We start from the raw sequence: 72,089 nt of genomic DNA on the forward strand, positions 1-72,089 counted from the left end.
ACACTGGAGTAGGGTATTACACCACAATGGTGGCCCGAACCAGTATAAATCCTGTGTCCCTTGTGTTGCGAGTTCGTTGAGTTAGCCCTTGAGATCATAGCCAAACTAGGACGTGGATCGGTAGGGAGGAGATCTTCGCGCGCACCCCAGTGTTCGAACCTTGAGGGCTTTGCCGGAACCCGTGATCCGATAGCGAGTGCTATATCATCCATAATTTCTTGATATAAGGTAAAAGGAATAGCACTCACGCTAGCACCCAAGTCACATAAACCATCATAACAATAATCTCCTATTTTGACTGAGACAACAGGCATGCCAACAACAGGTCTATGTTTATCTTTTTCATCGGGTTTGGCAATTCTAGCAGCTTCATCACAAAAGTAAATAACATGCCCATCGATATTTTCTACCAAGAGATCTTTAACCATAGCAACACTAGGTTGTACTTTGATTTGTTCCGAAGGTCTAGGTGCTTTGATATTACTTTTGCGGACCACAGTTGAAACCTTAGCATGTTCCTTTATCCTAATAGGGAAAGGTGGTTTTTCAATATAAGTAGTAGGAACAACTGGATCAACATTGTAAATGATAGTTTTTTCTTTAGCTATTACCGGTTCTTTAATTTCTTCTTTAATAGGTGGATGATACTTAAACCACTTCTCCTTAGGGAGATCAACATGAGTAGCAAATGATTCACAGAAAGAGGCTACTATCTCAGAGTCAAGTCCATATTTTGTGCTAAACTTGTGAAAAGCATCGGTATTCATAAAAGATTTAACACAGTCAAACTTAAGCTTAATACCTAACTATTTACCTTCGCCGAGTTCCCAATCTTCAGAGTTACATTTAATTATTTCTAAAAGATCCCACCTGAATTCAATAGTCTTCTTCATAAGAGAACCAGTACAAGAAGTATCGAGCATGGATTGATCATCACGAACAAGCCAAGCATAAAAATTCCGAATGATAATTTCTCCTGAGAGCTCATGGTTGGGGCATGAATATAACATTGACTTAAGCCTCCCCCAAGCTAGAGCGATACTTTCTCCATCACGAGGCCAAAAATTATATATATAATTTCGATCACGATGAACTAGATGCATAGGATATTTTTTGCTGAAATTCCTATTTCAATCGATTCCAATTCCAAGATCCAATATCGTCGCATAGCCTATTGTGACAGCCTGGATTTTGCCTTCTCTCTTTTGCCGGACTTGCCTTCTCCCTTTTTCCGGACTTGGTTTTCACCGTGGTTTTTGGCCTGATTTGATTTGGGTTTTGAATCAATTCAAATGGACTTGTCACTTGGGAATATCCTTGGCTCTCACACAAGTGATCTATCGACCTTATTCCTTCCACAAATCCCCAAAATAATCAAATGAATATTTTTCCTAAAAGAAAAAAATTCTTTTTTCTCTCCTAAACTCACTTCAGAACCTTGTGCTCCAAAGCAACCTCATTTTTTCTTGCTTAGAAAAATCTGAGATAATTCCTAAATATTCTTAGAACCCTGGCACACCTTCCCATGCAAAAATATTGCATCATTTTTTTGTAATATTTTTGCTGTAGAAAATCTTTTCACTTCTGTCCCAGAAATGCACTTTGTACAGCAAGTGCATTTTTCCTTTAGCTTTTGGCCTTGAGCTTTCTTGAGCTTAAACACCTTCCTAAGAAACCCTAAACCCCAGGAGATTAGCCCTAATAGCCTTCTAGAAGGTGGCCAAACTTGGCAACCAAGTTTCTGACCAGAAACTTGCCAGCTTGGTAGAGTCACGTCTGGTCGGCCTGGGTATGATCCATCACCCCTCCTAGACATAACACTGCACGGTCGAGCGCGTAGACAAGGTTTGGCCGCTCCTGGCCGTCGTTTTGACCATGCCAGCATGGTGACCGCGCGAGGACACGGCGTCTGGCAGCGTCTCGACGCGCTCTGGCTGTTGCCTTGCCCTCTATTTCGCGCGTGCTCATTCCAGCGCTCACCTCCGACTGCCGCACCGCACCACAACCCTCGACCCATCAAGCTTGACACCTCCCTGGAGCTCGCCGACGCCGGAGCCACCACGGCAAGCACGGGCGCGTCGCGTCCAAAACAGCACAGTGCGCGCGTGCGCTTGTCTGCTTCCCCAACCGCCTCCTGTGCGCGTCCGCAAGCGTGGGCAAGCCTCTGAGTCGAAGCAGCATCTTGCCCCCTCGCGTTGGAGCTTCTCGTCGACGTTTGCTGCGTGTCCAGAACGCTCCGGCGGTGACACGTTCCCCCCCTCCGCTGCGGCTATATATAGCGCCCCCGCCTCACTTGCTAGCCACGCACCACTCCACACCACCTCCACGAACACGTAGACGAACAGAAGCCCGGTCGGGCAGGCCTCTGGCCGTCGCCCCGACCCGAGGACTCCGGCGATCCCCGTAGTCCAGCCGCCGCGCTCCGGTGCCTCTCGAGCTCAAGCAGCTGCTTGGGCGGGGCATTGGGGTCTGCTGGTGCTGCCTGGACCCCGCCAAGCCCTCGGAGCTGCCTCTATCCGCTGTCTTCAACCTCTCAGGTGAACCCCGTCCACCACCGAAGCTTGCAAGCTCGACTACGACCTGCTCTGTCCACCTCTCGCCAAGCCACGGGTACGGGCAGGTGCGCCGCGAGCCCCGCTTCCAATCTATCCCTCTAGCTTAGCCCGAAACCCCCTCGTCGCCGGCGTGAGCTCCAGCGAAGCGCCGCCCCTCCTCTGATCTCGATCCCCCTCTCTCTCTCCTAACGGGCGGGGCCCAGTGTCAGCCTCACCACTCGTGCCCGAAGCGGTACGAGTGGAGGCGCACTCCCTATTTACTCCTTCGACGTCACCCCCCAGGATTTTCTGTTTATTCAAATTTAATTCAGAAATTTGACTACACTTTGACCAGCCACCATTTCTAAACCGTAAGTCCAAATGAATTGATTCTTTTTGCATTGTCTTTGTTACAGAAAGCTCTAGCAGCACACCAAAAGGTGGATTTTTCCTTGTTGTCTAGAATTTCTGGTGATTTTCAAAATGTGTTTTGACATTTATTTTTGTGGTTTTAAATTATTTTTCAGAAGGAGAAGCTTGTCTTGAAGCAACCCAAGAGGGGAGTGATCCTCCTCTACACTAAGGCAAGCCACACCAGCATTTGGATGGTGTTATTTCAATATCTATGATTTTCTACTTGAATATGAGTTCTCATTTGCATTAAAAAAATTGGTAAATAATTTTGGTAAATTACTAGTTACTTTATTCTGTTAGAAATGCTTGTTTTAGTTACTGGTTGCATGCATGAACTTGTTTGGTTAAGTAGAGTAAGACTTTACACTATGAATATTGCTATGGAAATTAATGGTAGTAATGTTACTAAGTGATATTTTCATTTAATTAAAGAACTAATAAAAATGTTGCTTGTTGATAAAAATGAGTTATAACCAGAGAGTTTTGATCCTTAGTGTTGCAAGATAATTATGTGGTTAAGTTTGATCCATGAACATGAGTTGTTTGCTTGGCATGACGAGTAGTTGCATGATTTCTGGTATTCTGCCATGTTAGTAATAAAAGTTTTCTTATGAGTTAAACTTGGTTAAGTTCAACTTGAATATGATGTTGATCACATCATGGTGCCACTGAATCGGGTTTCTAATTCAGTGCGACCACATTTACCTAATGGGAAGGTCTTGATTCGGATCTTTGTTGTGGCTCTCACCGGTGCCTCCCGCGAGGGAAGGTTGTGGGCGTGCATACCCTGGCCTGGTAGGCAGACATAACCTTGTGTGCTCGTTTTTGTTTTTATGGTACCTTTTCCCCGTTTGGGACCGTTTTGCCACGACGGTGGCCGTTGGTGTCTTTGGTAGAGACGGGGCCACCCAAGGCCTAGCCCTGAGAGGGAGATGGTCGGAGTGGCCGGGGAGAGTGCATGACAAAGGGAGGGTTTCGTCGGAATATTTTGGTCCACCCAAATGGGAGTGCGAGGCCAAGTATTCCGTAGTGTGGGTAAAGTGCGCTACCTCTGCAGAGTGTAATTAATCTATCGATAGCCGCGCCATCGGTTATGGGCCAGACTTTTCTAATTAATCTTGCAAACTAAGAAATTGTTGTGACGCATTGTTTCGTGGTGAACCTTGAACACTCGAGGTGTTCATGAGTGATTGGTTTCAGGTGTGACCCCGGTGTGGTCACCGTTTGGTTACGAGGTAACCGTCTGGTAAGCGAGTCCGTGTGACTCGGTGCGCTGTTTGGCTGCATTGCATCTATAGTATTTCTTGCATTGATTTAACCTGATTAATTATCATGATATTGTCTTTCATCGTGCTTATGTTTGTTGTGAGCTTGCAAGTACATTCAATGTACTGACCTGGCGTGTTATGCCAGCTTTCAGGCAAGTCAATCCGCATCAGAGCACATCTCGTGTCTAGGCCGTGTCCACATCGGTGTCCCTGTGCTATGGAGTTCCGCTACGTCATTCTTCCGCTGCCGCGTAGTTTCGTGTGATCGAGGCCCCAGCCATGTTCATTAAATAATGTACATACTGTCCAGCAGCACCGTGTGTGCCGCTTGGCCTCGAATCTTGATGTAATATCAGACCTATGTACCCCGCTAGTATCAATAAAGCGGTTATTTCTATACCATGTTGTTGTGTATTGCTAGAAGACTCGATCTCTGGGCTGGCAATGCAGGGTAAACCGGTTGCTCTGAGCCGGGGTGCCACAATGCTTGGTATCAGAGCCGCGCTGATTGTAGGACACGCTAGACCGGTAGCACGTTAGTAAAACGGTAGATAGCTTCGTTTGAGTGCCGGTAGACATAGAAATTGGTTGTTGCATTGCATGCATATTTAATTGTTGTTATTACTAACCGTATGGTTTGTGAGTGTAGATGGCACCAGTACCGATCTTGTACCATCCTGAGCCAGCTCCGTGCACATCGCCGCACCTGCTTCAGAACGTGTGGCGATGACTCTATCCAGAGGGTGCTGATCCAGAGTATCGGGTGTATCGCGAGCATCTGGCCGGTGCATTGTATGAGTATTATGCTGAGGTCACTCTACACCACAGTTCCCCATCCGGCGCTTACACTCGTTCGACTAAGGGTGGTCTTGCTTCTACGCCATCTCAGGCGGTTCAGTTTGCTGCTATCGAGGCTCTTGTAGACTTGCGCTACAATGAGGTACGCATGCACACCCACCCTTGTCTTTTCTACTACCCATCTCTGCACGAGAATGGGCGTATCCGCTTTCCTTTGATTAATCCGGTGTGCGATCCTCCCACTAGCCACCTTGCACGCTACATCACCGCTAGTTATCTCCTTAACTACGAGTTAGCTCGGGAGCTCTCACGCGCTCGCGCCGCTCTCGCTGCTGCTCGTATAAGGAACCCTCTTCCAGCTGTCATCTACACTTCTGCTCCTCCCACCTCCATTCCTCCGACGACCTTGCAGGGAACCATTAACCCTTTGACGGTGAACCCTTGCAGCGCTCCTGCTGCATGGTCTTCTCTTGTCGCTACTCCTGCTGCTCCTATGCTTAGATCCCATCCACCGCCTGCAACTGAGGGAGAGCCCTCAAGGCAGCACCAGCGCACCTCTCTTCCCCCGGAGGTCTCTACTATCAGTTCAGGATCTGGGTCCGGCTCAGGAGACGAGCCTGCAGCAGCACCATCCGAGCAGTAGACCGTTAGAGTATCGTTGTAGTCATGAGCATGATGTATGGCTGTAATCGCACTTGTCATGACGCGTAGTTTTATGTACGAGGGTAGCAGACCCGTTGTGATGTTTACTTTCATGTTGGATCTATGTATAATTATGTTGGACTCTTTTATTCGCCTTGGTTTTCATTCGCTGTTTTCTTCCGGGATTTGTCATTGGTTTTTCCCCCATTTTGGAATTTTCTCATCCTGGTTGCTATGTGTTGGGAAAATGAACAATAGGATGCCGCATGGAGGCAGCAGCAGTCAAGCTTGTGAGGATGTCCCCGTCCGTCGCTCCGCAAGACAGGCAGGACATTCCCCTGAGCCATACCAGCCACCTCCGCCACAACCGCCTTCCACCGAGCAAATCATGCGAATGTTTGAAGAAAGAAGGAGTAACGATCTGCTGGAGGTACTGAAAAGTGTACAAGTTATGGTCAGGCAGAATGGAAACCAAAATGGCCATCACTCCAAGCTGTCAGATTTTCAGCGAACCAATCCTCCCAGCTTCAGCCAAGTAATTGATCCATTGGACGCTGATGACTGGCTAAGGACCATTGAGAGGAAACTGGAGATTGCCCGCACTGAAGAAGGAGACAAGGTCCCTTTCACATCGCATTATCTCGAAGGAGTTGCCGCTATATGGTGGGATAAAGCCAAAGCAATATGGCCCGCGGACGAGGAAATTACTTGGACAAAATTCAGGGATCATTTCCGCAAGTATCATATTCCCACCGGAATCATGAAGATCAAGCAGCGCGAATTTCTCGCTCTCACTCAAGGTAGCGCGACCGTCGACAAATATCTGAACAAATGCAACCATTTGGCCCGCTATTCTCTCCACGATGTGGCCACAGAAGAGCGGAAGATCGACCGGTTTCTTGGAGGCCTGAATCAGCATCTCAGGTGCACTCTCAGCATGTTTGATTTCCTAGACTTCCTGACTCTGGTGAATAAGGCCCTCATCACCGAGAGGGAACATAAGCTCCTGCACGACAACAAGCCAGCTGTTAATGACCACAAGCGCAAATTCGAGCCAAAGAAGGATATGCAACCAGTGCAAAAGGCTCATACTTGGCAACAGACTCAGGTGGAGTACAAACCCAATTGGCAGCAGAATGTCAACAAGACTACTACACAAGTCAAGAATGTCGTGACCAGCCCGGTGTGCGACGATTGTCAGTGCAACAATTCGTGCTTCAGCTGTGGTCAAACCGGACACTACGCCCGACAGTGTCCCAAGAACACCAAGCACGTCGCTCCATTTCAGCCGCAAGTCAACTACATGGAGCCGTATTCCGCCCCCGATATAATCCAAGGGCAAGTTCATCACATCTCCGCAGACGAAGCCCAAGAAGACCCGGAAGTCGTCATTGGTATGTTTCTCGTTAACGACATACCCATCGTAATTTTATTTGACTCTGGGGCTTCCCACTCTTTTATTTTGCTGGGTTTTGCTTCCCAAAACAATTTTCCTTGCTCGATTTTGGGAAAACACATGCTGGTACAATCCCCGGGATCCCTACTCAGAAGCAATCTCGTCTGCCGAAATTTGGAGATCGACATCAAGGGCGTCAAGTTTCCAACATCATTGATAATCATCGATTCCAACAAATTGGATGTCATTCTGGGCATGAATTGGTTGACCCAATACCAAGTCTGCATCAGCTGTGCGACCTGAGAAGTTACCCTGAAAAATATGGAAGGTCGCACTACCAGTTTTTATGCCCGCAAGCGCATCCCCACGAAGGATATGGTTTTCGCAACCGTGGCAGAAGAGGTGGAATTAATTCCCGTGGTCAGTGAATATCCAGATGTATTTCCTGAAGAATTGCCCGGCATGCCACTAGACCGAGAATTGGAGTTTGCTATTGACCTGGTGCCTGGAACCACTCCGATACATAAGAAATATTATCAGATGCCTTCCTCAGAATTGGTGGAATTGAAGAAACAACTGGATGAGATGCTAAAGAAAGGATACATTCGTCCAAGCTCTTCACCATGGGGATCACCCACAATCTTCGTGGACAAAAAGGATGGCAGTCTACGAATGTGCGTAGACTACCGACAGCTGAATGACGTCACCATCAAAAACAAGTATCCACTGCCGAGGATTGATGATCTGTTTGATCAACTCAGTGGGGCCAAAGTATTCTCAAAGATTGATTTGAGGACGGGATATCATCAACTCAAGATAAAGAAGGAAGATATTCCTAAGACCGCGTTCACCACTCGGTACGGTCTTTATGAATACACCGTTATGTCCTTCGGCCTCACCAACGCTCCTGCATTCTTTATGCATATGATGAACAAGGTATTTATGGATTTCTTGGACAAATTTGTGGTGGTGTTCATTGATGACATACTCATTTACTCCAAGAGCAAGGACGAACATAAGGAGCATCTTCGAGAAGTTCTGCAAAGGCTTCGCGATCATCAACTGTATGCCAAATTCAGCAAATGTGAGTTTTGGCTCCAGCAAGTGGGATTCCTCGGACATATCCTCTCAACAGAAGGAATCTTGGTGGACCCAAGCAAGGTAAAGGACGTACTTGATTGGTCCGCACCCACCACCGTCTCAGAAATCCGAAGTTTCCTTGGACTAGCTGGATATTATCATTGTTTTATCGAAGGATTTTCCAAGATTGCCAAGCCAATGACGGAGCTCCTCAAGAAGGACTAGAAGTTCGTATGGACTGAGGACTGCGAACGGAGCTTCAATGAGTTAAAAACTAGGCTGACATCGACACCTGTATTAACTCTTCCAGACATCTACCTCAGTTTCGATGTTTACTGCGACGCCTCCAGAAGAGGACTGGGGTGTGTACTCATGCAAAATGGCAAAGTGGTAGCCTATGCATCTCGCCAACTGCGGCAACATGAAGGAAACTATCCTACTCATGATTTGGAATTGGCCGCAGTGGTGCACGCTTTGAAAATCTGGAGACATTATCTGATTGGAAAGAAGTGCCAGATATTCACCGACCATAAGAGTCTCAAGTATATATTCACTCATCCTAACTTGAACCTTCGACAGCGAAGATGGCTCGAGTTGGTTAAGGACTATGACCTCGGAATAAATTATCACGCGGGCAAAGCTAATGTGGTGGCTGACGCCCTCAGCCGCAAACCAGCCAACCTTAATGCTCTAATGGATTCCTTACCTCCGGAGCTTTATGAAGAAATCATGCAGCTAAACTTGGTGATCACCGACGCCCGTCTTACCAATATATTGGAAGTTGCCCCCACTCTCGAAGAGGAAATCCGCAGTGCTCAGGCGGATGACAAGGTGTTACAAACATATGGTCAGAAGATGCACCAAGGGCATGCACCGGATTTCTCTATGGATCAGCAGGGTTCGCTAAGATTCCGCGGGAGACTCTGCGTACCCAACCACGAAAGTCTGAAGAAGAAAATATTGGCAGAAGCGCATGAAGCACCATACTCAATTCACCCCGGTGGTACCAAAATATATGAAGACCTTCGTCAGACATTTTGGTGGGAGGGAATGAAGAAAGACATCGCGTATTTTGTGGCCTGTTGCGACACATGCAATAAGGTAAAGGTGGAACATCAAAAGCCCGCCAGACTCCTTCAGCCTCTGCCGGTATCCCAATGGAAATGGGATGATATTTGCATGGATTTCATCACCGGATTGCCAAGGTCTCATTGAGGCAACGACGCGATATGGGTAATAGTGGACACCTTAACCAAGGTGGCACACTTCCTGCCTATCCGGACTACATACCATGCAAATCAACTCGCACAGTTGTATGTATCAAGAATCGTCAGTCGACATGGAGTACCCAAGACTATCACCTCTGACAGGGGATCTCTTTTCACCTCCGCATTTTGGTCCCGACTACATCAAGCCTTGGGGACCGCTCTAAAGTACATCACGGCTTATCATCCTCAGACAGATGGACAAACTGAGTGAGTAAATCAAATACTCGAGGATATGCTCCGGGCATGTACATTGGCCCAAGGAACCAAGTGGGAAGACTGTCTGCCCTACGCTGAGTTTTCCTACAACAACAGTTTCCAGGCCAGCTTGAAGATGTCACCCTATGAAGCCCTGTATGGCCGGAAATGCCGCACCCCATTGAATTGGTCTCAAACCGGAGACAGCCGTATTTTTGGGACTGATTTAATACTAGAAGCAGAGAAGCAAGTCAAGGTAATCCGGGACAGACTACAACTGAACAAATCCCGACAGAAGAGCTACTATGATGCCAAACATCGTCAGATCAGCTTCGAACCCGGAGAACACGTATATCTCCGAGTCACCCCTATGAAAGGAGTCAAGAGATTTCAGACCCGAGGAAAATTGGCACCCAGATATATCGGTTCATTCCCCATCATGGCCAGAGTCGGAACAGTTGCCTACCAGTTGGAAGTGCCACCAGAATTATCAGAAGTACACAACGTGTTTCACATCTCACAGCTAAGAAGATGCATCTCGCCACCGGAGAAAAGGACTAATATGTCAGAGATAGAATTGGCTAAGGATTTGACTTATGAGGAAAGCCAATCAGAATATTGGATCGGACAGAAAGGTTCACTCGCAGCAAAGAGATACGGTTTTACAAGGTTCAGTGGGAGCATCACACCGAAGAAGAAGCAACCTGGGAAAGAGAGGAATTTTTAAGGACTGCATACCCAGAATGGTTTTCCAAAGCAAATGAATCTCGAGGACGAGATTCATCCTAAGTGGGGGAGGTTTGTGAAAGCCTGGATTTTGCCTTCTCTCTTTTGCCGGACTTGCCTTCTCCCTTTTTCCGGACTTAGTTTTCACCGTGGTTTTTGCCCTGATTTGATTTGGGTTTTGAATCAATTCAAATGGACTTGTCACTTGGGCATATCCTTGGCTTTCACCCAAGTGATCTATCTACCTTATTCCTTCCACAAATCCCCAAAATAATCAAATGAATATTTTTCCTAAAAGAAAAATATTCATTTTTCTCTCTTAAACTCACTTTAGAACCTTGTGCTCCAAAGCAACCTCAATTTTTCTTGCTCAGTAAAATCTGAGATAATTCCTAAATATTTTTAGAACCGTGGCACACCTTCCCATGCAAAAATATTGCATCACTTTTTGTAATATTTTTGCTGTAGAAAATCTTTTCACTTCTGGCCCAGAAATGCACCTTGTACAGCAAGAGCATTTTTCCTTTAGCTTTTGGCCTTGAGCTTTCTTGAGCTTAAACACCTTCCTAAGAAACCCTAAACCCCAGAAGATTAGCCCTAATGGCCTTCTAGAAGGTGGCCAAACTTGTCGACCAAGTTTCTGACCAGAAACTTGCCAGCTTGGTAGAGTCACGTCTGGTCGGCCTGGGTATGATCCATCACCCCTCCTAGACGTAACACTGCACGGTCGAGCGCATAGACAAGGTTTGGCCGCTCCTGGCCGTCGTTTTGACCATGCCAGCATGGTGACCGCACGAGGAAACGGCGTCTGGCAGCGTCTCGACGCGCTCTGGCTGTTGCCTTGCCCTCTGTTTCGCGCGTGCTCGTTCCAGCGCTCACCTCCGACTGCCGCACCGCGCCACAACCCTCGACCCATCAAGCTTGACCCCTCCCTGGCGCTCGCCGACGCCGGAGCCGCCACAGCAAGCACGGGCGCGTCGCGTCCAAAATGGCACAGTGCGCGCGTGCGCTTGTCTGCTTCCCCAACCGCCTCCTGTGCGTGTCCGCAAGCGTGGGCAAGCCCCTGAGTCGAAGCAGCATCTTGCCCCCTCGCGTTGGAGCTTCTCGTCGACGTTTGCTGCGTGTCCAGAACGCTCCGGCGGCGACACGTCCCCCCCCTCCGCTGCGGCTATATATAGCGCCCCCGCCTCACTTGCTAGCCACGCACCACTCCACACCACCTCCACGAACACATAGACAAGCAGAAGCCCGGTCGGGCAGGCCTCTGGCCGTCGCCCCGACCCGAGGACTCCGGCGATCCCCGCAGTCCAGCCGCCGTGCTCCGGTGCCTCTCGAGCTCAAGCAGCTGCTTGGGCGGGGCATTGGGGTCTGCTGGTGCTGCCTGGACCCCGCCAAGCCCTCGGAGCTGCCTCTATCCGCCGTCTTCAACCTCTCCGGCGAACCTCGTCCACCACCGAAGCTTGCAAGCTCGACTACGACCTGCTCCGTCCACCTCTCGCCAAGCCACGGGTACGGGCAGGTGCGCCGCGAGCCCCGCTTCCAATCTACCCCTCTAGCTTAGCCCGAAACCCCCTCGTCGCCGGCGTGAGCTCCAGCGAAGCGCCGCCCCTCCTCTGATCTCGATCCCCCTCTCTCTCTCCTAATGGGCGGGGCCCAGTGTCAGCCTCACCACTCGTGCCCGAAGCGGTACGAGTGGAGGCGCACTCCCTCTTTACTCCTTCGACGTCACCCCCCAGGATTTTCTGTTTATTCAAATTTAATTCAGAAATTTGACTAAACTTTGACCAGCCACCATTTCTAAAACCGTAAGTCCAAATGAATTGATTCTTTTTGCATTGTCTTTGTTACAGAAAGCTCTAGCAGCACACCAAAAGGTGGATTTTTCCTTGCTGTCTAGAATTTCTGGTGATTTTCAGAATGTGTTTTGACATTTATTTTGTGGTTTTAAATTATTTTTCAGAAGGAGAAGCTTGTCTTGAAGCAACCCAAGAGGGGAGTGATCCTCCTCTACACTAAGGCAAGCCACACCAGCATTTGGATGGTGTTATTTCAATATCTATGATTTTCTACTTGAATATGAGTTCTCATTTGCATTAAAAAAATTGGTAAATAATTTTGGTAAATTACTAGTTACTTTATTCTGTTAGAAATGCTTGTTTTAGTTACTGGTTGCATGCATGAACTTGTTTGGTTAAGTAGAGTAAGACTTTACACTATGAATATTGCTATGGAAATTAATGGTAGTAATGTTACTAAGTGATATTTTCATTTAATTAAAGAACTAATAAAAATGTTGCTTGTTGATAAAAATGAGTTATAACCAGAGAGTTTTGATCCTTAGTGTTGCAAGATAATTATGTGGTTAAGTTTGATCCATGAACATGAGTTGTTTGCTTGGCATGACGAGTAGTTGCATGATTTCTGGTATTCTGCCATGTTAGTAATAAAAGTTTTCTTAAGAGTTAAACTTGATTAAGTTCAACTTGAATATGATGTTGATCACATCATGGTGCCACTGAATAAGGTTTCTAATTCAGTGCGACCACATTTACCTAATGGGAAGGTCTTGATTCGGTCCTTTGTTGTGGCTCTCACCAGTGCCTCCCGCGAGGGAAGGTTGTGGGCGTGCATACCCTAGCCCGGTAGGCAGATATAACCTTGTGTGCTCGTTTTTGTTTTTATGGTACCTTGTCCCCGTTTGGGACCGTTTTGCCACGACGGTGGCCGTTGGTGTCTTTGGTAGACACGGGGCCACCCAAGACCTAGCCCTGAGAGGGAGATGGTCGGAGTGGCCGGGGAGAGTGCATGACAAAGGGAGGGTTTCGTCGAAATATTTTGGTCCACCCGAATGGGAGTACGAGGCCAAGTATTACGTAGTGTGGGTAAAGTGCGCTACCTCTGCAGAGTGTAATTAATCTATCGATAGCCGCGCCCTCGGTTATGGGCAAGACTCGGGAGTAAGTCACACCATGGATCAACTTTTCTAATTAATCTTGCAAACTAAGAAATTGTTGTGACGCATTGTTTCGTGGTGAACCTTGAACACTCGAGGTGTTCATGAGTGATTGGTTTCAGGTGTGACCCCGGTGTGGTCACCGTTTGGTTACGAGGTAACCGTCTGGTAAGCGAGTCCGTGTGACTCGGTGCGCTGTTTGGCTGCATTGCATCTATAGTATTTCTTGCATTGATTTAACCCGATTAATTATCATGATATTGTCTGTCATCGTGCTTATGTTTGTTGTGAGCTTGCAAGTACATTCAATGTACTGACCTAGCGTGTTATGCCAGCTTTCAGGCAAGTCGATCCGCATCGGAGCGCATCTCGTGTCTAGGCCGTGCCCACATTGGTGTCCCTGTGCTATGGAGTTCCGCTACGTCGTTCTTCTGCTGCCGCGTAGTTTCGTGTTATCGAGGCCCCAGCCATGTTCATTAAATAATGTACATACTGTCCAGCAGCACCGTGTGTGCCGCTTGGCCTCGAATCTCGATGTAATATCAGACCTATGTACCCCGCTAGTATCAATAAAGCGGTTATTTCTGTACCATGTTGTTGTGTATTGCCAGAAGACTCGATCTCTGGGCTGGCAATGCAGGGTAAACCGGTTGCTCTGAGCCGGGGTGCCACACCTATACCATGCCAATGCTTTTCCCTTCAAAGATAAAAGGAAAACCTTCTTCTTAGCTTCATCTCGTGGTAAACCTGCAAGCTTAAATAATCCACAAATTTCATCCACATATATCAAGTGCATAGCAGGATGTTCAGTTCCATCTCCTGCATAAGGATTAGCTAGCAGTTGTTCAATCATACCTGAAGAAATTCTATAACCAATATGTTCAGTAGGTGCACTAGGTTGAGGGGCAACTGATTGTGGTTCCGGTCGAGGTGAAGATACCCCGAACAAACCCCTCAAAGGATTGTTCTCCATAGTAACAAGTGACAATAAATTTCAGCACGCAGTAATAATTTTCCCTTACCAATTTCCACTTACCAAGAGCGCTTCACTCCCCAGCAGCGGCGTCAGGAAAGAGCCTTGATGACCCACAAGTATAGGGGATCGATCATAGTCCTTTCGATAAGTAAGAGTGTTGAACCCAACGAGGAGCAGAAGGAAATGACAAGTGATTTTCAGCAAGGTAATTTTCTGCAAGCACTGAAATTGTCGGTAACAAATCGTTTGATAGTAAGATATTTTGTAACGAGCAAGCAACGGTAACGGTAAATAAAGTGCAGCAAGGTTGCCCAATCCTTTTGTGGCAAAGGACTGGCCAAAACGGTTTCTTATAATGAGAAAAGCGTTCTTGAGGGTACACGGGAATTTTATCCAGTCACTTTCATCATGTTGATTCGATTCGTGTTCGCTACTTTGATAATTTGTTATGTGGGTGGACCGGTGTTTAGGTCCTGTTCTTACTTGAACAAACCTCCTACTTATGATTAACCCCCTCGCAGGCATCCGCAACTACGAGAAAAGTATTAAGATAAAATCTAACCGTAGCATTAAACTTCTGGATCCAAATCGGTCCCTTACGAAGTAGCGCATAAACTAGGGTTTAAGCTTCTGTCACTCTAGCAACCCATCATCTAATAACTACTCCACATTGCATTCCCTTAGGCCCAAATATGGTGAAGTGCCATGTACTCGACGTTCATATGACACCACTAAGGGAATCACAACATACATATCATCAAAATATCAAACACATATCAAGTTCACATGATTACTTGCAACAAGCAAAGTAACTACTCACAAATGATAATCATGCTCAAGATCAGAGGGGTATGAAATAGCATAATGGATCTGAACATATAATCTTCCACCAAATAAACCATATAGTAATTAACTACAAGATGTAATCAACACTACTAGTCACCCACAGGTACCAATCTAAGGTTCCGGTACAAAGATTGAACACAAGAGAAGAACTAGGGTTTGAGAGGAGATGGTGCTGTTGAAGATGTTGATGGAGATTGCCCTCCCAAAGATGAGAGGGTTGTTGGTGATGATGATGACAATGATTTCCCCCTCCGGGAGGGAAGTTTCCCTCGACGGAATCGCTCCGCCAGAGAGCAAAAGTGCTCCTGCCCAAGTTCTGCCTCCAGACGGTAGCACTCCATCCCGAAAGTCCTCTCCTTTTTTTTCTAGGTCAAAATGACTTATATACCAGAAGAGGGGCATCGGAGGTGGGCCGAGGAGGGCGCTCCTGGGCTCCCTGGCGCACCCAGGTGGGTTGTGCCCACCTGGTGGGCCCCCTCTGGTAGTTATTTGCTCCAATATTCTTAATATATTCCAAAACAATTCTTTGCAAATTTTCTGCTCATTTGAAGTTGTGCAGAATAGGTAACTCTGACGTAGCTTTTTCAGGTCCAGAATTCCAGCTACCGACATTCTCCCTCCTTGTATAAACCTTGCATATTATGAGAGAAAAGGCATTAGAATTACTCCAAAAAGCATTATTATGCATAAAAACATAGTAAATAACAGTAGGTAAACATGATGCAAAATGGACGTACCAGGACTACATGCACTTTCAACTCGTGAGGGCAATATCTCGCTTGGTCGTCAGCGTGACAAACAAAAGCGGTTCGGGCATGATCTGCTCCATATTAATGTCGTTGATCCATCTATCCTACTAGAAAAGAAGGTGTCAGCCACCGCAATTCATGCACCTACTAGCCACCAAGAATAGAGCCTCTGATTTCGGAGGAATCGACATGGGGAGCTCCGCCTAAGGGCGATCACCTATGTTCTTGTTGAGGCACACGCCAACGAATGTGCGACGCAAAATTGAAGAAGCTGGAGGTTGTGGACACCGAGCCCTCCGAGGTGCTTAGGGGTGCAAACATTATACCAGTTGACAAGGCAATTTGTGCCGTTCACTTCTTCATGTCCACACCAAAGAAACCAAGTCGTAGCTCGTCGATGGACTTTAGGAACCACGACAGGAGCTCGAGGGCACGCATGTGGTAAACCGTCGTGCCCGTGAAGGCGGAGAGCTTGTGTATGGCATCATGCCAGATAGCTGATAGGAAAAACACCATCTACCATTACTATATATGTTCGGATAATTCAAAGCACACATCGATCCGTCAAGGACAAGCAAATCACACAAGCACGAGCACGACACAAAAATTTGTTAAGGAGGTTGTCCAACATAGCTACATGCCTGGAGCATGACTACGGGCGCTCCTCCCCGTGTACCAAATCACATGATACAGACGACGATAAGCCCGCCCAGGCCGTCAGACAGCGCTCTGACCGCCGCGCCACGACCGGTCTGGCCACTCATGCCAGGGGCGCCCGGATCATCCCTCTCGTGTGTCTTAGCCTACAACTTATGTCTAGTCTATTTGGCTACCCCGGTGTCTATATATAATAGGTCCTATTCGACTCAAAACACCTAACCCACTACTAATTACAAGTCCACCTGTAGCCTAACTCGCACACATACTCGACAGATATCTCTACCTTGCCACATATATGCTTGCCATCCTAAAGTCACCATCCGCGAACCTCCATGTACCTTGGACTTGAACCATTAATCATGAGCTTCGATGCTACTCCCTTGACTTCACATGACTCCACCTGCAACCATAGCCCCTTATTTTCTCCATGTTAGTCAAAGCTCCTATGAAAATTAAGTCCGCCTGCACTCTTGTTTTGTGTTCCCAACCTCCCAGAGTATCCGTCCAACACCGTCACACATCGATCATAAAGTCACCATATCTGACAACACCGTTGTATCATCACCATGTTAGCTTCTTTTCCTTATCTGCCTGAGAGTGAACAACTCGCATATTGGATGCCACATAAAAGAATTTCTTAATTCACCATTATCGCTATTGTTGAATGCATGTATGAACTGGAAATAATTTTTTTTGTTGCCTTTAGTCATCTCAGTCAAAAACACGGTTGCCTCATCCTTTTTTGGATAGTCCTTTACATGCTCCATAGCTATATCACTCCACCTACTTCTGCATTTGTTATCCGCACTTTGCGATGTGCACTAAACACCAGAAAATACACATCCATGTGCTCTCCAAGCTTTTGACATTTAGGCTTTTTGTCACCTCGCAGATTCTCCATGGTCAATTCTCATCCATCTGTCGCTTCAAACTCGATAGATCTAGTACCAAATTGAACCTGGTACTTGTCAACACTGCTTCAACACCATCTTTAGACTTTGTTTGACCACATGCTTGACCACCAGTGTATTGGTATGTCATCGCGTCCCGTGCTTACCGCACACCTCGCTGCTATTATCGCGTCGAGCATCTCCTGTCCTGGTCGAGTATCCTAGAAGAAAATTTCAAGATACTGGACAAAAAAGAGATGGATAATGAGCTCATATCTTTTAAATTAGACTTTGCTAAGATGTGTGTAAGAAGGAGGAGTCACTTTCCCAGTTGGACAGTACAAAATTGGCTCTTACTGAATTGAAAGTAGAGCTAGAGAAGAAGAATTTGGCGGATCATGAACGCATCCACCAACATACATCAACAGCTTAGGGAAATGAATATATTGTTCTCATATTGTGCTTGGCATACTTTGTGCTTATGAAGGTGAACTAGCTATATGGTGTACTGTGCTGTGGTGATGTAGCTATCAACACTGTGATGTTAAAATGTATTGTATGTTTGATATGAAAAAGTGGTAAACATCAGTTCGGTACAAAATGTGAATTTTCTTAATACTAGGACTGTTAATAGTAAACTAATAAACCTACTAAATGGATCATGGAACTTTACAAACATTTCCAGCAGGAAAAGCGTGTGTGATGGATAGCCCTGTGTCATAAAATTTTCTTCGCCGATCTCACATGGCTTAACTAAGGCAAAAGCGTTTGTAACGTAAACACTTAACTAAGGCAAAAGCATTTGTAATGGCTCCCCCTATCACAGACAAGTTTATACAGAAAGATGTGTGTGATGCACTCTGCTAACACAAATGTTTGTTTCAAACTTATTGTGTGGGATGCTAAGCCCATCTCACATGGCTTGTCTGGTGCGATAGCTCTCACGATCGACCACAAATTTCATCCTTTGCTTGGGCATCCATCTGAACGAGTTTTTTCTCTCGTGGACTAAGATATCCTAGGGTGTCGATCATGTAGCCGTGTTGCACAATATGGTAGATATCATCATCGATAGACCTAAGACGAATCTACATCTTATCCTTCCAGAAGGGATATAGTCTGTCCCATTGAAGAGGGGGATCTTCATATTCGACATGTAGCTCACCGAAGAGATATACTTAAACTCCAAGTTTGTTAGACATAAATAAGCAGAAACAAGGAGTAACTTGCTCTGAACCAATAGTAGGAATGACGTATGTCTACCAGAGGGAATGGGTGAATGGGAGATTTAAGATTTCTTCCAAGAAACTTCAAAACCCTTAGTACACAACAACGGAATAAACAGAACAAATACAAGTCAATGATAGAAAACTATCGAAACAAATCAAGTCTAGGCACCGAACTAAAATCTCATGGTCGAAACTTAACCAACGATAAATACAACCGAATATAGAGCAGGGTTAAGAGGTGACCAGTGGTGCTCGATGGTGACAGGGATTTGTTTGACCAGTTCAATCTTTTGCAAAAGAGCTACGTCTGCTGGAGGGACTTGTGATTCAACACAGAAGATAAACTCTCTTCGTCCTATTCTCCTCGAGAACTAGTTCATCAACTAGTGTCGATCACTCAGGGTAGATGCTTCAGGCGACCTCCATAACCTTCACAGACTTTCTCATCGTGAACCACAATTACTCTTGGCCACTGAAGAACTTGACACCTAACCATCTAGAGTTGGCAGCTCTCAAGAGTTATAGGCAGAGCGTACTAGACTTAAATTCCAGTGGTGCTAAACCACTATCTATTTTTTGGTTCTGGGATTTTTCTCTTAGTGGATTTTAAACTCAAATCTTTCGGGAGATAGGGTGCTCAGACAACTTGTCAGAAACACACATAACTGCCAACGGAAAATGTTGGAGCGGGGTGGCTCTTTATAGCCGCAGCCTTCCCGAGGTGGAAAAACCATTTTGGACATGACATCTAGCCAATGAGCAACCGACATGTTTCTGATGGTCGGATTTGAAATGAACCCGACAACTTTACTTGAGGAACAAGCAAGCCGACTCTTTGGTCCGAATCAATTCTCTCACGATGAAGAAGTACCGCATCTCTGACTGGCGAGTATTGTTTCGGGACACAAATAGATTTCTCTCAACTCACATTGGTTTCGGTTTAGCATCTGAGAAACATAAGTTTCAAACACTATACCCCTGTTGATAGTACGGTGGTCCTATGACTCAAGAAAGAAAATTGAACTATGAAAGAAATTATTACGTCTCTTCTCCACCTTCATTCTTCTCGACTCTAGTCAATTTCTTCGTACCATTTACCGAAGCATATGCTTCACTTCATAAATTTTTTGGGGTCAATTTCTTCATGCATAATCTTCGATGATGATCTTCACTACTATGCAGGTGATTGTCTTTGGAGTTTGTACCAAACACCTCTTGACTCCAGGGATCTGTAATCTTTGCGTGCACTAGCAAACACATTAGTACCTCACTATTTACGAAAAAAATCTCCAAAACACAAGGAGGCAAACTATTGCACCAACACATATGGATATGTCTAAATATGATCATAATAATTGAAAAATTGTATATCAAACTCATATAGTTGATAATAATTCAAACATAATAAATCCGATAAATCATGAGTGTAGACTTAAACAAATGGTTTGAACATGAAGATCAAACATGCGATATATGGTCCATGAAAAGAAGGACACGAGAAAAGCAAAAATATGAAGATCACTCGTAGATCGTCACGGGTGACTTCCATCACGATAGCCACTCCCAAAACCAAGTCCACTACCACCTCCACCCATCTTCGATGCTAAAATTTGTGACTTCATGATGTGCAAGTATTGCAACACTTCTGGGTCAAGTCTTGCAGTGTTTGTGAACACGATCTTGTACTCTTACTCCATCTTTTTTGTTTGCACTTCCTCTTGAAAGGATCTCAATTTCTCCTCTTCGATTGCCACTATGCGCTCCTCCATTGCCTTTAGCTCTGCCCACCTCATGTTCTTCTCCAATTTTTTTGCTTCCCCTTACTTTTTTTTGCTATGATCTCTTCCACATAACTCCTGAACAGACCTGCACCACCTCCATTCTTTAGTTTATATTTCTCTCCTTCCTTCCGGGTGGCTTTTTGTCAAGGATGACACGAGAAGTAGTTGTATTTGACTGTTCTTGAACATCATCACCATCACCATCGCTATCTTGTGAATTCATTTTAGCCTTTTTTGGGATGAAGCGGCTCATTATCCATGTTCTTCTACTTATCATTGTTCTTGAGAAAAGCTCAACAATGATAGAACAGAAAATACCTTCCTTTTGGATCCCTCAGCTTGTACATATCATTTATGTAGTTCAACTGTCAAGTTAGAAACACCATATTAGGAATTTGTTAGTACACATTCGAAGAACACTATGGGCAACAAATACTCACCAACATGCCCTCTATAATTCCACTTGGTTTGACATGATCAACATTGTTAACACAACATGCCAACGACTACAAGATTCCTGATGAAGGCCCATTGACCCTTGAGTGATTTGATGGAGTGCACAGCAGAAGTAGTGACATTGCGATGATAGTGTTCTGAAATGCATTTCCAATAGGGTTTCAAGTTTTGACCAGTCCCTATAATCGGATCAAGACTGACACTCTCCCATGCTAGGACCAACGCTTTGTCCTCCTCATTGTTGAAGTTGCTTTTCTCTTATTTGCTTTGGAGCCCAAATCATCGTCATCCTCAACCGGAGTGGACAAAGACATATCATCTATGCCTACAACATCGTTCATCATATCCACATACGATTGTTGACTACAATATTACAATGTTGAACAAATAATCAGTACCAAAAATTCACGTGTAATATTAGTTCATAATCTATTTACCTCACAAAATCATCATTGTAGACATCGTTCAAGTTTGACATGTGGAACTCGTCATCGTTGTTCATGTAAGGCAACGACATCTCCGTGTACATGGCCGTAAAGCTTTGCGGAAACGGCATAGCTTGGTCACGGCGGCGGGTAAGGGAAGAGAGGGAAGAAAGAAGGGAAAACTGGGGACGATGTGGCGGCGGCCCCGGTCGTGGCTCACCGGTGATGGAGCGATGGAGTTGGTGGTGGCAGCGGGTTGGCGGGAGGAGTTCCAGGCGGTGGCACGGACGGTTGAGGGCTCGGTTAGAAAATGAACAGAGAAGGGTAGGTTTATATGCATGTGTGCGTGGGTTGTTCGGTCAGCGCCGATTAAGCTTTGACTCGGTCAAAACCAGTCGACCAACCCAAAAATGAGACCAGGGTTGTCCTTTGAATTTTATGGTAAGTTGAGGGTGCAATACGACCGGCTTCGAAGATGAGGTTGTAAATCGAACCGAGTAATTAGTTTAGGCGGTCCATGCAGACTTTTCTCGCTCTCTAATTGTAACGACCCGAATCTGATAAGATTCGATGTCTCTGTGCTGCACACACAGTACATGATGTAATATCAAGAATAAACCACATGTTATAATATTACATCATAGATCCAGAATTTAATATAATACATACATGCATAGCTCCGGCTAGCATACAATCAAAATACAGCGGAAAAGCAAATAAAATCTGCATGGAATCCATCAACACCATAGGCAAATGTCGAGTATAGACATCGTAACCCTACATCATATCACTCACTCGTCGTACAAATCTGCAACATGAAACATTGCAGCCACGAAGGGTCAATACTTTGAATGTATTGGCAAGTCACACAAGGAATGGTATAACAGACCTACAACTATATGCAAGGTATATCAAGAGGATAATGTAGTGGTTGTTTTGTAGAAAAGCTAATTTTTCCCTGATAACTACATAATATAATAGTCAAATTTTAATTATGTCTTGCTACAGTTAAATACATATGGTTCAATTGGGCAATCCAATACCAGTCTATCCCAATTATTAAGTTTCCCATGCAATTTTTATTAAAGTATCATCTGTCAAGATCATCCAACAACTGTAATGGTCTAGCTGCTCAAATTTGTCCATAACCAGGGACACGGATAATCATGATTAGTTTTTACACTCTGCAGAGGTTTGCACACTTTACCCACTAGACCAAAACTGAAGATTGAAATGAAGTCTTTCAGAAGTAGTCACCTCCACCCACAGGCAGCCGGTACACCTACTCATATCTACATCTGCTAGCTTTGCCTGCGCGAGGATCCCACAACCTAATCAACTAAGCCAGAGCCCATTTAGCTAGTGGTTGCACATGGAAGCTACTAGTCACTAAGTCTGTCTGATCTTTTTGAGCCTGGACGACACCCACTTAGAGGATCTCCAGCCGTTCGGCCCCCCAGGGCGCCGAAAAAGAGTGGCCTGGGGGCAAGTCGGCGCTAGAATGGCCCCTGGGGGCGACCTAGCTCCCAGCCACGCCCCCAGGCGCCGCCACCCAAGCCGCGGCAAATTCAAACGTAGTCTTCCTGCTCACAAAATAACACCACAAATCCGGCAATCACAGCGGCCAAGTTCGGCGATCATCACCTCGCCACAGTTCGGCGATCTAATGAAAAGTTCGACGTACAAAAAAGAAAGGACGCGCGTGCAACGCATCACACGGCGAGGTCGGCCTCCGGCGTCGGCGGAGTCGGTGTGCGCGGGCTTGGCGGTGTCGGAGCTTCTTCTGTGCTGGGCGGCGTCGGCGCGGCTTCTGTGCTGCTGGGCGGCGTGGAGGCATCATCACTCAGGCTTGGCGGCATCGTCGGCGTGGGCGTGGGAGTTGGCGGCGCCGTCGACGGCAGCTGGTTCAGGATGAGGCCGCGCTCTGCCATGTACCACGCCTTGACCTGCTCGTGATTGCTCTGGAGCATGTCCGCCCCGTCAAGCAGGAAAGCCAGGTCGGTGTTCCTCTTCTTCGCGGTGACGCTGGTCTGGAGTAGGTCGAGCTTGACGGCGCTGCTCGTCATCAACGCCGACCAGCGCGCCTCGGTCTTCTCTTCACGTAGGGCGGCCTGGGCCTGTGCGTCGGCGAGGCAATGCTTGATGGACTCCTGCACGCGCGCGTGTTTGCCCTTCTTGGCCCCTTCGTTGCCTTCGGGGCACCCGTCGCCCACGCCCGGCGTCGGCGCCTTCGGCTTGTAGGTCTCCTTGGCCTTGGCGAGGGTGCGCCGGACATCCACCCACTTCTCGCACTTCTCGATCCGCTTGAACACGTGGAGGTACTTGAAGTCTTGGTCGCTGCTGTCCTGGCGATACATGGCGAATATCCGCACCAGCTGCACCGAGGAACAAACAGTTGGTGGGCGCGCACGGCGAAATGAAGTGGGAAACCGGCGTACCATACCTGATCCTTAATGCTGGCGCCGCTCTCTAGGTGAGCCGCGATCTCCTCGGCGATCCCATGCCATTTTTTGCACGCGCACTGGATGAGCCCCCAATGGTTCGCCATTGCCTTCAACCCACCCTGCATGTAGACGCCTTTGAAGTAGGGGTCGACGAGCTTGCGCTCGTCGAACTCGGCCTTGATGCGCGCCCAATACGTCTCGATGCTCTGGTTCGTGCCGGTGATCGGGTCGAAGCAGACGACTTTCCACGCCTCGGCGAGATATTCCTGCTCCTTGGACGCCCACTTGATGTGCGGCTCGCCTGTCCTGGCCGCCCCCTTTTTCTTCTTGCATCTCCTCGCCAGAACCGGCGCTGGCTCCTCCTCCTCCTCCCCGTCCTCCTCCTCCTGCTCGTCCAGCTCCTCCTCGCCATAGTCGAGCTCGCCGTCCATATCGCTGTCGAGGTCCACCGTCTCGTCCTGTGTAGCAAACTCGGGGGATGCGGCGACGGCGGCCGAGCCTGCCGTGATGATGTCTTCCATGTCGGCTTCGGTCGCGTCGGTGTCGCCGAGGTGCGGCATGGACGCTTGTGAGAAGGGCAACGCGCCACGGCGGAAAGGCGGCGTCGGGGAGGACGCGTAGGCCGGCGGTGAGTAGTTGTATGACGGTATGGCGGCCGGCTGAGAGGGGAGGAGGAGGAATATTGGCGGGAGGAATGGAGCGAATGAGAGGGAAGCCGGGGGGAAAGCGGGAAGAAACGGCGGGAAAAGGCTCTCAACTCGCCGACAGAGCGGCCCCACACCTTTTTGCTTGTGCTGGCGCCCCCAGGTGCCCCCCAGCGCGCCGAGTTCCGCTCGGGTGCGCCGGCTGTTATTTCTGCCCAACCCGGCGAAAAACGGACTCATGGGAGCGCGACTGGGGCGATTTTCACCCGCCGGCGCTAAAAAAAGCCTGGGAGGGGCCTCTTGGGGGCGCGGCTGGAGATGCTCTTACATTCAGAGGGTATAAACTATGATGTTCTTGAAACCACCCAACAATACCGTTCGGGCGCACTTAGCCATGGTCCATGCCCATAGAAAGGAACAAGACACCATGATGCAACCCTGTCCGTCCAGAGGTGAATTATATATTATGTTTTTACTCAAGTTATATTATATATAGTCCTCACATAATCTTGATGCATACACAAACCAATCCCCGTCTACGTGTAAGATTATTGAATTCTTCCACAGACACACTTATATATATATATATATATATATATATATATATATATATATATATATATATATATATATATATATATATATATATATATATCACATTACTATATTATGCATGTGTAGGAAGATCATGGTAGTAAGGCTGGTGGTAATAGGGAGTATCATATACTAGTATCATGCATATGATACTACTGTATGATACTACCTCCCTAATGCATAGTATCATATATTAGTATCATGTAGTATTTTATTTATTGTCATGCATGACACATACTAGTATAACATTTATTATGATCCAGTATCATGCTACGATACTAAACCTCTCTTTCTTCATTTAATTCTATGACACCTTATCAAATTTGCCTAGTTGACATGCATGATACTAGCTATGATACTTCAATTACAACCAGCCTAATCTCATGTAAAAATGGAGGTACCTCTCTGGCTCTCTCTCCGAGGAGTACGAGGGTAGAGTAATATAAAAAACAATTATTCCACCCGAAACTAGCATGTACTACATGTGTGGTGCACATTATCCGGCGAAGGATACGGTGAGAGCGCGCGTGAGTTACTGCAGCTACTAGCCGCTGCTGCTTTGCTACTACGAGCCTAGCTAGAGGCGTGCTGTATTAAACGCAACATTTCTGTGAGACAAGGAAAAGGGGGGAAGAAAAAAGAACAGAAAAGGGAAGAAGGGACTGGAGTCGTTCGATTTGAAGCGGGAAGCGGAGAGGCGTAGGGCGGGAAACCCAGAAGCGATGGAAGAAGACGACGAGAAATTTAGCGTGGCGAGTAATAGCCCACGGACATTCGGCCTGCCTGCGAACCATTTTCCTGCTGGGCACACAAAGCTGTGTGTGTGTGTGAGCGCGTCGACGTCTTGCTTCCAGCGACAAGGATGTTCGCCTTGCCTTAAGAAAGCCTTTGTAAAGTGCTTGCTCATTAATTGGTACCCTTGCTAGTTACTTGGTAAATTTGCTTTGTTCCATTTTCCCTTCTTTTTCTAATATTCTTTATATTTCGAAATATTCTATATATACTGTATATCGTAAATTATTTTCCTTAAATCTTTAACAACCTACATTACATATTAATTTTTTAAGTAAACATGGAAATTATTCGTAATTTTTAAAAATATGGTCATGACATTTTTAAAGATAATTCATGGTATTTTTTGACTTGTCAACATAGTTGAACCATTCAATACATTGTTTGTATCATTTTAAAAATGACATAATTTTTGTAAAATATTCATAAAATCTAAAAAATTGTTTGCGCAATGTTTGAAAAATGTATATAACATAAAAAAAATAATGCTTGCGTCATTTATAAAAATATTCATAAATACTTACCAAAATGTCGCACAATTTACAAAAAACATTCATGACATTAGAAAAAATGTTGAAAGTATGTTTAAATTTTTTAATTGTGTATTAGAAAATGTTCAATGTGAATTTCACAAATGTTCAACATGTATTTGGATAAATAGCCATCGTGTATTGAAAACTATTCAACGTGTATCTGGAAATGTTCAAACTATATACAAAACAATTCAACGTATATTTGAATAAGGAATAAAAAATAATGTGAAAATAAAAATGAAAATATGTTGAAAACTGATAAAGAAAAATACAGGAAAAAAGACCATGTGGAACCTTCCCGAAAATGGAAGGAAGTTCCTAAAACCGGTCTGATCCACAAAAGCTTCCGAAACAGCTCGAGCACATCTACTATTGGGCCAGCCCACTCGGGCGAAATCTATGTGTCAGGGCTATTACCATCTAGCAGTAAGCAGTGCATTTGCCCAAAAAGAAAAGTAAGCGGTGCATAAAATTTGGGAAAACCCTATGCGCCGCTCAATGCGTCAAATTGGCATTTTCTAAATGGCTCCCGTTCCTTCTTTATTTCCCAAACGGCGCACCCCCCCCCCCCCCCCTTGTCGTGTTGGGCCGGCCCTTTTCACTTTTTTTTTACTATTTTCGCAAAAAAATGATTCAGAGCTGGGACTCGAACCTCCACCGTGCATGACCAGGGGATGATGGGATAACCACCTGACAACACCAGTTAGTGTGATTATGGATATGTTTTCCCCTTATTTCTTCTTTCTTCCCTTTCTATTATTTTATTTTTTATTTTTTTCTCTGTCATTTTTTCTCTCTTTTTTGAAATTCACAAAGTTTTTCTTTCAGATAGATGAACTTTTTTCAACTTTATGAACATTTTTCAAATTCCATGAACATTCCTTTTAAATCGATGAACCTTTTCAAATTCGATGAACTTTATTCAAAATTGATCAACTTTTTTTCCTATTTGATGAACATTTTTCGAATTTGATGAACTTTTTTTCAAAATCAATGAACTTTATTTCAAATTCAATGAACTTTATTTCACTGTTTTGGAATCTTTTTTCGAAATCGATGAATTTTTTTCAAAAATCATTATCTTCTGAAAATTGATGAACTTTTTTTTCAAATTCGTGAACTATTTTCAAAGTTGATGAACTGTTTTCGAAATCAGTGAACTTTTTTTAAAATTGATGAACCTTTTTCAAATATGTGAACTTTTCTCTCAAGATTTGTGAACTATTTTTCAAACGGATGTTCCTTTTTCAAAATCGATTAGTGTAATATTCACATGTGTAATAAATTGCACGGCTAGAAATGTATTTAATTAGTTCACTCTGCAACTGGTCAGTAGCACGTCGTAGGTTAGCTGGTTAGCAGTTCTCATTCCTTGTTGTCAAACCGCGAGGTCGATCCTTGAGGCGAACAAGTTTTTGTTATTTTTCGCTTATTGGCGCTACACATGAAACAACCTGTGTCCATTGAATTTTTGCTGGACCGGCCCAGTCGCATCGCCCTCCGGGCGCCCATACGAGGCGGTTAGGAGCTCCCCCGTAGTCGGCGCTAACAGCGCCGATTAGAGAAGCTGGCGCTCGCAGGAGCGCGTAACGGGCCGGCCCATTTGTTTTTTACTTTCTGTTAGAAACTGCAAAAAGAAATGCGCGGGTAGCAAAATTCGAACACAGGACCTCACGAACCACGGGAATGTATCTGGTGCACCGGGGCAATTGGTGCTACTGGTGCACCGGACTCCGTTGCACACTAAAAAATGTTCGAAAAAATCCGAAAAAAAATTAGTGCATTGACACAACATCAATGTAAGTTGTCACAAAAAATTGAATCAAAATTCAAAACATTGCTCAAGATACAAAAATGACAAATTTGGCATCAATGTGCTAATGGGCCAAAACTGAAGCCCAACCTGTGTTATGTATTCAGTGTCAAATTTATCATTTTTATATCTCGAGCAATGTTTCGAATTTTGGTTTGATTTTTTATGACAACATACATTGATGTGGTGCCAATGTGGTAAAAAATTTACAGCGGTGCACCAGATACATTCCCCACGAACGACTTGCGCCATGGGACGTCCTATTCTTAGAATCTTCGTGAGCTCCCTTTTATTCTGACTGCAGCTCGCGAAGCCCCAGACCATTCTGCAAATCGTTTTTTCTTTTCTTTAACGGTTTTGTTCGCCTTTTTTCTTTTCTTTTTTGCTAAATACGTGCAATTTTCAAAAGAAAATCAAAGAAGCTTTTTTTCAAAATGCATGAGCTTTTTAAAAATTTGAAAAAAAGTCATTGGTTTTTTGAAAGTTCATAAAGTTTAAACAAAGTTCATCGAATCTATTAGTTCATCAGAAAATTGGAAAAGGTTCATCGAATCTGAGAAAAATTCATTATAATTAGAAAAAGTTCATCGAATCAGAAAAAAAGTTCACCGGTTTTGAAAAAAGTTCATCAAATTTTAAAAAATAGTTCATCAGATTTGCAAAAAGTTCGTCGAATTTGAAAAAAAAGTTCATCAGATTTGTAAAAAAAGTACACCACATTCTAAAAAAGTTCATCGAATTTGAGGAAAGTTCATCAAATTCAGAAATAGTTCATCAAATTTGAAAAAAGTTCACCAAATTAAAAAAATCATCTAATTTGGAAGAAGTTCATCGATTTTTTTAAAAAAAATTAACGCTTCTGTAAAAATTTCATCGAATATGAGACAAAGTGCATCAATTTAGAAGAAAAGGTTTTATGAATTTTTTAAAAAGTGTACATTACAGAAAACAAAAAAGGATGAGTAAAAAGAAAAAACAAGAAAAGAAATAAAACCGAACTTAAGAATGAAATAAAAGAGAAAAGTGAACCCCCCCCCCCCCCTGTTTTTACAGGAAGCGTAAGGGAACAGGGCGGCCCAAATCGCGGCACGGGGGTGTGCGCTGGAGGCGCCCGTTAGCAAAATGGCCTATAACGGCCGCCTGCAGCGCCAAATAGGGTTTGCCGTCAAATTGTCGACATAACGGACAGGCGATACCCCGCATCGCTAGCAATGGGCCAGCCCATTATACGAGAGCTAAGCAGTCGGTTTTGGAGACCTTCTAGAAGGTTCCTTGAACCGTTTTTTTTCTTTTTTGACCGATTTTGCATTTTCTTCTTTGTTTATTTTTCGTTTTTTGTTTTTTGTTTTTTATTATTCTTTTTTCCCTTTTTCTCTTTCCTTTTCTTCTATCTTTTCCTTTTTTTCTGTTTTCTGTTTGTTTTTTCATTTTTTCGTTTCTTTTGAAAATTGGTTCAGAAATTTCAAAAATTGTTCGTGTTTCTACAAAACGTTCAAAATTACAAAAAATGTTCGTGTTTAAAAAATATTCGAAATTCATATAATGCTCGCTTTTTTCAAAATTGTTCGGGCATTTCAAAAAATGTTCTTGTTTTACAAAAAATTGTTTGGAATGTTTTTTTCAAAATTTTAGCAATTTTTCAAAACTGTTCCTGTTTACAAAAATTGTTCATGTTTTTATTTTTCAGGAGTTTCAAAACTTGTTCACAAGTTTTTATAAATCGTGTTTGAAAATTTGTTCTGGAATTTTAAAATATGTTCACGTTTCCAAATTTTGTTTTGAAATTTGAAAAAAGTTCTCCTTTCAAAAAAATTGTTCAAGTTTTTCAAAAAATGTTCGTGTTTTTCAGAAATGTTATACTTTTTAAATTAGTTCGAAAATTTTGAAAGTGTTTGTGTTTCACAGAACATTCCGTTTTTTGAAAGTGTTTGTGTTTCACAGAACATTCCGTGTTTGGTTCTTTAAGTTTGGTGCTACTCTTTATTCAGCTACAAGTCCTAGATCGGCTGGTACGATGTCGTCGTTTATATCAGTGCATCATTTGTTCGAATCCTTGCAAGTGCATATAGTTTTTTTTAGCTACAGTGCTCGTTCGATTTCAGTTGCTGTATTCATGGGCTGGCCCAGTCGAAGCCCCGCCTGTGCGAAACGGCAGCAACTTGACGTAGAGAGCGTCACATAGGAGGTCCCTAAAATTTCGGCTCTGCGTACCGAGAGGTCCTGTTCGACGCCCGCGAGCGTCGAAATGAGGTCCTTTCGCTGATAGAAGTTTTTTGCGGGCTGGCTTCTTCGTGGCCCGCTAACGTAGTTCACGTGTCTGTTTCCTGAATGTTTCAGGAATGTGAACGTTGTTGTCTCCTGAACCAAATTGTGGCCGTTTCGTGACTGTTTCCTGAACCAAAACGCTCTTGTTTCTACCACTTAACATGCAGACTTTTGTAGAGAAGGAATCAGCAATTTTTAGTACTATAAATTGTAGTAAAAAGTGACTGTTTGTACCATTGTTTGCTGACTGTTTCAGGTGTTGTCTTGTTCTGAATTTGTTAAATATTTGTACGAAATTGACTTCTTCTGAATTTCCAACAAGATATTTTGTAGTATACTGAAGAGAAATTTGAATCTGTAAAAACATATTGTTCAATGTATACGACAGTAGGTTAATGTACCACTAAAGTTGTTGAAGTTCCAAGGCAAAAAATTCCTTCTTGAGATTCACTTTAATATGCGGAATCCCTGATGAACATGAAGAAAATAAATAAATTTAGGCCCCAAAATCATAACAGACAGGAAAAATAGTATAATAAAACTAGAAAGGGATTTGTTGGTACAGGGTAAAAAAATTGGGCTAAGAGGAAATAAATATACATTATTGAACATTTTTGTAAATATATGTTGAACGATATATAAATACACATTGAACATTTTTGTGATATACGCTGAGCAATATTTGAATACATATTGAACTTTTTTGTTATACGATGAACAATATTAAATACGCATTAAACATTTTTGTGATGTACGCTGAACAATGTTAAAATACACATTGAACATTTTTGTGATATACGCTGAACAATTTTTAAATACATACTAAACATTTTTTTATATATGGTGAACAATTTTAAATACACAATGAACATTTAATAAAAATGCGTTGGTCATTTCCTTAAATATACGGTGAACATTTTCTTAAATGTGAGATGAACATTTTTGTAAATACACGGAGTGAGCTCTTGTATAACACACAAAAAGAAAAAAAATGAAAGAAATAAACAAATCTGAAAAAAGAGAAATAAAAAACCTGAAACAAAAACCAGAAGAAACCAAGCCTGGAAGAGAAAATAAAACACACACACACAAAAGGAAAAACTAAATAAAAAAAGGAAGAAAACCCAACCAGGAAACAAAAGAAAAAGGCAGAAAAAAAAACGCAGCATCCCAGCGTACGAAACAGAAGTGAGCTACCCAACGTGAAACCCAGTGAAGAAAAAAGAATCGAGCTTTGCTAAAAAAACGAAAAAGAATCGAGCGACCGGAAGTGGGGGAAGGCAGCGAACCCGAAGTGGGTCGGCCCAATCTGGACCGCACGTGAGCGTAGTGCTCTCTTTTTGACGCCTGCGGGCGTCAAATAGGATCCACCATGCGTACCAGCCGAAACTTATTTGATGCACACCGCCTAAAAATAGCTAGATAATCGGCACGCGAACCAACCTGTGGTTGAAATGGTTAAGTGGACAGTGGTATCTCCAGCCCATCAGTGTTCAAGTCCTGATGCTCGCATTTATCCTAGAATTATTTCAGGATTTTCGGCGATACGCTTTCAGTGGGAGGAGACGTCCCCGTCGACTACGAGGCGCCTACGGTGACTTCGTAAAATCTCAAGATTATATGCTGGCTCAGTCTCTCGAAGGTGCTCATAGAGGTAGGGTGTGCGTATGTGCATTCATAGGGGTGAGCGTATGTGCGTTTATATGAGCGCTTGCGTAAAAAGCTAGATAATCGGCACGGGGCATGCACACCAAGGCTAGCCCATTGTTATTTTTCCCGATGTTTTTTCGATCGTTTTTGGGAGTTCTTCAGGTTTAGCGTTGGTTTCTTTGATTTCTATATTGGGTTTCTTCATTTTCTAACTGCGCTTTTAAGTTTTCTTCCGTATTTTTTTCATTTAATAATAATAATTTTTTGTTGGGAAACGTTACATGGAAAACAAAAAATTGTGCGCACACGTAAGATCTATCTATGGAGATGCATAACAACGAGAGGGGAGAGTATGTCTACGCACCCGCGTAGACCATAAGCGAAAGCGTTTGATAACACGGTTGGTGTTGTCGAATTTCTCCGCAATCCAACTGATCAAGTACCGAATATACGGCACCTCCGCGTTCAGCACACGTTCAGCTCGATGACGTCCTCGCCTTCTTGATCCAGCAAGATGGGCGAATTAGTAGATGAGTTCTGGCAGCACAACGGCGTGATGACGGTGATGGTGATGCTATCTTCGCAGCGCTTCGCCTAAGCACTATGAAAATATGACCAAGGGACAAAACTGTGGAGAGGGGCGCCGCACACGGCTAAGACAATGTTGGGTCCCTTGTGTGGCGCCCCTCCCACACATATATATAGGTGGGGGGAGAGGGGAGGCAGCCAGGCGCACCACAAAGGTGGCCGGCCAGCCCTAGGGCTCCTGCCCTGGCCTGCGTCGCCCTGCCATAATTCCCCGAAGGGGGAAGGAAAGAGGAGCTGATGGAAGGAAGGAGGAGGCCTACTCCCCTCTTTCCTTCTCTCCCCTAGGGCCGGCTGACATAGAGGGGTGCACCAGCCCCTTGTGGGCTGACGTGCTCCCTTCTCTTGGCCCATATGGCCCATATACCTCCTGGGGCTTACCGGAACCCCTTCCGGTGACACGATGACTATCCGGTACACCCCGAAACTCTTCAGGTGTCCGAATAGTATCGTTCTATATATCAATCTTTATCTCCGGACCATCCCGGAGCTTCTCGTCATGTCTGTGATCTCATCCTGGACTCCGAACAACATTCCGTCACCAAATCACATAACTCATATAACACTATATCGTCAACGAGCGTTAAGCGTGCGGACCCTATGGGTTCGAGAACTATGTAGACATGACCGAGATACCTCTCTGGTCAATAACAAATAGCGAAACCTGGATGCCCATATTGGCTCCTACATATTCTACGAAGATCTTTATCGGTTGAACCTTATGACAACGTAAGTAATTCCCTTTGTCTGTCGTTATCTTACTTGCCCGAGATTCGATCGTCGGTATCTTCATACCTAGTTCAATCTCGTTACCGGCAAGTGTCTTTACTCGTTCCATAATACATCATCCTGCAACTAACTCTTTATTCACTTTGCTTGCAAGGCTTCTTATGATGTGTATTATCGAGAGGGCCCAGAGATACGTCTCCGATACTCGGAGTGACAAATCCTGATCTCGATCTATGCCAACTCAACAAACACCTTCGGAGATACCTGTAGAGCATCTTTATGATCACCCAGTTATGTTGTGACGTTTGATAGCACACAAGGTATTCCTCCGGTATCCGGGAGTTGCATAATCTCATAGTCGAAGGAATATGTATTTGACATTAAGAAAGCAATAGCAATAAACTGAACGATCAATATGCTAATCTAACGGATGGGTTGTGTCCATCACATCATTCTCCTAATGATGTGATCCCGTTATCAAATGACAACTCATGTCTATGGTTAGAAAACCTTAACCATCTTTGATCAACGAGCTAGTCTAGTAGAGACTCACCAGGGACACGGTATTTGTTTACGTATCCATACATGTATTTAAGTTTCCGGTCAATACAATTCTAGCATGAATAATAAACCTTTATCATGATTTAGGAAATATAATAATAACCTATTTTATTATTGCCTCTAGGGCATATTTCCATCATTATTGTGTATACATGAAGATCTTTTAAAGTATATGATGATCATTTTCTAAATACATGTTCTGCCCATTTTTCATACGATTTTTTAATCATTAAACTTGTTTCAACATGTGCATGTGCTATTTAACATCGCGAGCCCCAAAGAACACTCGTTTGGTATATATGCCGAGTAACCGTACTGACGTGACACGTGAGCAGGAAAAAAAAATGAAGCGAAAACGAGTGGAGTGTCACTTTTGTTTTCATATTTTTTTACTGGAAGCGGAAATAAATATAAATTCAGAAAAATATATGCAAAGGTAACTGCCAGAAAAAAAATACAGTTAAGATAGTGGTCACACATATACGAAACAAAAGTTCGTCAGAACCCAATAACATCTTGAATCATAAAGAAAAGCATAGAAAATTCTGCAATACAATTTCTAAGGTGGCTACAAATATTATGATATATCATGGATATGTAATAAGATATTTTATTGTGCATTGGTTTTCAATTCTGGCCACATAATAAAGGTAAACTATAGCGGGATGACGAGGGCCATAGGAGTACTGAAAAGGATTATATTTCTCGGTGGTAGATCCAGTTGGGTTAGAACCGTGTGTACTCTCTCCGCCTGAAAATACTTGTCGGAGAAATGGATAAAAATGATGTATTTAGAACTAAACCACATCTATATACATCCATTTCTCCAACAAGTATTTCTGGACGAAGGAAGTACTATACTAACTGTTTTTTTTTCACATTTTGTGGATTTGGAAATCATGTTACCATTATTTTTCCTCCAGAAAACAACGTTTGTTTCCGCAAGAAATTTTCTGTTTCACTTCCATTGTAAATTCCTGTCTCCATTTCTAGTGTGCACTTTATTTCCGCATTCTTCCAGAACGGAAAGAAATTTCATGTCATACCATGTGTTTGTGAAAGGACATCATTGCTCCTAATGAGAATTTGGTGTTAACGACATTTGGTTAGCTGACTAGTTTCTAAGTGCTTGGATAGTGTACCAATCTTGAGATGGAACAAAAGGGTGGTCGGTGAACCCCAAGCAAAAAGGTTCAAGAAGACGACACATTAATTTCGACCTAAGATTTCTTGTTTAGAGTGCTAAGCATGTCGTACTATAAAGGAAGTGGTCGTAGTGCATGTACGTTGTGGGAATCGGAAAACTTCATACGTGCCAAAAGAACACACACACCATGTGAGAAAGAACCCCAAAAATATGCCATAATGCATTTCTACTATTGTGCCTCGGAGTTATCTTGGAGCCTCCAAGGTGGCTCTAGGAGGTAGAGAAGTTTTGTTCTAACTCGGTCTTAGCTCAGAGGAACCCCAAAGACAGGGGTGGACAAAAAGCCTATACCTTGAGAGCTTAATGAGCGCTCGATAGTTTGACTCGTTAAGGTCATATCCCACTCTATAATGAAGCAAGCCAATCACTTGAGCTCGAGCTTAATGAATGAGCTTACGAGTTTCACAAGCAGCTCGTCGATAGTTTGACTCGCTAAGGTCATATCTCACTCCTTAATGAAGCAAGCCAATCACTTGAGCTCGAGCTTAATGAATGAGCTTACGAGTTTCACAAGCAGCTCGTTAATGTAGAATACCACATATTCTTATCTTAAGTGACAATGTTTTATGGCAGCCTGACCCATCTATTCGATCCAATCGACCATAATATGGTTAGTTCCAAATTGTAGCATTTAACTTTGTGAGAAAAATGTTGAATAATTTGGATGCCTACTTGATGTTTGTGGTAATGTCTATTAACTAGCACTCACAAGGTGCTCATGAGCTTAACGAGCTATAAAGGAACCGAGTTATACAAGTTTTTTGCTTGTTAAGTTTGAACGAGCTTAGTGAACCTGAGCTTGGTTAATCCACCCCTACCTGGAGCCTCTGAACCACGAGAACTTCCGACGCGCCCTAGAGCCTCTGAGCCATACAGAACAGAGCATGACATGCACATATTTTGGAGGACCTATTTAAGGTCCCTTCTTCGCCACGAAGAAGGGGTGACTCGTACTCTCTTTCCACCTTTGATGAACACGAGAAAGCTTTATATCTCACTCCCGGCCATATAGATCTCGATGTAAGTTTCCATCTAAGGAAAACTAGAGTTCATTGATTCCTCATGGGATCATTTGTAAATCTTGTTAATCTTGGGTTTGTGGGGAATCCTAGACGGTTGGTATTACCTAAGAGATTCCATGTCGTGTGCTTGTGCTTCCGCTCATTTGTGAGAGTTTGGAGCTCGCTTGAAGAGTTAGTTCTAGTGACAGTGTGCTTAGACATTTGTTGGCCAAGGCACTCACAGACTTAGTGTTGGTGCAATATCTTACCCCCTTGGGTTTTGAAGATTGTTGTCAAAAACAGTAAGAGACTGATATGTTTGTAGTGCACACAGAAGGAAATAGTCCCCATCATATCGAGAAGAATGCTACATTCTGACAAGAATTTTGTGATAAACTTCACCGAGAAGTATCTGCGTTGGAGAGAAGCGATATATGTTTTGAGAAGAAACTACATCGAGAAGATTGTGTAACGGAGTTGACCCCCAGAAATATTTCTGAAGTAAAGAAATTAGATTTTGGCGTGTTCGAGAAGAAATGGATGTAGTTGATAAGATTGAAGGCGAAGCGAAAACGTAGCATTTATTCCATTATCCTTCTTTCTCCTATTCTGTTGTGATGCTTAACCCAAACCTATGAGAGTTGAGAAAAATCTCTCTGTGTTCCGAAACATTACTTGCCAGCCAGAGACATTGTTCTCCTGGGCAGCGGGAGACATGGTTCGGACCGAAGAGTCAGCTTTACTTGTTCCTCAAGTAAAGTTGCGTTGTGCTCAAAATTCGACCGTTAAAAATGCGTCGAATGGCCATTGGCTGGACCGCGTGTCCCAAATGGTCATTTCCCTTCTGGGAAGGTTGCGGCTATAAGCAGTGGCGGACCCAGGATTGGCTCTCGCCCCAGGCGAGAAACTAAGGGTTAAAAACTACCCAGAAAATACTCGAGTTTCAAGGCATACAAAAGCCAATCTATGTTGCATAATAACTAATAAGAAACCAAACATAGTATTCAATTGCAGCATTTGTTCCATGATGGGTCAACTATGTAACATCCCAAATTTTCAGTTTGGAATGTTATACATTAGAGCATCATTGCATATCATATTTTATTTGCATTTTGGTCTGATCCTAGAAATTCTACACAACTCAAGGACCCACGGAGAGAGTTGGGGATTTCGTTATTTTTCATATTTGAGTTTTCTCGAATTTTGAAAATAGGATCATTTGATTTTATTTATTTTATCTTCAATTATTTTATTTATAAAAATAAGAGAGAGGGAATAAAATGACTTTCCCAAAAATAAGAAATATTGAGGATTTAATAAAAAATCAATTATTTGATTTTATTTGGAGTTTTGGCTATTTTATTTGAATTTAGGAAAAATTGCACGTTTTTCAAAATTGCATTTTAGGGCCAAGAAAATGTTCATTTCGTTCCAAATATTTTATTTAGACGGTAAAAATTTATTTTGGTATTTTTAGAATTTTATTTTATTATTTTTTTGTTTTTTAGTTTCGGCGGAATTGTTTAAAAAAACGCGCCCGCACCCGACTGGGCCGAAGGCCCAGCTTAGCCAGGCCGGCCCGCCTCTGCGCCGCCGCCGCCGACCCGGACTAGGAGTCCGAACCAGACTCCTCTCCGCCGCCGCCTTGGCCCCTCCCCCAAGCCGCCGTCTTCCCCCCTTTAAAAGCCACCCCGGCCCCCCCTGGAGCCCCAAGTCGCCACCGCCGCCTCCCGAGCCGCCGCCGCCGAAGCCCGCCGCCGCCGGAGCCCCTCACCACCGCCGCCGCCGCCTCCCGCCGTCGCCGCCGCAGCCCCGCCACCCCACGCCGTCCCGCCGCCGCGCCGGAACCCCGCCGGAGCCCCGCCAGAGCCGAGCCGAGGTAGCCGCCCCGGTTTTTCTAAAGAAACCGATCCGGATTTTTTTTGTAAACCCTACGTTTTTTTAGATCAGATTCGTTTTGTTTCGGTTTTCTTATTTAGCGAGCGTTCGCTCGTTCGTTCGTTTTAACGAACGCGTTCTTCGTTTAGTTACAGTTAATGAACGTCCGTTCGTTAAACTGTTCGTCAGTTTTCTTTTTCTCGGATTTTCCGCGATTATTCCAGATCGCGATTTCCGATCTGTTTTTCGTTTTCGTTTTTCTTTTCGCTCGTTTATCAGAATCAGGCGATTCAAGCGCCTAGAGTTTCGTCTCGAAGCCCTCTTTCCGTTTAACCAACTCAAACAAATTTTTTGCTTCGATAAAATTTGACTAGGTCCAGAATAGTAAACGAAGCTTGTTTCTTTCGCCGTTTGATTTTTGTTGCTTCGTTTGATTTGATTCTTTTTGCAAACCGGAGTTCTTAAGTTGAACTTTCTGGTTAAATCTCTTATTTGAGTTTTACCTGTGCATTAGATGAGTACTTATTATATGCTTGTTTGTTTGCGATAGAGTACCCGGAGTGCGCCGGTTGCTACTTCGAATCGCTAGGTTTCCCGGATCATCAGCAAGGCAAGTAACACTTTGATCATACCTCTTTTATTACCCAGTTTTATTGCATTAGATCAACCCTCAAACATTGCATGATTAGGATCTAATTAAATTGTGGGTTCTGGGAAGTAGATGAGGTAGTACCTATTGCCCTGTTTATTATCAAACCCTTGGGAGTTACTTCTACGTTTGCTTATATTGTTATGCTATGCTAGTAGACGTGGATTGGGTTTGAGTGTTACCATGACAGATGTGAGATTGTTAATTAATGGTTAAACTTAAGGTGGCAACTAAAACACACATCTGGGTGGATTGAGGTACCTGGGTATTCCAGGATTGCCTGTTTTTCTTTTGGACCGCCACCCAGGCTCAAAGGGATCATGAGATTATTCATGCTAGAAACTTCCGTATGCAGCCACAAGCTATTATGGGTTCTAGCATAGTTGAGTAGGTTGTGTGAGCTCTTGAAGAGGTAGACTAGCAGATGTAGGGGATGTAGGTGGTACTATATACCCGGAGTAGAGAGTTAACGCTTCTGAAAGACTGTGTCTCGGTCATCCGTTTCTCAAACACCTTGAAGTGTGAGAATCCCAATGGAGGAGATCGAGTCTTGTGGGGAAAAATGCGCAAACCTCTGCAGAGTGTACAATCTAATCATGGTTAGCCGTGTCCCCGGTTATGGACAACTTGAGTATCTAGTATCTGGATTTTCATGTGAATCTCATCATGTTACTTTAATTAATTTTGTTGGGTTTTGATGATGATACTTAATTGGGATTGAGAATGCTGTCAACCATTCTCAATGTTTAATAACCACCATGATAGTTAAATAAAATTTATTCCTTTGCAGTAGGGAAAAATTGGCTTTTCGCAAAACTGTAACCATAGAGCCTTCTACCAGCCATATATGCATGTAGTATAGCATTATTCTATTCATTACTCTCTATGTGTTACATTGCCAGCATATTCCATGTGCTGACCCGTTTTCGGGCTGCAACGTTTCATGTTGCAGACTTTTCAGACGACGAGTAAGGTGCCTTAGGTCGTGGTTCTATACTCAGTGATGCCGTTGGAGTTGATGGACTCACTTATCTTCCAAGCCTTCCGCTGTTATCGTTATTAGATGGCCTTAAGCCATATTTATTGTAATAAGTTCTCTTTTGGAGACATTCGATGTAATAAGTGTGTGATTGCTACTCTGTTATAAATCCTTCGAGTACTGTGCGTGTCAGCATTACTGATCCAGGGATGACACTGATGCACAGAGACTTGACCATCTGAGGTCTGGTCGCTACAAACTAATAAAGCAAGACAAATCAAAAGACAATATGTAGCATAGATAGATGATACAAAAGATTGATTCAAATCAAAGGATTGGATGATCTGAGCCTCCCATGACTACATGTTCAATAGCAGAAGAAGCTAAACCTTCAATCATCAATTTTAAAATGCATATCAGTGCATAATAGCAGGTAAAACTAATTAATAATAGATGCAAAATGTGAAAACTTATGTCTAGGACGAGGCAAACCTTTACGTGTGTGATAACCTTGAAATCGGTCGACGGTCTTTGATTCTTCAATACTAACAAATACATCTCACTCAATGTAACATATCATTCTATGATTTATCGAACCATCACCCATTTTGTTCCTCACTCTAGTCTTGATAATGCTCATTGATGAGAATGCCCTTTCCACTATTGCGGTTGCAACATGTAAATCAATTCTAACTCAACAAGACGGTAAATCAAGGGAAAAGTTGTGTGGATATTACTTTTAACCATATTCATGGCAAGATGACCAAGATCATTGCAATTCATCAAATGTAGATTAGCTCTTGCTTCTCGAATGAATGAGTCTAGTTGGTTTCTAAGGACAAAAGTAACTTCATAGGTAGAGAACTCAGCAGCATACATATTAGCAAGATCTACTAGCTTGTCTTCATTATAATTGGCAAATGAATTCTTGGGATCAAGACAAGCAATGCATCTCAACAATCGAGTAGACCTTTCAGCAAAGCGGTTGTTTAACTCCACAATAACTTGATCATGCAACACATTGAATATTTCAATTTTGAAATGATGGTTGCAAGTTACCAATTTCCCACCCAAGTACTTGAACGCCCATTAGCAGTTCATGTATCTTCCATATTTGGCACTACAATGATGTATTTGACACGAAAGTCTGTTACCTCTTTAAAGAGCTTATCCCAACCATTCCGCCTTATCTCTTGAGTATCCTCCAATGTGGTTTTAATCAATCCCACAACACATGCAATATGCTGATTTTTCAATTGCAAGCATTGTGACAGATTGTTAGTCTTGCCCAATAATCTAATCATAAGATGCGATATGAGAACAAATTCGAAGGACTCCATGTGCTTTATCAACCCCGTGGATGTAGTTCTTTGGGCAACATTATCTGCATCATTGTGTATATTTTGTAATACCTTTAGAACTGGTTTCCACATCTCAACAAGACGGCACAACGTTTTATGATGTGACCCCTGCCGTGTATCACCAGGTCTTGCAAGGTTAGTTAATTAGTTCTCCCCTCTTCCCTCAAGAAGTTCCCCAACCTCTATTTGGCGAACTATTTCATCATGTTACTCTTGGGCTAACTAATCATGTCTTTTACAAGAAGCATTAACAATGTTAACAACCATGCTTGTGTACTGAAAAAATCTCTTACTTATGAACAACACTTGGTAACAACAACAACCACTAATTGTAACTGATGAGCAAAACAATTTATATAATGAGCATAAGGATTTTCCTCCAAGATCAATCTTTGCAACGCACGAAATTCCCCTGTCATGTTTGAAGCCCCATCATGACCCTTACTCTCAAATTAGACATAGATAATCCAAGAGTACCAAACATACCATCCAAAGCTACCTTCAGTGAAGTTGCTCTCGTGTCAGGAACATGCTCAACTGCCGTGAATCTCTCAATCACCTCCCCTCATTTGCCGAGATACCTACATAAGCCAAAGGAGCATGATTAATATATAAAAACTTTAGGGAAATACACCTACATGGCTATAGTAACACACACATACAATACGAGCAAAGGTACTGACCTCAAACACATAGCCATTTGCTCCTTCATAGATGCTTCTATCGACTCATCAACAAGTAATGCAGATTTACCATCTCCAATCTCCTCAATAATGATATTGGTGATCTCTTTTGCACAAGCCTTGCATAATTCCAATTAAATCTTATGTGAAGTCAGCTTATGGTTATCTCATGCATTCCCAAATAATTTCGCCACCTTTGGGTCTTTCTTTATGAACAAGTCCAACAACTATTTAAAGTTACCCTTATTAATTGAGCTAGTAGACTCATCATGACCATAAAAAGCAAGAGCTTGTAGTATAACTTTTTTGACAATACCCAATATAATCAAGAGACGACCTTTGTATTGTTCTTCTTGTTTCTAAGAACCCATATCAAACACATGTGGCATATTTTGTCTTTGATTTTTGAAATCCTCATAATGTTGCCTAGATTTATTATGAGCACTATCATGCTTGCCAACATGCCGATTAAAAACTTTAGGCCCATGCTTCCAAGATTTGAATCCATTTTTCATGAATGCTTCAATACCATAGTTTTCAGCTCTTGGTTGCTAAACAGAAAACAATAAAAGCAAAAGGCTGATTTTTTTAATGCTATATTCCAACCAGCCGCGATGATCATTGACTAATAGTTATGAAAGCTTATACCATTTATCCGTTCATATGTATGATTAGTTGGTTGGCATGGACCCATACGGATGTACTCCCTTCTAGCAAGATCTCTAATGTCTTCATCTAAATCCTCAATTGGTATTCTTTTGCCGGGGTCTGATTCAACATCACAGGGTTTGAGTTCAGCTCTAACACTAGGGGTATTATCAGTTGTTTGAATTGAAGGACCTATTTCTGTGGTTCCCGTGGTTCGAAAAAAGAGTCTTGTTTCTTTTACTCATCTTGCCTTCCTGTAAAATTTTATAGAAACAAAAATTACTCAACATCTAAATCGGTTTCTACATCTAACAAACAGTGGCATCAAGCAACAACAATGGCATCTAGCAACTGTTTTTTAGAAACAGACATCTAACAACTAATTAAAATCATCATCAAATAAAAAACAATGGTATCAAGCCATCAACCTGTACCTTTGCACTGATTTCTGAGGACCACCTCGCTGGACAGGTCAAAAAGCAGTGGATGGTCTATAGCCTCGCGCCATCGCGAGACAGGGCAGCAGCCGACAGCGGTGCTGGAACCAAGGAATCGGGACGCGCAGCTAGACAGAGTCGAGCGCGCTGCCGGATGTGCGGTGAGGATTGCGCCGATAGTAGACCCTGGCTTAGGGTTCATCAAGTCGGGGGAACCAGGGAAGAATGGGGTGGTTGCAGCTGGTTCGCGTGGATGTGTGGTGAGGGTTGCGGGGCAGTTCGTGCGGTGCGGGGTGGTTGGCCTGGGCGGTGCTACTTCTTGAGCTTGCGTTGGTTTTTTCCTTGAAGAGGAAAGGGTGATGCAGCAAAGTAGAGATAAGTATTTCCCTCAGTTAGAGAACCAAGGTATCAATCCAGTAGGAGACAACACACAAATCACCAATACCTGCACAAACAATCAAACAACTTGCACCCAACGCGATAAAGGGGTTGTCAATCCCTTCACGGTCAGTTGCAAAAGTGAGATCTGATAGAGATAGATAAAACTATACAAAATATAAATTAAATATTTTGGGGGTTTTTGGTTTATAGATCGGAACGTAAAAGATTGCAAAATAGTAGATCGAAAACTTATATGATGGAAAATAGACTCGGGGGCCATAGGTTTCACTAGAGGCTTCTCTCAAAATAGCAAATAATATGGTGGGTGAACAAATTACTGTCGAGCAATTGATAGAAAAGCGCAAAGTTATGACGATATCTAAGGCAATGATTATGAAATATAGGCATCACGTCCATGTCAAGTAGATCGACTCCTGCTTGCATTTAGAGTATTAAGTTCATGAAGAACAGAATAGTGCTTTAAGTAAGATGACATGATGTAGAGGAATAAACTCAAGCAATATGATGTAAACCCCATCTTTTTACCCTCGATGGCAACAATACAATACGTGCCTCGCTGGGTGAGGACACCGCAAGATTGAACCCAAAGCAAAGCACTTCTCCCGTTGCAAGAAAAACCAATCTTGTTCGAAGAGAATTACTAAGATATCAAATCATGCATAAAAGAATTCAGAGAAGATTCAAATAATATTCATCGATAAGCTGATCATAAATCCACAATTCATCGGATCTCGACAAACACACCGCGAAAGAAGATTACATCGGATAGATCTTCAAGAACATCAAGGAGAACATGGTATTGAGAATCAAAGAGAGAGAAGAAGCCATCTAGATACTAACTATGGACCCGTAGGTCTGTGGTAAACTACTCACGCTTCATCGGAAGGGCAATAGAGTTGATGCAGAAGCCCTCCGTGATCGAATCCCCCTCCGGCAGGATGCCAAAAAGGCCCCAAGATGGAATTTCACGGGAACAGAAGGTTGCAGCGGTGGAAAAGTGTTTTCGTGGATGCTTCTGGTGGTTTGGGAATATATGTGAATATATAGGCCAAGGGTTAGGTCAGAGGAGTCCTGAGAAGGCGGCAAGGCAGGGGGCGCCCCCCTAGGGCGCGCCCTCCCCCCTTGCCGCCGCCTCGCGGCTCTTCTGACTTGATCTCCAAGTCCCCGGGGTGTCTTTTGGTCCAAGACAAATCATCGTGAAGGTTTTATTCCGTTTGGACTCCGTTTGGTATTCCTTTTCTGCGAAGCTCAAAAACAAGGGAAAAAAAGAAATTGGCATTGGGCTCCAGGTTAATAAGTTAGTCCCAAAATAATATAAAATAGCATATTAATGCATATAAAACATCCAAAACAGATAATATAATAGCATGGAACAATAAAAAATTATAGATACGTTGGAGACGTATCAGGCAGCTAGGCCAGTTGGCCTGGGCTGCCTGGGCTTGGAAGTGGGCTGTGCCCTAGGCCAAATGTTTTTTTAATATGGGCCAAGAAAAATCCCACGCCTGAGGCAATGGCCTGGACTGTCTGGGGCCCAAATCCGCCCATGGCTATAAATAGCCACCCCGCTCCAATATTGATCATTGGCTGATCCGCTTGAGATTCTAAGAAGATTGCTCGAGCACCCCTCTATGAGTGATTTGAGTTTAAAATCCACTTAGAGAAAATCAAGATCCAAAACTTAGATATTGGTTGAGCATCATAGTAGATTTGAGTTGAAAGTTCTTGTGCCTATTACTCTTGAGAGCTGCTAACTCTCTAGACGGATAGGTGTCGGCTTGAATGTCAAAGAGTAATTGTTTTCACCAAGTCAAAGTCTTCAGCAACAAAGAGTAATTGTGGTTCGCGAAGCTAGTCTGTTGAAGGTTTGGATATCGCTGATAATCATCTACCCGAGTGAAATCAAGTGAAGTCTGATCAGCTTCACATTGAAGGAGAATATGACAGATAGAGGTTTGATCATGTGTTCAATCACAAGTCCCTCCAACTGGACGTACCTCTTTTGCAGAAGAGTGAATTGGTCTACCAAATCATATGTCGCCATCAAGCAACACTGGTCATTTATACTCTATTGCAATTCTTTCAGTAGTTTATCTTCTATGCTCTTTGCCCTGATAGATATCTCTCTGATCTTTTCTATATCTCTGTTTGTTATCTGTTTTGTGACCATGTTAGTCAGTGTATTCATGTTTGTTGTGCTTAACATAGTTTGCCTATATGTTTGTTTATTGTTTATTTTGTGTTATCTCACCGTTCAGTTGAGTCTTACTCTGATGAATATCTCTCAATAACTTCACAGTTTATCTTTGGCATACTACCTAGTGTCCTGTGTTCTTTTGTTCGTCCATGCTATTTGCCTTGCTTCCATTCTGTCTCATCATAGTTGTAATGAAGGTTTTATGTCACTTTCATTGAAAGTTTTGTGTAATTTGTCTGGTTCACCTCCTTTATGTTCGGTAGATTGTTTGTGTTTTGTTTCAGTGTGACTGATCTAGTTCTTTATCTGATGTGTTGTGCTGAGACAATTTAATTAAAGTTTCAAAAGAAATCTTAAATCTTCCATTCACCCCATCTGGTCGATATACTCTTGATCCTACACTTAGGTAATGCATTTGTTATTGGGATCATTTCTTGCCCCCACCTCTCCAGCGGAGATTAGCACTCCCTCAAAAGTGTGAACTCCTAATTACATCTTCGTCTTCGTCACTTATTTTTATCTCTTTCCTAGTTTTACTTGTTGTTATTACTTGATTGCTTGTTTTCCTTGTGTTGCTTTGCTAGTTTGTAGTAGCTCATCATATATGGTGTATAAATTAGTTGCATTTGTAGAGAACTTACAATTTCGCGGCTACCTATAAAATCACCCAAGAAAAGATTAAAATTGATTCGCCTATTCACCCCCTCTAGCCGACATACCAAGCATCTTTCATCTTTTGATTTGTAATCATATCACTATCAATATTAATAAAGACACAAATTGGAACCAACAAAAACTATTTAGTTGCATTTGGATTATATTCGCCACGAAACAAAGAGGCTTGTATGGTGTGATAAATGAGATAGTCTCCTGGTCAAACACCTTCATTTTAATCTGGTAGTACCTTGAGTGTGCATCCAGAAAGCAGAGGAAGTCATGCCTAGCCATAGCATCAACAATACGGTCAATGCGTGGCAAAGGAAAGGAGTCCTTCAGGCATACCTTGTTGAAGTACTTGAAATCAATGCAAAGACGCCACGTCGCATTCTTCTTTGGCACCATGACCACGTTCGACAACCAGCCAGGGTGCTTGACTTCATAGATGAAACTGGCCTTCGGAGTTTGGCCAGCTCCTTGCCCATAGCCTTACACTTGGGCTATGAAAATCCACGCAATGACAGTTTAACTGGCTTGGCGCCAGGCATAATATTCAGGTTGTGCTCCGATATTTCCCTTGGGATGCCTGGCATATCGGATGGATGAGAAGAAAATATATTTCAATTCTCATGGAGGAAATCATGGAGCACACTTTCCTATTTGGAATCCTGGTCGGTCCCCATGGACTCCTCCTTGATCGAATCGTCAGGGTGCACTTGGAACTTTACGATGTCATGGTCGGGATGGAACGACGTTGATTTCATGTGCTTGGTGAGGATGATGTCATCCTTTTCGATCCTTGTCCTCATGTGGGCGAGCTCCTCGACGGCAAGGGCTTCAGCCTCGGCCTCGACCACCAGGACTATAATGGTATGTTCGGATTTGAGAGACCACTCCACATTCTAGCATATGGTGATGACGCCCTTTGGGCCAACATCTTGAGCTTCATGTGCGCATGATGTGGCATGGCACCAAAGCGCACGAACATGGTTCTGCCGAGGATGGCATGATAGTCACTCCTGAAATGGACTAGGGGTGGGCATAAAAACCGACCACCGAATGCCGGACCGATACCGAAACCAAATAAACCGAATTTTCGATTTTTTGTATTGCCACAACTAAATTCGTTTTTACCTTCAATAACTAAATTTAAATCGTTTGGTTCGGTATTAAACCAATACTAAAACAAAAAACCGAAGTGCAATGACTTCCTGACTTCATGTACGAGCCCCCCTCCGTACGCTTCCGCGCATAACGCCAAACACTGGCGGCCACGTGCGCACGTCCAGCGGTCCAGGCTACAACCACACATCATACGAAGGCCCATGCATGCTCTTTGTCCCACATTCTGACTAGTACTACCTCCGTCCTGGTTTATTGGTCCCCATTGTATTCCGTGTTAAATTTTGACCATGAATTAAACTAACAAAATGTTCATGCATGTCATAAAAAAATTATATCATTGAAAACTATGTTCAAATATGAATGCAACGATAATTTTTTTATTAACATGCATTAATATTTTGTTAGTTAAATCTTTGATTAAAAATTTGACGCAAACTACAAAGGGGACCTATAAACCATGATGAAGATAGTACTTTTGTTGACCTGGGCCCGCCACTAACTGCAAGGCCCGACGCAACTAGTACTTCTAGCGGCCGGGTGGAGTGTGCAGTAGATTTATTTAGTCCCACATCGCTTGCGATACTAAAGGGGGCAAGGCGCTGGGTGATATAAGACCGTGAGGTGCTCATTGCTCAGAATAGAAGCGCTTGCTGCTACGCTGTTCGCAGTGTTCGATAATGAACTGAAAACTAAACTGAAGTATCGGTTAACCAAAAATCGGTTAGCAATCTTGGCCTGCTATTTTCGGTTTTTAGTTTTCAAAACCGAATTTAAAAATAAACCAAATGGTATAAACTAAATTTTCGTTTCTACCGAATGCCCACCCCTAACAGGGACTATGTCTGTGCTACCAAACACCACGTCTAGCGTGACCCTTCTAGTACAATGAGCTTCCATGCTAGGGATAATGCCCTTGAGCTTGTTTTTAGTCGGCTCGATGCGTGAAGTGCATCTTTTTTAGTGTCTCTGCATAGATGAGGTTTAAGCTAAGGACGAGCACGGTTGTGCCGCCATGATGAACACTTGTCGGGTGGTCACATCGATCAAAGGTGATTGGGGATTGTACTTCATCTCAGCTGGCTCCACGGCCTATACCCCGCGAGGGTGCATTTTCGATCGTTCTTTGACGTGTGAGATACATAAATCATATTCACTTTCTTTATCTGCAATTGGTACTGCTTTTGCCTGCCGTTCCACTTACCGGGTTGCAGCTCATCCTCGTCGTTATTGTTATGAGGGTTTGGCTTGTATGTGTTGCCACTTCTGACATGCATGGTCTTCTTGTGGACCCAGTAGTTTTGGTTGGTACGAGTAGCGGGAAAATCTCCGTTGCTAGGGTGGACGGCACAAGGTCGGTCCAGGATCTTGTCCAGGGCCGATGTGCCACCCTCGTCCTTCTTGCCTTGCAACTGCTTCTTCTTTCCACCACCGCCTTGGCGCTGGTTGTTGAATCCAGTGCCGACCTCACCGTCCTCGAAATCACTCTTGCTCTGGAGCTTATTTTTGCGGTTGCGCCATAACTTTCTATTTTTGTCCTTCACCGATGGTATGGGGTCCCCGCCACAACTTTTTTCTTAGCGAGCCATGTGTCTTCCACCAGCGCAAAATTAGGTCATCATCTCCATGAGCTCGAGCATGGTTCTGGGCTTGTAGTGACCGTGGTCCCTGTCCAGGAACTTGTCCACGGAGCCATGCTCAAATGTGGCAATGGCCACGGTGTTGTTGTAGTTGATGCTCTCGTTTTTCTTCTTTAGGAATTAGGTCCAGTAGCTACATACTGATTCCTTGCTTCATATTGGCTGGGTAACAGGCATCCGCAGGTTGAATGCAAGTACCTCAAAAAGTTGCCATGAATTAGGCCTGAAGATCTGCCCAGATCCTGATCGAGCGGGGCTTGAGGGTGTGAAGCCAGGACCAAGCTGGTCTTTTCAGCATGATGGTTAGGTTCTTCACTGTGTAAGTCATTTTCATTCCCCACCTGGATTGCGAGGATATAATCAGTGATCTAAATCGTAAGCTTCGTGGCACCGTCATACTTGTCACAATTTGTGAGCTTGAAGTTCGACGGGAAAGGGTGAGTGATGATCCAATCGAAGAAACGGGGCGGATTCATCATAGATGGACCCGCAGCCATTGATCAGAGGGCATCAATGGTACAACACACATCATTGGGGCCAACAGGTTTATTGTACTTGGTCAAGGCCAGCTAATATATGTCTTTAGCCTGCTCACACAGGCGAGCTGCTTGCTCGATAGACGTTTCGTAGTGGTGTGGGGTATGTCGCCCTTGGCTTGATAGATCGTTCAAGGAGCCTCGTCCTCGGGTAGAGTCCGTTACCCACTCCATGTGATGGGAGCTCGATACCCGTATGCCAGGAATATGAGATGCCTCGGTCACGAGATATCACGACATGGTTCTTCATTCAGGAGTGAGAATTTTTGCTATTGTCTTGTTGCTTCCAGTGCGCCCTTGCCTGCATCTACCTATCCGCCGACCTGGGGTCAGTGAGGAGGCTTGTCTCCTACGCCTGCATGCAGGTTCTTTGCCCACATGCGGTGAGAAACCGCACTAGGTTCTTGTAACATCCCAAAATTCTAAATTTTGGAATGTTATAATAACAGATAGATTGGATTGATTGTTTGATTGATTGAGTGAAAGTGAGTGGAATTCGAAATCTTTTGAAAGTTAAATGAGAGGGAATAAAAGGACTTTCCCAAACTTTCATTTTGCTTTTATGACCTCTATGAATTCAAATTCTTTTCATCACAAAACCCTGGAGAGAAGATGACATGACTTCTTCCATTTATTTAAATGAAAAGGGGTGTTGAAAATATTTGAATTTCATTTGAGAATATTTCAATTCTAAAACTTTATGCAACTCAATGATTTTCACGAGCGAAGATAAAATGACTTCTTCAAAACATATGAAATATGAGTTGGGAGTTTCAAAGGATTTATTCAAAGTCCCATTGAAATTATTTTTCAATATTGGAGTTATTTGAGTTTTATTCAAATTATTTTTCTCCAAAAATAAAATATATAGAAAATAGGGTAACATGATTCCCTACATCAGAAAATTGGAGAAAAATAAATTTGAAATCATTTTGGTATTTTTAAAATGATTTTTATTGGATTTTATTAAGGCAGCTGCACTGTTTGATTTATTAAAATTTGTGTGGATTTTATTTGACTCTACAAAAATGTTCACGTTGTAGGAAATCATTTTCTGAAAATTTTGATATATTATATGCCTATAGTATTTTTTTATTTATTTAAGTTTTTTTATTTTCCTTGCGCTGTTCGACCGACCGGACCGGGCCGGCCCAGTTCGCCAGGCCACGGCCTAGCCGGCCCACCCCGCTCGTCCCCGAGCTCGGGACGGAGTCCCGAGCCGCCACGCCATCGCCGCCGCCTCCCTGCCGCCGCCGGTCTCCTCTGCCCCCTTCCCCACGTCTCCTCGCCCCCCTTATATAGCGCCTCCCTCTCTCTCTCTCTCCCTCCTTCCCCGCGCTCACGCCGCCGCCTCGCTGGAACGGCCACCGCCGCCGAGTCCCTCACCGTCGCCCCGCAACTCCCCGACCCCGTGGCCGCCACCCACCTCACCGCCGTGCCGCGCCGCCCTTCCTAGCTACTCCGCCGCCGCCGCCGTGCCCCGCCACCGCCGAAGCCACTTCGCCCCACCGCCGCCGGAGCCACGACTCGCCGGAGCCTCCGCCGCAGTGGTAAAACCCTAACCGATCTGCCGCCGGTTTTTTTTTAAAAAAAACCGTTGCCCGGTCCAATCTGGTTTTCTCGGTTTTGTTTAAAAAAAACGGTTTAGTTTTTTTTAGAGCTATTCAACGAACGTTCTCTTTTTAGAACTAGTTAGCGAGCGTTCGCTATTTTGACTTTTCCTTTTATTTTAGTTTTCTGCCAGGGACCCGTTTGTGATGATTTTATTTAAAGATTAGCCCCTAATCTTCAAACGTCTATAACTTTTTACTCGTTTGTCCAAATCCAACGAAACCAACGCCCACGTCTTCGTTATGATCCCCTCTATCCAGTAAAATAACTTAAACATGTTTTTGAAAGTTTTAAAATTTGAATTCAAACAGATTTATATTCAAACTTCTTTTGTTCATAACTTGAGTTCCGTAACTCCGTTTGAGTTGATTCTTTTTGCAAATCGAAGCTCTTGACCTAAACCTTCTGATAAGGCCAAATTCACATAATTTTGGTACTGTTAGAAATTGTTTTATGTTGCAAGAGTTATTTGCTTTGTTTTGATGTTTTCCGAATTGTTTTCTTCATTCTTTCTCGATCTTTTGAGTGATTGCTTATGTGTGGTTACCATTGCTTGCTTACGATAGATTGACCGGAGTGTGACGAGTAGATCTATCAAGAGTTTTGAGTGCGAATCATCTTCATCAACATTGCAGGGAAGTAACACTTTGATCATACCCCGTTCATACCCAGTTTTTATTGCATTAGATCTATTCCTTCAAACTCATTGCATGATTAGGATCTAATAAACTGTGGGTATTGGGAAGTAGTTGAGGTAGTACCTATTACCTGTTTTTCTATCAAACCCTTGGGAGTTACTTCTACGTTGCTTTTATTGCTGCCATGCTATGCTCGTAGACGTGGATTGGGTTTGAGTGAAATTCATGACAGATGTGAGATTGTTAATTAATGGTTTACTTAAGGTGGCAACTTAAACTCACATCTAGGTGGATTGAGGTACCTGGGTATTCCAGGATTGCCTGTTTTTCTTTTGGACCGCCACCCAGGTTCAAAGGGATCATGAGATTATTCATGCTAGAAACTTCCGTGTGCAGCCACAAGCTATTATGGGCTCTAGCATAGTTGATTAAATCGTGTGAACTCTTACAGTGGTAGACTAGCAGATGTAGGGGATGTAGGTGTACCGGTCTACCCATCGTAAGGTGCAAACGCTTCTGAAAGACTATGTCTCGGTCATCCGTTACTCAAACACCATGTAGTGCGAGTAATCCAACGGAGGCGATCGAGTCTTGTGGGAAAAGTGCACAAACCTCTGCAGAGTGTACAAACTGATCATGATTAGCCGTGTCCCCGGTTATGGACAACTTGAGTATCTAGTACTTGGATTATCATGTGAATCTCATCATGTTACTTTAATTAATATTGTTGGGTTAATGATGATACTTAATTGGGATTGAGATGCTGTCAACCATCTCAATGTTTCACAACCACCATGATAGTTAAATAAAATTTATTCCTTTGAAGTAGGGAAAAATTGGCTTTTCGCAAAAACATTATAACCATAGAGCTTTTCCACCAGCCATATATGCATGTCGTGATAGCCTTTGTTCATCATTTCTCTATGGTGTGAATTTGCCAGCATATTCCATGTGCTGACCCGTTTTCGGGCTGCAACGTTTCATGTTGCAGGATTCTTACGACGAGTAAGTGATACGTTAGGGTTACGATTTTCTACACTCAACTTTGCCGTTGGTGTTGATGGGAATCCACAACCTTGTTACTTCCGCTATTTGGATTGAGGTAATGGTATTTACGTTATTTTATACATGTGATTTACCTCTGTTATAAATCCTCGAGTACTGTGTGTGTCAGCATACCGATCCAGGGATGACACTTAAGCACAGAGACTTGATCCATTTGGGTCGGGTCGCTACAGTTCTGTGGTGTCCTCCCTTACCTGGTCAACTTTTGTACCTTTAGCGCGCTCTTGGTATCCATTGGGATGAGCTTGCTCTTCAAGTTTTCCTCGTAAAGTGTCGTCAAGATCTTGAGCTTTGTCGGCCAAACCGTTCTGGCTTCTACCCAGCTTGATCGCTGACGTCTGCAAATTTTCCTGATCCTGATCTTGGCATGGGCTACTGATGTCTACTACACAACTTTCTTCTTGTAGACTATGTTGGGCCTCCAAGCGCAGAGTTTTGTAGGACAGTGGCAAATTTCTCTCAAGTGGATGACCTAAGGTTTATCAATCTATGGGATGCGTAGGATGAAGATGGTCTCTCTCAAACAACCCTGCAATCAAATACAAGAAATCTCTTGTGTCCCCAACACACTCAATACAATGGTAAATTGTATAGGTGCACTAGTTCGGCGAAGAGATGGTGATACAAGTGTAGTATGGATAGTAGATATAGGTTTTTGTAATCTGAAAATATAAAACTAGCAAGGTAGCAAGTGATAAAACAGAGCACAAATGGTATTGCAATGCTTAGAAACAAGGCCTAGGGTTCATACTTTCACTAGTGCAATCTCTCAGCAGTGCTAACATAATTGATTCATATAACAATCCCTCAACGTGCGATAAAGAGTCACTCCAAAGTTCTTATCTAGCGGACACCATAAGATGAAATTGTTGTAGCGTATGAAACCACCTCAAAGTTATCTTTTCCGATCAATCTATTGAGCCGCCCCTATAAGTTTCAAAAATACCCCTAGAGTTTGTACTAATTAAAGTAACACCATATGATACACATCAACCAACCCTAATGTCACTAAGATACTCCAATGTCACCACAAGTATCCGTGAGTTGATTATTCAATATGCATCAAACAATCTCGGTTCATAATATTCAATCAAACACAATGAACTTCAAATAGTGCCCAAAGTTTCTACCAGTGAAAGTAGGGCGAAAACGTGTATCAACCCATATGCATAGATTACCCCAATATCACGATAATCCACAAGTTCATACCAAAACATATCAAGTGAATCAATAGAATACCCCATTGTCACCACGGGTATCCACACGCAAGACATAGATCAAGTGTTCTCAAATCCAAAAAGTATTCAATCCGATAATAGTGAAACCTCAAAGGTAAAAATTCAATTCATCACAACAAGATAGAGAGGGAAGAACTCAAGGAAATATGCCCTAGAGGCAATAATAAAGTTGTTATTTATATTTCCTTATTGATGATAAAGGTTTATTATTCATACTAGAATTGTATTGGTCGGAAACCTAAATACATGTGTGAATACATAAACAAATACCGTGTCCCTAGTAAGCCTCTACTAGACTAGCTCGTTGATCAAATATGGTTAAGGTTTCCTAACCGTAGTGTGTTGTCATTTGATAATGGGATCACATCATTAGGAGAATGATGTGATGGACAAGACCCATCCGTTAGCTTAGCATAATGATCGTTCATTTTATTGATATTACTTTCTTCATGTCAAATACATATTCCTTTGACTATGAGATTATGCAACTCCCGGATACCAGAGGAATACCTTGTGTGCTATCAAACATCACAACGTAACTGGGTGAACATAAAGATGCTCTACAGGTATCTCCGAAGGTGTTTGTTGAGTTGGCATAGATCGAGATTAGGATTTGTCACTCCGAGTATCATAAGCTTGCAAGCAAACGACTAAGGAGTTAGTCACGAGGTGATGTATTACGGAACGAGTAAAGAGACTTGCCGGTAACGAGATTGAACTAGGTATGAAGATACCCACGATCGAATCTCGGGCAAGTAACATACTGATGGACAAAGGGAATTACGTATGTTGTCATAACCGTTCGAGCGATAAAGATGTTCGTAGAATATGTAGGAGCCAATATGGCATCTAGGTTCCACTATTGGTTATTGACCGGAGAGGTGTCTCGGTCATGTCTACATAGTTCTCGAACCCGTAGGGTCCGCACGCTTAACGTTCGATGACGATATTGTATTATATGAATTATGTGATTTGGTGACCGATGTTGTTCGGAGTCCCTGGTGAGATCACGGACACGACGAGGAGTCTCGAAATGGTCGAGACGTAAAGATTGATATATAGGACGGTAGTATTCGGACACCGGAAGTGTTTCAGAGTGTATCGGGTATTTATCGGAGTACTAGAGGGGTTACCGGAACCCCCGGGGGGGGGGGGGGTATATGGGCCATATGGGCCATGAGAGGGGAGCACACCAGCCCACAAGGAATGGCGCGCCCCCTATGGCAGGAGGCCAAATTGGGAGAAGGAAAAATGGGGTTCGGCCCCCCCTTTCCTTTCTCTCTCCCCCCTTCCCTTTCTTCTTTGGTGAAATAAGGCAGGGGGCGCCACTTGGGGAAACCCCAAGTAGGATTCGGATCCTACTTGGGGCGCGCCCTGGCTGCCTCCCCTCTCCCTCCCACCTATATATATGTGGAGGACGCCCCTAGCACACCCAAGACAATTGCCTAGCCGTGTGCGGCGCCCCCCCTCCACCGTTTACTCCTACGGTCATATCTTCGTAGTGCTTAGGCGAAGCCCTTCGCTGATCACTTCACCATCACCGTCACCATGCCGTCGTGCTGACGGAACTCATTGAAAGATCGTGGATGTCGCCTAGAGGGGGGTGAATAGGCGCTTTAAAATAATTACGGTTTAGGCTTGAACAAATGTGGAATAAACCTAGCGGTTAATTTGACAAGCACAAAACCTACAACAACTAGGCTCACCTATGTGCACCAACAACTAATGCTAAGCAAGATAAACAACTAAGTGATAGCAAGATATATGACAAGAAACAATATGGGTATCACAAAGTAAAGTGCATAAGTAAAGGGTTCGGGTAAGAGATAACCGAGGCACGCGGAGACGACGATGTATCCCGAAGTTCACACCCTTGCGGATGCTAATCTCCGTTTGGAGCGGTGTGGAGGCACAATGCTCCCCAAGAAGCCACTAGGGCCACCGTAATCTCCTCATGCCCTCGCACAATGCAAGATGCCGTGATTCCACTAAGGGACCCTTGAGGGCGGTCACCGAACCCGTACAAATGGCAACCCTTGGGGGCGGTCACCGAACCCGTACACTTTGGCAACCCTTGGGGGCGGTCACCGGAACCCGTAAAATTGCTCGAGGCGATCTCCACAACCTAATTGGAGACCCCGACGCTTGCTCGGAGCTTTACACCACAATGATTGAGCTCCGAACACCACCAACCGTCTAGGGCGCCCAAGCACCCAAGAGGAACAAGCTCAAGGGTACCAAGCACCCAAGAGTAATAAGCTTCTCAACTTGTAACTTCCACGTATCACCGTGGAGAACTCAAACCGATGCACCAAATGCAATGGCAAGGGCACACGGAGTGCCCAAGTCCTTCTCTCTCAAATCCCACGGAAGCAACTAATGCTAGGGAGGAAAAAGAGAGGAAGAACAAGGAGAACACCAAGAACTCCAAGATCTAGATCCAAGGGGTTCCCCTCACATAGAGGAGAAAGTGATTGGTGGAAATGTGGATCTAGATCTCCTCTCTCTTTTCCCTCAAAAACTAGCAAGAATCCATGGAGGGATTGAGAGTTAGTAAGCTCGAAGAAGGTCAACAATGGGGGAAGAACACGAGCTCAAGAGATAAGGTAGAATGGGGAAGAAGACCCCCTTATATAGTGGGGGGAACAATCCAACCGTTACCCCCACACCAGCCCCGCAGAGAGCGGTACTACCGCTTGGCCAGCGGTACTACCGCTTGGCCAGCGGTACTACCGCTCCCCCTCGCGGTACTGCCGCTGGGCCCATAGCGGTACTACCGCATACGAGCGGTACTACGGCCCCCACTGCCGCGGCTAGTACCGTAAAACCCGACACGAAAAAGACCCCTCGAATCGAGGCGGTACTAGCACGAGGCCGCAGCGGTACTACGGCTGGGGGCTACCAGCGGTACTACCGCTCTGGAGCGGTACTACCGCTCTAGAGCAGTACTACCGCTTGTAGCACCCAAGCTGTACTACCGCTCCGGCCCGCGGTACTACCGCTAGGAAACCAAAACTGCCACAACTTCTGCATATGAGCTCCGAATTGAGCAAACTCAAGCTTGTTGGTGTGACGCCCGGATAATTAAGCTACAATAACTTTCTACTAATGATGCCACGTCACCTCGATTACTGTTGCTAATCTCACGTTAGTTCGAAACTGACTCAAATTCAAATTCAAAATCAAGCAAACAATAAAAGTTTTCAAATATTAAAACTAAAATGTACGGGGTGAGCCAAATAATCCATACTAAATATTGGTGTAGAAACCACACTCCTCTAAAGTATTTAAATGCACCATAGTAATTAAAACAGCGGCAAAACTGTTATTTGATAAATACTTTTAAATAATAAATAATTACAAAACTATTTTATTTAGGTGCCAAAGTTAATGTGGCAGTAGTATATTTATAAATACAAATTTAGGTGCTAGTGTTAATTTTTATAAAACTGAAATAAAAAGGAACAAAAATAAAACAGAAAAAAGGAAAAGACTAAACAAAGAAATAAAGTCAAACAAGAGAAAAGAGAAAAAGCCCACCCCCCGGCCAACTGGGCCAACAGGCCCAGCTGCCCACCCACGCGGCCCAGCTGGCCCACCCCGGCTGGATATCCCCACCCGCAGCCAAACCCTAACCCCTATCACCCCACTTCCCCCCCCCCCCACGATCCCCTTCTCCCCCCCCCCCCCGTCGATCTGGATTGGGATCGGCCCCGATCCCGTCGACCCCGACGCCCCGCGCTCGCCCCTGCCCGGGACCACCTCGCCGGACCTTCCCCCGCCGTCCTTTACGCCGTCATCCCCGTCTTCCTCCAGCGCCTCTCCCTCGCGGGGTCCCCCCCCCCCCCGCGACCCATCGACGGATGCCATCACCGCCCTCCTCTCCGTCGCCGGCGCTCCCCGTGCCCGTCGCCTGTGCCGCCTCGCCGAACCTCCCCGAGCCCGCTGCCAGTCCCCTACGACCCTGCCGTGAGCACCTCCCTCTCCTCGCAACTCCCCTTCCCCCCGTGTCGGACGTCACCGTGCACACTGTCGCGCACCGGCGCTCGCCTGCGACCTCGACGCCCCCCCCCGCTACTGCTCTCTGATCCCTCCTGCCTCTGCTCCACACGCGCTCGGCGGCGCTCCCCTTCCTTCGGGCGCGTGCCCGCTCCCTGCCTCGACGCACTGGTCGCGCCCCCGGCGCGCCCCGCCCCCGTTCTCACGCAACTTCCCCGGCCCCAGCCTCACTCTGCAGCTCCTCCGCTGCCTGGCCACGCCATGCGCCGGCTCCCCTCGCCCCTGTCCGTGGCCGCCTTGGCCGAGGCCAGTCGCCGCTCGGCTCCCTTCCGCTCCGGCCACTTCGGCCACGGCCTCGCCCAGCTCTCGCATTGCCGTGCCTCGCCGTCCGCCCCGCTCTGTCGCCCCCTTGCCGCGCTGCTCCGGCTGCCGCCGTGGCCGGCGGCCCCTTGTTGGCCTCGGGCCTCCAAGCGGGCGCACGTTCCGCCCGCGCCCGTAACCGCACCCCAAGTGCCCGTCAAGGCCCCTGGGGCCTATGACAAATGGGGCCCACTGCCCAGAACATTTTTATAAAAAAAATTAAAAAATATATAATAACAACAATAAAAATATTAATTAATTAATTAAAGAATTAATTAACTTAATTAATCATAATTAGAATAACCTAATCACTAGTTAACTTAATTAAACCCTGTTTAGCCTAATCTGTCAATGACACGGGGGCCCCACCCCCTGTTGACCAGTCAAACATTGACTGGTCAACTGGGTCCCCCTGGCCCACATGTCAGCCCCTGTGTAAACTGCTGTGTACACAGGGCTGGGTACATTTAGCAATTTCTCTTTTATTTTCAAATTAAAATAAATCCTGGAAATTTAGAAAATCATTTAAACTTATAAAAATCATATAAAATAATCCGTAACTCGGATGAAAATACTTTGTACATGAAAGTTGCTCAGAACGACGAGACGAATCCGAATACGTAACCTGTTCGCCAGCCACGCGTCCCTAGCATAGCGAACCTGCAACATTTCACCTCCGGTTCATCTGTCCGAAAACGCGAAACACCGGGGATATTTTCCCGGATGTTTCCCCCTTCATCGGTATCACCTACTACCGCGTTAGGGCACACCTAGCACCGCGTATTGTCATGCCACGCTTTGTGTTGCTTTGATTGCTCTGTTATTTATTGTGTTCCCCCTCCGTTACTTCTTTCCGGTAGACCCCGAGACTACCGGCGACCCCCAGTTCGACTACGGAGTTGACGACCCCTCCTACTTGCCAGAGCAACCAGGCAAGCCCCCCCCTTGATCACCGGATATCGCCTATTCCTTCTCTATACTGCTTGCATTAGAGTAGTGTAGCATGTTACTGCTTTCGGTTAATCCTATACTGATGCATAGCATGTCATTGTTGCTACAGTTGTTACCCTTACCTGCTATCCTACTGCTTAGTATAGGATGCTAGTGTTCCATCAGTGGCCCTACACTCTTGTCCGTCTGCCATGCTATACTACTGGGCCGTGATCACTTTGGGAGGTGATCACGGGTATATACTATATACATTATATACATGACACATGTGGTGACTAAAGTCGGGTCGGCTCGTGAGTACCCGCAAGTGATTCTGATGAGGGGGCTGAAAGGACAGGTGGCTCCATCCCGGTAGAGGTGGGCCTGGGTTCCTGACGGCCCCCGACTGTTACTTTGTGGCGGAGCGACAGGGCAGGTTGAGACCACCTAGGAGAGAGGTGGGCCTGGCCCTGGTCGGCGTTCGCGGATACTTAACACGCTTAACGAGATCTTGGTATTTGATCTGAGTCTGGCCATTTGGTCTATACGCACTAACCAGCTACGCGGGAACAGTTATGGGCACTCGACGTCGTGGTATCAGCCGAAGCTCTTCTTGACGTCAGCGACGGAGCGGCGCGCGCCGGATTGGACTGGAACGCCTGCTAGGCTAGGTCTGCTTCCGGCCGCCCTCGCAACGTGCAGGTGTGCAATGGGCGATGGGCCCAGACCCATGCGCGCATAGGATTTAGACCGGCGTGCTGACCTCTCTGTTGAGCCTAGGTGGGGCTGCGACGTGTTGATCTTCCGAGGCCGGGCATGACCCAGAAAAGTGTGTCCGGCCAAATGGGATCGAGCGTGTTGGGTTATGTGGTGCACCCCTGCAGGGAAGTTTATCTATTCGAATAGCCGTGTCCCTCGGTAAAAGGACGACCCGGAGTTGTACCTTGACCTTATGACAACTAGAACCGGATACTTAATAAAATACACCCTTCCAAGTGATAGATAAAACCCGGTGATCGCTCTCTAACAGGGCGACGAGGAGGGGATCGCCGGGTAGGATTATGCTATGCAATGCTACTTGGAGGACTTCAATCTACTCTCTTCTACATGCTGCAAGATGGAGATGGCCAGAAGCGTAGTCTTCGACAGGACTAGCTATCCCCCTCTTATTCTGGCATTCTGCAGTTCAGTCCACCGATATGGCCCTTTACACATATACCCATGCATATGTAGTGTAGCTCCTTGCTTGCGAGTACTTTGGATGAGTACTCACGGTTGCTTTTCTCCCTCTTTTCCCTTTCTATACCTGGTTGTCGCAACCAGATGCTGGAGCCCAGGAGCCAGACGCCACCGTCGATGACGACTCCTACTACACTGGAGGTGCCTGCTACTACGTGCAGCCCGCTGACGACGACCAGGAGTTAGTTAGGAGGATCCCAGGCAGGAGGCCTGCGCCTCGTTCGATCTGTCTCCCAGTTTGTGCTAGCCTTCTTAAGGCAATCTTGTTTAACTTATGTCTGTACTCAGATATTGTTGCTTCCGCTGACTCGTCTATGATCGAGCACTTGTATTCGAGCCCTCGAGGCCCCTGGCTTGTATTATGATGCTTGTATGACTTATTTTATTTTTAGAGTTGTGTTGTGATATCTTCCCGTGAGTCCCTGATCTTGATCGTACATGTTTGCGTGTATGATTAGTGTACGGTCAAATCGGGGGCGTCACAAGTTGGTATCAGAGCCGACTGCCTGTAGGAATACCCCTTCCACACTCCTTGGCCGAAGTCGAGTCTAGACATTGCAAAACTTTTACTAACATGGTTGTGCGGCTTATGGGCCCATGTCGCCATTGGGTGGTATTAGGATCTTTTACTCCTTGTCTATACTCTGGGACTCTGAGATCTCTTCTATTCGGGTTAAGTGAATTTTGCTAAATCTAACATTAGGATCTCGTTATCACTTTCATCCGGAGAGCCCCTTATTACTGATAATCGTCTGCTGCACGTGAAGACCCTGAAGATACTCTCCGCTAATAACCCGAGAACTTGTGTTCATCACTTTTGCAATTCCCTTTCATCGATAAACTCCTATGGATAACCGCGTATACTCTCCATTCATACAATGTTTCCCAGTTGATCTTGTTATTACAAGATACCCCGAAATTATCTCTGTTGTTCCGAGAATTCTTGAGCTTACTGCCTTGCTGTTCTTTGTCACCTGAATACCCCTACGGATAATTCTCGCACTTACCGAGTATCCGCTCATCCCCAGTTGATTCAAGTATTCCACAAAAGTGTTCAAAATACCATTCGATCTTCCGAAAATCTTCAGGAGCCTTTTTGCTCTTGAAATTCTTGCTTACTTGCATTATGATTAATCTTAAGTCTCGTAATCTTATTGGCATCCCTTGTCATTATCATTTTGAGTCCGTTGATTCAATTTGTTGCGAATGCTCGCAATCCTCAATCAGATCCTAGAATTCATTCTTCCGGCTCAGACGTCATTTGGATATGAGCTGGTTCTTGACCAATCAATGCCTTGATCGGTTGTATCCCTAAGTCTATTCAGCTTATCCATCCCTAATCAGAGCATTGCTTCTGATCCCTTGATTTGGAAATCATAATTCCTTTGCATTTGAGCTTTGAGTTAGCCAGTTGTTTCTATAATCTGATCCCCTTGCATTCTTTCTTCCTCTAGTTGAGTATCGATGCTCACATCTGATCCCTTGTGGACCACCAAATCCTTTGTTAGATTATTATCCGACAGTGCCCTCATATTTAATCACCTTGTGAGTTCTTTCCCTGATACATAATGCCTTTAGTAAATTGTATCCTCTCGTTTTGACACCTGCTCTACTATCGAGCTTGAGTTATTTACTCCTGAAGCTTGTGGTATATGTTTCCACGATGCCCCGATGGGTTGAACCTATGCCTTTCATAATATGTGTGAACTCGAAAGTTTTCATGAGTCATACTCTTCTGGTATTTTGCCAGATAAAAATTTTCAACACTGCAACTTCATCAAATGCGAGAAGTGAATGAAAGGTTATGCATTGAAGAAGTGGGAGTCGACCTTGAACTTTGCGTTCATGCCCATGGACACGATGTAGATCTTATCATTAAAGCTTTTCTTAAATTAATTATTCCCTTGGTATAAGTTCATCTTATATCTGGGATCTGGCCTTTTGCAATCGTTGTTCCGACCATGTAATCCTTTAAACACCATTTCTCGTACAAGTTAGGCACTTGTCTTCTGCAGAGCAATACCCCAGTCCAACCTCTACTTTGGTTTGTCGTCGAGTATTACCCCCCTGGTATCTCGAGATTATCACGGAACTGCATAACTTATTATGAGTTCTCCATCAAGTGCTACATTCTCATTGATTCCAATTTTTCACGGGCTTCGAGTTTTTAAACACTCAAAACCACCGATAGCTGAATCGAGTCCGCACTGCGATTAAACAACTCTTAGTAATCTTCTTTACTTATGAGTTTGTACCCGATCACGTCATTCCTAGCCTGATTGGCTACATCAATATCGTTCAACTTTTCAACTGTGTGCTACCTGGTCCTTAATCCCGAAGCATGACTTTCGACGATGAGCTAAGCTTACGTTGATCTTTCTCGTCATATCATTTCACCTGAACAACAAGCTTGATTTCGAGTTTGTGTCGTACCCATGGTTCCAATAACCTTTCGCTTTCATCATTCCTTTGACTTGATGTCATCGTCGATCAATTTCATCTTCTTGAAAACCTCTCGACAAATTTGCCGTGATCATTGTCAACAATTTGACTTCTTCCAAGTTGCGTGTCGAAATTCAGGATGAGAAATACCATCCTTGCCCCTCGATGAATTGTGTTATCATCGACAACATTCTTTCCTTCCCCCCAACACAAACTTGTTCATATTTTGTGTTGTATCTTGACTTCCCTGCTATCCAACCTATGTTATGTTCTACCGTGGAGTATTACCATCTTTGATGTCAAGAATGTCGTGAGCATTACTCCACCTCTTAAGAATTCTTGGTACAGTGATACTTCTCCCCATCACCATTCTTTCTTGGTCCCCGTGTTGTTTCTAAAGGAAATACCGACAAATGGTCTGTGATGTGTAAATTCTAAACTTCTAGCAACCCTATTGCTTTGAAGTTATTGGTCTATAGTTTCATTCTACGTCTATGGCTTAATGAATCATCATTCGAACATTGATTGTGCTACCTAGCCCATATTTTGGGTGCACATTTCAACCAATGTTTAACTGTGTATGTTTTCCTCGAGCATACATCATTAAGTCATTCGATCTAGCTAATGTTATCTCCTTGTTCACATAGTGGTGGAAATCCATCTTTTGGAAATCTCAATGGATTGTCGCTGAGTCAATCAGTCACCTCCTCACCTCTCCTTGATGTAATGATTAACCCTTGTTCGGAACTCGCTTCCATAGTTCATCTCCCGAGAATCTTCGATGTCGTTTCGACAATTTGTGTTGCACCTTTCTTCTCAGGCATCCTGAGTCTGAGTTATCTTGACACCAATCAGATCTGAATCTCAGTCAGATATGATGGTTGGAACATATTTCCAAGAGTTATAACATTGGCCTATTTATGACCCGGTAAGGTGATGACATGCCAAACACACCTGGCCGGAGGACCTATTGTTATAAGATTTCCTTTTAGCAAGGTTAGCTATTCTTTCATGAGGAAATTGTAAGACTTATTCTACAAGTTGTTCGTGATGGATCCTTCCTGTATCCAAAGTCTGACCTTTGCTTGAAGACCATGTCAATGCTATCCCGAAGCATGTCTGTGGTACTCCGATTTTCGACAAGAACATTTGAAGCCCAATGCTAAATGTTTTCTTGCTCAATTATCCAAACACCGTTGTATGGGTAATGTCATGAAATTTCTCTCCCCTTACCTAAAGAGTTTTCTACATTATATCCTGTCATGGATATCATGCTCTGCTTGTCCTTGGGAAGGATATACCCTTGAAATATGTGTTTAAACACATTTTCCTTTCCATTGTTCTGTTTAATCTGATAATCTTATTTTCCTTTCCAGTGGTTGGTTTAACGTTTCTGGTGATCATTATGATCTAAGCAGTATTAATCCCCTGCTTGTGCAAACACCTCGGTGTACAACTCTGTCAGTAAGACCCTGTTACTATTGTTGGTGGCATTCCGGTAACCACCGATGGATGAGAACTTTGCCTATTGGTCCGCCTCGTTTCAACGAGCAGGAAAATGGTTCTCTTCGTCCCTCGCCCTTGGTACCAACGTTGTTGCCAACATAACTGACAGGCTACCCTCTGACATGTCTTGCTATCATGACCGTGTAAGATGCCAACGACCTTCCTACTTTTAACCACATGGTGGGCCAATAACCCATAGTTCCACAGGATCGAAACCTGACTCTCCTGTACCCCCATGTTGCCAAAGTTATTCCTCGCGCTTGATTTCGTATATAATCATGGGTCATCTTCCTAGTAATATACTTTGGTATCAGACGCAATAATTCTCGTTGATCTGGACCCCTTTCACACTTTGTTCGGGCATCGAACGATTGCCGACCCGCTTAAACTTCTCATAGTACCTTCTTACTTTGCTCTCGAAATTTTCTTAAGTTCCAGTTCGAGAGTTACTTTCCGCCACCTTCCCCTGATGTTAGCTACCAGGTAGTCAACCTTGCAGAGGTCCGTTCTTCCGGAATAACCACCCTTTATTCTTTCGTAAGTACGATGGAGTTCCCGAAGAAAGGATGACGACTTGATCATGGTGACTTGAAGCAGAGAAATGAAGACATCAACCTAATGGATCAACCTCTTCGAGAAGAGCAACCAAGACCGAGAAGAATCGTTAGAATTTCGTAACCTATTCTTCCCCCTTACTCCCCTCTTAAATCTCGGGACGAGATTTCTTGTAGTGGAGGAGAATTGTGACGCCCGGATAATTAAGCTACAGTAACTTTCTACTAATGATGCCACGTCACCTCGATTACTGTTGCTAATCTCACGTTAGTTCGAAACTGACTCAAATTCAAATTCAAAATCAAGCAAACAATAAAAGTTTTCAAATATTAAAACTAAAATGTACGGGGTGAGCCAAATAATCCATACTAAATATTGGTGTAGAAACCACACTCCTCTAAAGTATTTAAATGCACCATAGTAATTAAAACAGCGGCAAAACTGTTATTTGATAAATACTTTTAAATAATAAATAATTACAAAACTATTTTATTTAGGTGCCAAAGTTAATGTGGCAGTAGTATATTTATAAATACAAATTTAGGTGCTAGTGTTAATTTTTATAAAACTGAAATAAAAAGGAACAAAAATAAAACAGAAAAAAAGGAAAAGACTAAACAAAGAAATAAAGTCAAACAAGAGAAAAGAGAAAAAGCCCACCCCCCGGCCAACTGGGCCAACAGGCCCAGCTGCCCACCCACGCGGCCCAGCTGGCCCACCCCGGCTGGATATCCCCACCCGCAGCCAAACCCCAACCCCTATCACCCCACTTTCCCCCCCACGATCCCCTTCTCCCCCCCCCCCCGTCGATCTGGATCGGGATCGGCCCCGATCCCGTCGACCCCGACGCCCAGCGCTCGCCGCCGCCCGGGACCACCTCGCCGGACCTTCCCCCGCCATCCTTTACGCCGTCATCCCCGTCTTCCTCCCGCGCCTCTCCCTCGCGGGGTCGCCCCCCCCCCCCCCGCGACCCATCGACGGATGCCATCACCGCCCTCCTCTCCGTCGCCGGCGCTCCCCGTCCCCGTCGCCTGTGCCGCCTCGCCGGACCTCCCCGAGCCCGCTGCCAGTCCCCTACGGCCCCGCCGTGAGCACCTCCCTCTCCTCGCACTCCCCTTCACCCCGTGTCGGACGTCACCGTGCACGTCGTCGCGCACCGACGCTCGCCTGCGACCTCGACGCCCCCCCCCCCCCCCCGCTACTGCTCTCTGATCCCTCCTGCCTCTGCTCCACATGCGCTCGGCGGCGCTGCCCTCCCTTCGGGCGCGTGCCTGCTCCCTGCCTCGACGCACTGGTCGCGCCCCCGGCGCGCCCCCGGCGCGCCCCGCCCCCGTTCTCACGCAACTTCCCCGGCCCCGGCCTCACTCTGCAGCTCCTCCGCTGCCTGGCCACGCCCGGCGCCGGCTCCCCTCGCCCCTGTCCATGACCGCCTTGGCCGAGGCCAGCCGCCGCTCGGCTCCCTTCCGCTCCGGCCACTTCGGCCACGGCATCGCCCAGCTCTGGCATCGTCGTGCCTCGCTGTCCGCCCCGCTCTGTCGCCCCCTTGCCGCGCTGCTCCGGCTGCCGCCGTGGCCGGCGGCCCCTTGTTAGCCTCGGGCCTCCAAGCGGGCGCACGTTCCACCCGCGCCCGTAACCGCACCCCCAGTGCCCGTCAAGGCCCCTGGGGCCTATGACAAACGGGGCCCACTGCCCAGAACATTTTTATAAAAAAAATTAAAAAAATTAAAAAATATATAATAACAACAATAAAAATATTAATTAATTAATTAATTAAAGAATTAATTAACTTAATTAATCATAATTAGAATAACCTAATCACTAGTTAACTTAATTAAACCCTGTTTAGCCTAATCTGTCAATGACACGGGGGCCCCACCCCCTGTTGACCAGTCAAACATTGACTGGTCAACTGGGTCCCCCTGGCCCACATGTCAGCCCCTGTGTAAACTGCTGTGTACACAGGGCTGGGTACATTTAGCAATTTCTCTTTTATTTTCAAATTAAAATAAATCCTGGAAATTTAGAAAATCATTTAAACTTATAAAAATCATATAAAATAATCCGTAACTCGGATGAAAATACTTTGTACATGAAAGTTGCTTAGAACGACGAGACGAATCCGAATACGCAACCTGTTCGCCAGCCACGCGTCCCTAGCATAGCGAACCTGCAACATTTCACCTCCGGTTCATCTGTCCGAAAACGCGAAACACCAGGGATATTTTCCCGGATGTTTCCCCCTTCGTCGGTATCACCTACTACCGCGTTAGGGCACACCTAGCACCGCGTATTGTCATGTCACGCTTTGTGTTGCTTTGATTGCTCTGTTATTTATTGTGTTCCCCCTCCGTTACTTCTTTCCGGTAGACCCCGAGACTACCGGCGACCCCCAGTTCGACTACGGAGTTGACGACCCCTCCTACTTGCCAGAGCAACCAGGCAAGCCCCCCCCTTGATCACCGGATATCGCCTATTCCTTCTCTATACTGCTTGCATTAGAGTAGTGTAGCATGTTACTGCTTTCGGTTAATCCTATACTGATGCATAGCATGTCATTGTTGCTACAATTGTTACCCTTACCTGCTATCCTACTGCTTAGTATAGGATGCTAGTGTTCCATCAGTGGCCCTACACTCTTGTCCGTCTGCCATGCTATACTACTGGGCCGTGATCACTTCGGGAGGTGATCACGGGTTTATATTATATACATTATATACATGACACATGTGGTGACTAAAGTCGGGTCGGCTCGAGGAGTACCCGCAAGTGATTCTGATGAGGGGGCTGAAAGGACAGGTGGCTCCACCCCGGTAGAGGTGGGCCTGGGTTCCTGACGGCCCCCGACTGTTACTTTGTGGCGGAGCGACAGGGCAGGTTGAGACCACCTAGGAGAGAGGTGGGCCTGGCCCTGGTCGGCGTTCACAGATACTTAACACGCTTAACGAGATCTTGGTATTTGATCTGAGTCTGGCCATTTGGTCTATATGAACTAACCAGCTACGCGGGAACAGTTATGGGCACTCGACGTCGTGGTATCAGCCGAAGCTCTTCTTGACGTCAGCGACGGAGCGGCGCGCGCCGAATTGGACTGGAACGCCTGCTAGGCTAGGTCTGCTTCCGGCCGCCCTCGCAACGTGCAGGTGTGCAATGGGCGATGGGCCCAGACCCCTGCGTGCATAGGATTTAGACCGGCGTGCTGACCTCTCTATTGAGCCTAGGTGGGGTTGCGACGTGTTGATCTTCCGAGGCCGGGCATGACCCAGAAAAGTGTGTCCGGCCAAATGGGATCGAGCGTGTTGGGTTATGTGGTGCACCCCTGTAGGGAAGTTTATCTATTCGAATAGCCGTGTCCCTCGGTAAAAGGACGACCCGGAGTTGTACCTTGACCTTATGACAACTAGAACCGGATACTGAATAAAATACACCCTTCCAAGTGATAGATACAACCCGGTGATCGCTCTCTAACAGGGCGACGAGGAGGGGATCGCCGGGTAGGATTATGCTATGCGATGCTACTTGGAGGACTTCAATCTACTCTCCTCTACATCCTGCAAGATGGAGATGGCCAGAAGCGTAGTCTTCGACAGGACTAGCTATCCCCCTCTTATTCTGGCATTCTGCAGTTCAGTCCACCGATATGGCCCTTTACACATATACCCATGCATATGTAGTGTAGCTCCTTGCTTGCGAGTACTTTGGATGAGTACTCACGGTTGCTTTTCTCCCTCTTTTCCCCTTTCTATACCTGGTTGTCGCAACCAGATGCTGGAGCCCAGGAGCCAGACGCCACCGTCGACGACGACTCGTACTACACTGGAGGTGCCTGCTACTACGTGCAGCCCGCTGACGACGACCAGGAGTTAGTTAGGAGGATCCCAGGCAGGAGGCCTGCGCCTTGTTCGATCTGTCTCCCAGTTTGTGCTAGCCTTCTTAAGGCAATCCTGTTTAACTTATGTCTGTACTCAGATATTGTTGCTTCCGCTGACTCGTCTATGATCGAGAACTTGTATTCGAGCCCTCGAGGCCCCTGGCTTGTATTATGATGCTTGTATGACTTATTTTATTTTTTGAGTTGTGTTGTGATATCTTCCCGTGAGTCCCTGATCTTGATCGTACACGTTTGCGTGTATGATTAGTGTACGGTCAAATCGGGGGCGTCACAGTTGGATAGAGGAAGACGAGTAGCATCAAAACAACGTCTGGTTATAGTAAGAAGAGGCAGGGGAGGTATGCCAACAAATAGAGGAGTGAAACCTCCAACCGAGAAGAACCGGCATAACCTCCAACATCGAAAACATCATAGAAGATGCGAGTGAACTCCGTTTTCGATGAACTCGAGCTTGTCATCAAGATGACCATAAGCTCCAAAACTCACAAAGAGAAGAACCAATAAAGATGATGCAAGGATGCAATGGTTTGAGCTCTCTATGAACGATACGATCAAGCTACTCATCGAGAGCCCCCCTTGATAGTACGGCAATCGATCCTATAACCCGGTCTCCCAACTACCATCTTGAGACCGGTAAAATAGAAAACCTATCAAGAGCAAACCTTTGCCTTGCACATGGTCCAGTTGAGCTAGATGATGACGATCTTGACTCCCTCAAGTTGGACCACCTTTCTTGGTTGCGTTGGCTCGATGAAGACTAGTTGATTGCTCCCCCAGCTCCTGAAGGAAATATGCCCTAGAGGCAATAATAAAGTATTATTTATTTCCTTATATCATGATAAATGTTTATTATTCATGCTAGAATTGTATTAACCGGAAACATAATACATGTGTGAATACATAGACAAACAGTGTGTCACTAGTATGCCTCTACTTGACTAGCTCGTTAATCAAAGATGGTTATGTTTCCTAGCCATAGACATGAGTTGTCATTTGATTAACGAGATCACCTCATTAGGAGAATGACGTGATTGACTTGACCCATTCAGTTAGCTTAGCACCCGATCGTTTAGTATGTTGCTATTGCTTTCTTCATGACTTATACATGTTCCTATGACTATGAGATTATGCAACTCCCGTTTACCGGAGGAACACTTTGTGTGCTACCAAACGTCACAACGTAAATGGGTGATTATAAAGGTGCTCTACAGGTGTCTCCAAAGGTACTTGTTGGGTTGGCGTATTTCGAGATTAGGATTTGTCACTCCGATTGTCGGAGAGGTATCTCTGGGCCCACTCGGTAATGCACATCACTATAAGCCTTGCAAGCATTGTGACTAATGAGTTAGTTGCGGGATGATGTATTACGGAACGAGTAAAGAGACTTGCCGGTAACGAGATTGAACTAGGTATCGAGATACCGACGATCGAATCTCGGGCAAGTAACATACCGATGACAAAGGGAACAACGTATGTTGTTATGCGGTTTGACCGATAAAGATCTTCGTAGAATATGTGGGAGCCCATATGAGCATCCAGGTTCCGCTATTGGTTATTGACCGGAGAGGTGTCTCGGTCATGTCTACATAGTTCTCGAACCCGTAGGGTCCGCACGCTTAACGTTACGATGACCGTTTTATTATGAGTTTATGTATGTTGATGTACCGAAGGAGTTCGGAGTCCCGGATGAGATCGAGGACATGACGAGGAGTCTCGAAATGGTCGAGACGTAAAGATCGATATATTGGACGACTATATTCGGACTTCGGAAAGGTTCCGAGTGATTCGGGTATTTTTCGGAGTACCGGAGAGTTACGGGAATTCGTATTGGGCCTTAATGGGCCATACGGGAAAGGAGAGAAAGACCCCAAAGGGTGGCCGCACCCCTCCCCATGGGCTAGTCCGAATTGGACTAGGGAGGGGGGCGCCCCCTTCCTTCTTTCTCCTTCCCCCTTCCCTTCTCCTACTCCCACAAGGAAAGGAGGAGTCCTACTCCCGGTGGGAGTAGGACTCCCCCCTTGGGCGCGCCACCTCCCCTTGGCCGGCCCTCTCCTCCTTGCTCCTTTATATACGGGGGCAGGGGGGCACCCCAAGGACACACAATTGATATACGATATTTTAGCCGTGTGCGGTGCCCCCCTCCACCATATTACACCTCGATAATACCGTTGCGGAGCTTAGGCGAAGCCCTGCGTCGGTAGAACATCATCATCGTCACCACGCCGTCGTTCTGACGAAACTCTCCCTCAACACTCGGTTGGATCGGAGTTCGAGGGACGTCATCGATCTGAACGTGTGCTGAACTCGGAGGTGCCGTGCGTTCGGTACTTGATCGGTCGGATCGTGAAGACGTACGACTACATCAACCGCGTTGTGATAACGCTTCCGCTGTCGGTCTACGAGGGTACGTGGACAACACTCTCCCCTCTCGTTGCTATGCATCACCATGATCTTGCGTGTGCGTAGGAATTTTTTTGAAATTACTACGTTCCCCAACAGTGGCATCCGAGCCTGGTTTTATGCGTTGATGCTATGCACGAGTAGAACACAAGTGAGTTGTGGGCGATATAAGTCATACTGCTTACCAGCATGTCATACTTTGGTTCAGCGGTATTGTGAGATGAAGCGGCCCGGACCGACATTACGCGTACGCTTACGCGAGACTGGTTTCACCGTTGCGAGCACTCGTTGCTTAAAGGTGACTGGCGGGTGTCTGTCTCTCTCACTTTAGTTGAACCGAGTGTGGCTACGCCCGGTCCTTGCGAAGGTTAAAACAGCACCAACTTGACAAACTATCGTTGTGGTTTTGATGCGTAGGTAAGAACGGTTCTTGCTAAGCCCGTAGCAGCCACGTAAAACTTGCAACAACAAAGTAGAGGACGTCTAACTTGTTTTTGCAGGGCATGTTGTGATGTGATATGGTCAAGACATGATGCTATAATTTATTGTATGAGATGATCATGTTTTGTAACCGAGTTATCGGCAACTGGCAGGAGCCATATGGTTGTCGCTTTATTGTATGAAATGCAATCGCCATGTAATAGTTTTACTTTATCACTAAGCGGTAGCGATAGTCGTAAAAGCAATTAGTTGGCGAGACGACAACGATACTACGATGGAGATCAAGGTGTCGCGCCGGTGACGATGGTAATCATGACGGTGCTTCGGAGATGGAGATCACAAGCACGGTGCTACGGAGATGGAGATCACAAGCACAAGATGATGGCCATATCATATCACTTATATTGATTGCATGTGATGTTAATCTTTTATGCATCTTATCTTGCTTTGATTGACGGTAGCATTATAAGATGATCTCTCACT

This window comes from Triticum aestivum, chromosome 2D, assembly GCF_018294505.1.
Source record: "Triticum aestivum cultivar Chinese Spring chromosome 2D, IWGSC CS RefSeq v2.1, whole genome shotgun sequence".
Lineage (NCBI taxonomy): Eukaryota > Viridiplantae > Streptophyta > Magnoliopsida > Poales > Poaceae > Triticum > Triticum aestivum.